Here is a 72,089-nt window from a genome sequence, read left to right as displayed (position 1 = left end):
AGTTGTATTTTCAAATGTGTCAAATGTCGGCGACTCAGACGAAACTGTCAAAGTCAGTTGATGGCAGAACTACCTCAGGATAGGACTTTGACAGACCCACCCTTTTCCCATGTGGGAATCGATGTGTTTGGTCCTTGGGAAATTGTTACCAGAAAAACCAGGGGTGGTGTTGTAAATAATAAAAGATGGGCGGTTTTGTTTACTTGTTTGTCAAACCGAACTGTCTATATTGAGGATGTAGAGGGAATGGACACTTCATCATTTTTAAATGCATTGAAAAGGTTCATAGCCCTCAGAGGGCCAATTAAGTCAATTCGATCGGACTGTGGCACCAATTTTGCATGTGCAGACCTTAGCCAACCACTTCAGGAAGAGGTGGAAGGCCGAATACTTAAGCCAGCTTCCAACCAGAAGACTCTGGCAAACCCAAAGGACAATGCCAAGGTGGGAAACCTTGTGTTGCCAAAGGACAAAGACTTGCCCCGCTATGCCTGGCCTATGGGCATTATACTAAAGACCTTTCCTTGCCCTGACGGTAAGGTTAGAAAAGTTCAAGTAAAGATTCATAGTAAGGACAAAATGTCTGTCCTGGACAGACCAATTAGTGACCTCGTGTTGCTTATTGGAGATGTTTAAAGTTTTATACTGTTGTATTGTTGTGTATACAAAGGTGTTTGTATGTTTTTGATTGGTAAATTCCCACATCCTGGGAATTTAGCGGGGAGTGTTCCGTCCCCCAGGACGATGGTTTGCCTTACCTATTGGTCGTTTGTTTGTTTTCCCTCCTTTGCATTTTGTTTCAGCCTCTGGCTGCAAAGCCCAGGAAAAGTGGCTTGGAGTCTGCAAGAGCTGGCTGCAGTTTTCTTTGCAGTGATTGGTCAAAGAGTGCAACATCTTAGGACCGCCCTTTTTACCAGGGTCTAGTCTCCATTTTGGAGCTTCATTCTGGCTATAGTCTTCCAACGTGCTGGAGCTGTGCAAAGCTAACTGGGACAAATCATCCTCAAAACCAGGCCAATCTAAGCCTATCCAAATTAGATAAGTATTGAATTATATTGATCTGGAATAGGAAATCTAGTTAGAGGAGCAGAGTTATTCCATCGCTTCTAGAACTAATCTTTGCTGTAACGATAGGGAAGGAAAGAGTTTCTCCTTCTAATATAGGCAGCGTGATTAGGGTATAGTGGTTTTATAATCACTTTTGCCTTCTGGAACCAGGGATAATTCTGTGACTAAAACCTATAGAAATTTGTTTCATTTTCTGCAACTTTAAGATCTGTGCCAGGTTTACAACCTTGTATGAATAAACATCCTTTTTTGAAGTTATCCAGACTCAGTCGTTCAATATCTATAGGACAGCTTATAGGGATTTGCAGTTCGCCCGGATAAAGGACAGCACGTTTCAGTTTTATAGTTTTTTATTGTCCGGCGGACGGCACAATCATGTAAAGCAGTTTTCCAGCTTGCCAAGGGAGTTCAGAGATGAAACACTGCCAGACATCAGCGCACAGGTTAACACTGTATATTCATATAACTCCTTATATTTACATATTTACATAAAAACCCATTGTCCTCTCTGATGCGCACTCTTTCTGTAAACTATACTTGGCAATTAACCTCATCACAGTATTCGCTTGGCAGAAGACATCTCCATATTCTTAAAGATCTCCTAACATGAACCGATTTTAATGAACAATGCCACAATGCATTTATTATTTATTATTGGCAAATAGTGGCAGAAATCCTTCATGTGGGTTGCATAGCATAAATCTTGGTTTCTGCAGTTAGCCATTGATTGTGATAGTTACGTAGGCCACGCAATTGTCTGTATTATGACAAGTAACCACCAGGTGGAAGCACTTTCTTTTTAAACCCATAATCTCTATATTGCCATAATCCAGAAATTAATCACATTGTGTTATCGAAGGCTTTCATGGCTGGAATCACTGGGTTGCTGTGATTTTTCTGGGCTGTATAGAACATGGGAAAACTCACAACAACCCAATTATCACATAATTCATTTATGATCTGCAAATGCCACTTATGAAATCCCCATCTTACCCGGACACGGCAGCATCCAATTCATCAGCTGTAGCAGTGTTCATGCAGTCAGATGTCTGGAGCACGATCATATGGATGACATATTCCTCACTGGTGAAGACTGGGATTTTTGTGAAGTCATCTTTGGGGAGAACCTACAATACTGACTTTGGAAGATTGTACATGGTCCACGGGCCATAAAACTCACATCCCTATTGCAACAGATGGTCACCCAGTTTCTGCTTAAATCTCTTCTCAATGAGAATTCACTGGCTTTTAAATCATTCTATTCCATTACAGTACAGTGCTTTTTCCAACAAGCTGGAAGATGTCCAGAGAAAGACAATCAAAATGGTGAATGGCCTGGAAATCAAGCCTAATAAGGAGCATCTTAAGGTGTTGGGTATTTTTAGCTTGGAGAAGCAAAGCTTAAGAGGTGGCATGATAGTCATGTTTAAATATTTGAAAGGATGTCATATTGAAGAGGGAGCAAACTCGGTTTCTGCTTCTCCAGAGACAAATGGAACATTTTCACTGGTACCTTCAGCCAGAGCAGAGCTGAATCAGCTCCATAGTCATTAAATGACATAGTGTGGGCCAAGTCTACTTAACATGGCCTTCAACCACATGAAAAGACATGAAGTGGCACAGTTGATTACATGCCATCTATTTCCCTGGACTTGGGCAGCCCAAGGACATGGGATGGCACCTATCCTGCCTCTGTTGATGTTTTGCCTATAGATATCATCACTCCAGCGAATGAGAGAGAATGAGGGTTGAATGAAAAGTAATGCCTCCACCTTCATAACTCCTCAACAGATGGCAGTACTGGTATGGCTTGTCCAGTAGACTCTCTACAGTTCCATTTGGCAGGAAGCCTTAGCATTGAACAGTTGTGTTGTTAAAGTGCAAAGTATGGAACCTTGCGCAGATAGTCGGTCAATGCGACTTAAGCAACATGCAGTCATTGAATTCTTGACAGCAGAAGGTGTCACCCCAAAGGAGATTCATCAGAGAATACAAGCTGTTTATGGTGATTGTGTTGATGTGAGCATTGTGAGTCATTGGGCAAGTAAGTTTAAAGATGTTGAGATGGGAACATCTGACTTGTGTGACAAACAAAGAGTCGGACGTCCTGTGACAGCAACCACTGAGTTTTACAAGCAAAAGGTTGACAGATTGATTGACGACAATCGTCGTATCACTCAGAGAGAAATTTTGAGCATAATCAGCATTTCACAAGAACGTGTGGGTCACATTATTGCTTTGCTTGGCTATCGAAAGATCTGTGCACGATGGGTCCTGTGAGACGCTGGTTGCGGAAACAGAGTGTCGAGTTCTTCTGTTACGGCTTCAGAAAACTTCATCGTTGACAGAAATGTATCCAATTGTCTGGTGATTATGTGGCAAAGTGAATAGTGGTAGTTAAAGAGCACATTCTAAGGATTATTTCTGCATTTAATTTATTAAAATATTCCCATCCAAACCCAAGTAATGAAGGTGGAGGCATTACCTTTCATTCAACCCTCGTAGCACCATTTTCATACCTGGTGGGAACCACAAATGGAAGGTCAAAAGGGCCAAGGGTCATGGGCATGTAGTGCTGAACCAGTTCTGATGCTGCTCGCCCATGTGGTCACCACTCAGCCATCCAGTGAACCCACTTCCATTTATTCCAAATGTTAAAGGTGCTAAATGGTGTCCAAAGAACAGATCTGCCACCATGGATAGCTCCTTTAACCTTCAAACTAAAACAGAGCCACCATTTGTCACTGAGATGGAATGAAACTTAATGAGGGAAATCTGCTTGTCCCTGTCTGCAGCACACAGTCTCCCTTTGCCTTATATCCTAGGAGAAGGAAAATAAACCAGCTGATAGCAACAATATTTGTTTTCCACACTCCATTAGCAGCCTAGGAGCAATTCATGCATGATCCCAAATCTGCACCCAGCTAATTAAAAAGAATGTTTCCCATCTCCTCTTGTGCCTATTGCATCTGGAACTGGCTGGTTTCTGCAAACATGCGGGGATGGGGAGGGAGGGAGGGGAGGCTGAGCGTAAGGACAGATCACAATAAATCTATGCCGACAGGTACAAGCAAATTGGTCTATGGAAGTGACATATCTCTCCGCTTAAATGTCTACCACAAATCCCAAAGAGGCAGCGCAGGATTTAATCTAATTGGCTGTGCCACTTCCTTATGGCTTAATGCAAGAATCACAGCAATTACATCTGACTGTACTTAGCCTGGGTGCTGAGAATTCGTTTATTAGGCTATTAGGTATCAAGAAAAACCTGAGGTTGGAAATAATTTGGCTGCCTCTGTTACACACAGGGCTTGGGAGTTCGTTTGTGGTCACATTCACCAAATTGCTACTGATGAAGCAGCGCTAGGCAAAACGGGCATAATTTATTCATTGATTCAGTTATGGAATTTTGGACCACCCTCTGTAATGGTTTGCACTGCAAAAGTCTACTGGACGTGGATGATGAGTAACAAGGAATATCCCCTCCTTCTACTTTCCACAAGGTCATCTTAAATAGTGGTTTTCAGTTTTCATCCTCAGGAGTTAGATTTTAGTGCCCAGAAGTCCCAGCCTGAAATTGGGAATTCTAGGATTTTTAGTCTAACGCCCAAATTGAACGGTTAGTCCCAATGAATGAGAATCTGTTGAATCCAGTCAACACTAACATATGATGAAGCTGTTTTACTTCCGTTGGGGCAAGCACTAATTTAAAATACATATGGGAGATTTTGAGGATCTAAAACAATGTTTCCCATTTATAATATTGGGACTTGAGATGGCCGATGAATATTAAAACCAGAGCAGATAAAACATACAAAAGGATTGTGTGTATGGGATTGTTGTGTTTTTTTCCAGGCTGTATGACCATGTTCTAGAAGCTTCTTGAACATGACAACAACCCTGTGATTCTGGCCATGAAAGCCTTTGATAACAGATTGTATGTACATGTATATGTATGTATGTGTGTGCGTGTGCATGCATGTATATATACACACATACATACACACACACACACCCGCACACACAATCTAGAGGATTATAACTACTGAAAAAAATATAAAATATGATACTTTTAAAAGTCAACAAAACAGTTTGCCATTAAAACTAGAGAAGAATGAGAGACCTTAGTTTTCTTAGGGAAACAGTTCCAAAGTCTGGGAGCAGCTACTAAGAAGGCCCTCTTTCATTTAAATTGTAAATATATCCTTAAAAAGTAACTTTAAGAAATGACTAGGAACTGTTGCCATTGGTTGCATAGTTTTTGAAATGTGATCCAGTTGAAATGTGATCCCTTAAATACAGATAACCATTGATTGTAACTTATTATTTTCATATTTTATAATACAATAATAATAATAAATTTATTTTTGTATGCCGCCTCCATCTTCCCAGCAGGGGACTCGGGGCAGCTCACACAGGGAACAAGCCCAATATAATCACATAAAATCATAAAATAACAATTTAGACATCAGACAACACAATTTAAAAACAATTTAAACAGGTCATAGTTAAAATCAGCATAGTTAAAATGTTAAACAATCATCCAGGCATTAAAGGTCCAATATAGGATAACATCTGGGCAATAATCAAAACTGACTTAGGGAGTGTCTATTACAAATACAACATACATCAAATAGATACAACAGGTAGGGAAGATAAATCTGAATGGGAATCAAACTAAAAAGTAAACAGGGCAAGTTTCAATGTAGATAAGGGCCAGGTTGGGCAAGAATGTTGGGATTCCTGAGTCCAGCAGTAACTTCACCTAATGGAAAAGTAAAATACTGTATCCTGATGCTAAGTATTTCTTTGTGGATCTGTTGGATGAGGCATGACTTTAAGTGGTTGACAGACCACCAGTTTGGACCAATCCTGGAATCACTTCCATCAGCTCTGGAATCACTTCCCTGATGGAGACAAAGAAATTGAAACCACATCTATACAGGCAAGAAAACCCTGGCTCATGTTGAATATGGACTGTAATGTAGTGCTGCAGCTAATCACTTAGGCGCGTTTGGGCTCCCTCCAGAGCCAATGTGTATTTAGTGACCGGTGTGGACTCACCCTTAGAAAGGAAAGGTCTAAGAAGCTGAAGAAGAAACCTGACATAAGCCCCACTTCATTGACAAGGAGTGACTGGGTGTCTATTATTATTATCATTGAAGCTTGGGAACTATAGCTTGGAGGAGAGAGGACCAAGGAGAATGGAAATTTAATTGTAGTATTGATATTTGGCTGCAGCTCTTCAGGAATATAGTTCAAACAAGTCCTGTATATATTTACACATACAGATCAAAGGGAAGAGAGAAACAGGGCGGCATTTATTTAAGGCAAAGGGTAATGTAATGAAAGGAAGAAGAGATTAGTGATGAGGAATCCAGGTAGAAAGATAAAGACGGGACAAGGATGGGATCAAGAAAGATGACAGAGGGGGATATGAGGAGGGAGAAAAATTGAAATGGAAAAGATGAGGCCGGAATATGATTTCCGGAGGGAGAGGAGAGGGGTGAGCTAGGGTCCTCCTGGGTCAGTCCATGCATATTGAGCCAGGTATAATAAGGGGAAATTGCTTCCTCATTACAAGGGGAAGAGAATTATGTTGATATGTTATTGGAGTCTTTTTTGTAAAGTGCGGGCAACTTATAATTGGCGAGCAGAGCCCATGGGCAGACAGTTCAGACCCGTGCTCAATGGAAAACCCCAGAGGCCGTTGGCAGGCTGGCTGATAATGACTGCGGTGACTATCAAATCATGCAGGAAGCCTTTTGAGAAGGGATGAGCTTGACCCCAGAGACCTTCTGGGTTAGACTTCAGGTCTCTGAGGGAAGGGCCTGATAACTCCTTCTCCGAGTTGGCTGCAGGAATGACAAGTCGATTTGGCAGCTTGATCGAAGGTGGGGGTGGAGGGAAAGAGAAAGACGACAGACGGAGGGAATTTATCCTACAGGAACAACTAGTAGAGAGCTTGGGAGGTTTTTGGCCATAGAATTTTACAAATAATAAAGGGGTGATGAGGATGCACGACCCTGCACAAACATGGCAGCAAATATTTCTGGCTCCAGAATGTGTGAAGGAAGCGACTAGGTGGCTATATCAGGGAGAAGGCCAGAACGCTGCTGGGGCCTTAAATCTGCATAAATTCCCCTATTAGGCATTTTGTCTGATATACAACATCTGCATTTCATTTAAGGTTGCTGAAGTGGAGTTTCACATTGGTGTCATTGTTCATGGCTACACACTAGGACTTCAGTTACCATTGTGTGGCTTTCTCCAGGGGGCAGGGCCATTCAAAACAAGGATTATATAGCAAGCAACTAGAATAGTTGGCCCGGCCAGCCACCAGAGTTAACCCAGTCACTGCCTGATTTTGATGGGGAAGTTCTGGTTCCGTCTGCTACTGTTAAAAGCCTTGGGGTTGTGTTGGACTCATCGCTGACGATGGAGGCCCAGATCACTGCCATAAGTAAGCAGGCCTTTTTTCATCTTCACCAAGCAAGGAAATTGGCATCCTACTTTTCGACAGAAGCATTGGCAACGGTAATCCATGCAACAGTCACCACTAGGTTGAATTATTGTAATGCCTTATATGCCGGCCTTCCAGAGACAAAAACCCAGAAGATCCGAATGGTCCAAAATGCGGCGTCCAGGCTGCTAGCGGGATCATCTATAAGATCTCATATTACACCAATTCTGAAACAACTGCATTGGCTACCAATAGAACATCGGATCTCTTACAAGATACTGATCCTGACATTTAGAGCTCGAAATGGCCAAGAACCATTATTTCTTAGGGACTGCCTCATTCCTTTCTTCCATCAGTGGTCACTTCGATCCTCCCAGGAAAATCTCCTATATGTACCGGGCCCTAGGGAGGTACACCTGGAAGCTACAAGGCGTAGAGCCTTTTCGGCCTATGCTCCAATTCTGTGGAACTCATTGCCTCCATATAGTAGAGCAATGTCGGAGTTGCGACCTTTTGTAAAAGCGCTCAAGACTTGGCTGTTTGGTTGTACATTTAAGTAAATCAGATCTAATTTGCCAAATAGTCACTGTTGAATGTTTTTATGTTGAATGTTTTTATATTGTGGAATGATATTTTAAATTGTAAGTCGCTTGGAGCACTCTGGTGGAGAGCGACTAATTAAGAAATAAAGTGAAGTGAAGGGAAGTGAATAATTGATTCATAGAGTTGGAAAACACCTCAAGAGCCACCTGGTCCAAACCCCTGCCATGAAGAGCACACAACCCCAGCACTCCTGACAGATCAACAGCCATCCAGCCTCTGCTTCCATCTCTCCAGGGAAGGAAACCTCATCATTGTCCACAGTGGCATATTCCACTGTCAGATATCACTTACTATCAAAAAGTTCTTCCAAATGTTTAGGTGGGATCCCTTTAATAATTTCCACACATGGAGATTAAAAGAAGACTTTGCCAGTTAGAGCAAAAGTAAGAGAAAGGCAAAATCCCTTTTTAAAGGAAAAAAACATATAAAGATACATAATATGAATAAGAGCTGTTCAGAAAAAATGTTGGAGGGGTTGTCAAGAAAGGGAGACATACATTCATATGTGGTGGGGATGTAAGTATGTACAGAGTTTTTGGGGAAAGGTCATAGTAGAAATAGAAAGTATCATGAAAAAAAAAATCAATACAAACACAGCGATTATACTATTATATAATACAGATGAATGGAAAGAAAATGAAAAGAATTTGGTAAAGTAAGATAACCTCAACAGAAAGGAGAAGGAAATAAGAAGAAAAGGAGTTAGAATTTAAGGAGAAATTAAGGAAGAAAAGGCAAATTACCTTGAAGAAACTGCTGAGAAGTCATTTTTATATTCACTTTTTAAAATCTCTTTTCTTTTCTTTTTTTTTCTTTTTTTTTTTTTGCATTTCCTTCCTGTCTTCTCTTGACCTTTTCTCTCCTTTTCTTTTTTGCCCAATTAGGGGTTTTTGCTTTTTATTATTCTGTTAAAACTAATAAAGATTATTTTATATATAAAAAAAGAAAATGAAAAGAATTTGGTAACAATGTCGCTAATGGCTGCAAGGTTATTAATAGCAAGAAATTGAAAAGGGGAGGTGGAAGTTAAAATAGAAGAATGATACAAGGCAATTTGGAAATTAGCAATAAATGATAAATTAACATGTAATTTAAATGTTAAAAAGGCCTAAGGAAGAAAAATAGTTTTGAAAGTATATGGAAGAAATTTATCGAAGAAACATTAAGGCGAGAAGATGGGAATCAACCCAAATCAGAAGAAATGAGGTTCTGGTTGGACTATAAAGAAATGGACTCCGGTGATGGAGAGCACAACGAGTAGAACACTGGGAGAAGGAAAAGATTTAATTATATGAATTGTAAAGATTTTTCTTTCCTTTGTAACAAAATGAATAGTAATGTAATAAAAATTTATTATTAGAAAAATAAAGGGAAAAAAACTTGACTGTTTGGCTATGGCTACTGTCTGAAGAAAGTCAATTGATAGGCTCAGGGTGGGAAAAATATGATCCCAACCAAATTTTTATAGCCAATTGGAGTGCATCTACATTGTATAATTAATGCAGTTTGTCACCACTTTAACTGCCATGGCTTAATGCTATCAGATCCTGGGATTTACAGTTTGGTGAGGCATAAAAACTATTTTACAGACAAGGCGAAAGACCCTGCAAACTAAACTTCCATAATTCTGCATTAATTCCACAGTGCAAATGCACTCTGCATCACCTGTCAGCTCTAAACAACATTATATTATTTGCATGAATATCTTTTCAGATCAGCTTAATTGACAACAAAGACAGCATTGTGACAAAATGTAGGCCCGTGGAGCTAACCATTGCCACTTTTTCTTCTTCTCGTTTGTGTGATCTGTCATACCTTTACCTGATGAAGAAGCCAGGAGAGCTTCAAAAGTACTCATGGTGTATTTTGTGCATTTTCTGGGGTTGGCTCAATAAAAAAAGAGTAGCAGAAATATAGTTCTGTGCTTTATTTCCCCATCAATGAAGCTACAGAGAAGATCAGAGCTTCATTCCCCCAGTTTTCCTCATTGGCTTTGAGGATCAGAACCATCGTTTTTGCTGGAATGATTTCATTTTGCTTTATACTCCGCAATTATGTCTCATCTAAATGTGCCCTAATTACTGAAGTAATCGTGATGTCTTCTCTCAAGCAGAGATCAGAAGGAAGAGAAGATAATATTGAAGATTTTCACAGTTGGACTAGGATGAACTCGTGTGGTGTTAGTCCGCTCATTAAAATTCAGTCTTAAAACAACACCGGGCTAGTTTCATCTTCTTTTAACTAGAAGGGATTCTAGTTTTAATTTCCTCTCACCCTCCTGACCCCATAGTGTGAAGTGTATTGGGATATCAAGCATATCGGCTTTAGTAAATCAAAGGGGATGCAGCTGCTCATTACTGGGAAGAGAAGTAAAGGAACCATGTCCATCTGTCCTTGTTTTCTTGGGTGAAAGAGGGTCATATCTGGTTTTCCCATTCCCATAATAATATTCCAGTCACCATTTAATTCAACCCTTTGCTCAGTGCAGGAACTTGAGCTAGAGCATCACCATCAAGTTGTCCAGTCTCTATTTCAAGGTATCGAGATAAAGAGATCTTGCCACGTGTTGTCGAAGGCTCTCATGGCCAGAATCACATGGTTGGTGTATGTTTTCTGGGCTGTATGGCCATGTTCCAGAAGATGAGACCACAAAAATGAACAAAATCTGGCTACCAGTATTAAAAAAATTGCAAAATCAGAACAGTAAATAAGGAGCAGCACTCTGAAAACAGAAGAATTCCAGACAGGAATCAATCAGGGGCAGCTAACAACTCTGAACAAAGGATTCCCCCAGGCCAGGATGTGAAGTTGTGGAGGCCATTTAATGCTAACAAAGGTGATTAATTACAACATTCACACTGGCCTCCAAGAGACAAGAGTTCTTCCCACCACCCAGGAACTTCCACAGATATATAAACCTTCCTTGCTTAGTTTCTCCATATCTCACAACCTCTCAGGATACCTGCCATAGATGTGGGTGAAACATCAGGAGAGAATACTTCTGGAACATTGCCATACAGCCTGGAAAACATAAAACAATGCTCAGATCTTGCCACTTCTCTATGCAATTGCTTCTAATACTGAACCAATCTTTTCCATAAAGAAGCTCCTTCTACTATTCAGTTGAAATTCACCCACCTATAATTTAAAAGGTCTGATCCTATACTCTGGGACAGCAGTGAGCAAATGAATCGATGATGAATCTTTAGATATTGCTCAAGAGCCATTATGACATAATAATCTCTATTGAGCCATGGAAACTCACTGGGTGATCTTGGCCAAGTCATCGTCTATTATCCTTAGAGAAAGGCAAATTTTTCATTTGATGCAAAACTATGGACATTTTCCCACCAGTGTGATAGAACGGAGGCTATTGTCTTATCTGATCCTACAGAATTCTAGGGAATGTAGTTTAGAGAAGACAATGACATCTCTAGCTGAGAATTCCAAAGACTCTTTCCCAGAATTCTGCAGGAGAGCTCCGATGATTGGCAGGCAATAGCCTCCATTCTCTAATGCTGGTGGGATAACATCCTATGAAATAAGAAACACAAAACTGACAGGGACCAGCTATAGTCATATGCAAACACATCATCGTCATCAGCCATCGCTATCACCATCCTCATCGTGATTAGGTAAAGGTAAAGGTTTCCCCTGACGTTAAGTCCAGTCATATCTGACTCTGGGGGTTGGTGCTCATCTCCATTTCTAAGCCAAAGAGCTAGTGTTGTCCGTAGACACCTCCAAGGTCATATGGACGGCATGACTGCATGGAGCGCCGTTATCTTCCCGCCGGAGCGGTACCTATTGATCTACTCACATTTGCATGTTTTCGAACTGCTAGGTTGGCAGGAGCTGGAGCTAACAGCGGGCACTCACTCCGCTCCCGGGATTTGAACCTGGGACCTTTTGGTCTGCAAGTTCAGCAGCTCAGTGCTTTAACACAATTCCCTCTGTGGGTGGTGTTTTGAACATTACTTCCCAGACTTTGCCCACGTCTCTATTGATGAGTTGTTCATTTCTTGGCACTGTCCTCCCCTGGTGCTTGGGCTGATTGATTAATTGGTCTACAACCTCCAGAAGTCTCAGTCAACACAACTACAGTGTTCGCTCACTACTTCACAGTTCACTTTTCGCGGATTCGCTGTTTCGCGGTTTTTCAATAAACTCTAAAAGACTATTATAAATCATAAAAAATTACAATGCACATCCTAAGGAAGGGAGGAAGGAGACGCCAAAGGGAGAGAAAAGGAGCCCAAGTGGCAACGGGAGGGGAAGGAGATGATTTATCAACACACCATTGGTTGATAAAGACTTAAAATAGCTATTAAAATGATGTATAAATATTAAAATAAATATAGCATCCCTACTTTGTGGATTTTCAGTTATTGTGGGTGGTCCTGGAACGTAATCCCTGTGATAAGTGAGGGAACACTGTATTGGCTCTACTGACTAGTGACTTCTGGGTATAATAGTTAAATACAGGCAGAACCATAGCCAGAAAAACAATTTGGGGTGTGTTCGAAACTTTTTTTAGCAAAACATGAAAAGTAGTTCCATAACGCAAAACCATTTAGAAATCAGGCTCCATTGATAAACTTCAGTTGACACTCAAGACAGATAAACTTCAGTGGACACTCATGGGGATTTGGCTTAGCCTGGGCTCAGGCTGTGGCGCAGGCTGGAGAGCAAGCCAGCTGTAACCAGCTGCAATGAATCACTCTGACCAGGAGGTCATGAGTTCGAGGCCCGCTCGGAGCCTATGTTTGTCTTGTCTTTGTTCTATGTTAAAAGGCATTGACTGTTTGCCTATATGTGTAATGTGATCCGCCCTGAGTCCCCTTCGGGGTGAGAAGGGTGGAATATAAATGCTGTAAAATAAATAAATAAATAAATAAGTAAATCAGTTTAAATTCATGAGCAAAACAGGTTTTTTTTTAAACTAACCCCCCCCCCCCCTTGACTACAGCCCTGAATACAGGTAACTTTTCTAAGCTCTTATTCTCATTGAATAGGAAGCACATTGCCTCCTGGCCCCATATAATTCTTTCAACATTGTAAGTCAGGAATGTGGAAAGCGTGGTCCGTGGCCACATAGAAAACCTGGATCTTGGGAGTAAATTTCTTGCCAGTTGAAATCATGTAAAGAAAAACCACTCTATCCACACTCTCTCCCAACTACAACAAATGGCTTTCTTGTCGCCAATTCTACAAACTGGAAGTGTCTTTCTATCACTTCCAGTCATGCTGAGAGTGCCCTTGTGCCCTTGAGGGACAGAAGAAAAATGGGTCTTTAGATAGCTAGCTTCCTCAGAAATATCTATGAATGAGGCTGATTCTAAGCAGTCCAGCAGAAACTTCACTTTCAATTGGAATTTGTCCCAAAGCAATGCATTACCTTAAACTGCCATCATACATTAGAGAAAAAAAATATTTTACTCTCAAAAGTGCAGATTGTAAATCATGGTAAAATACTCTCGTCTTCTCTGCCCCAAAATGCTTGGTCTTAAAATAGTCTCTGAAAATAAAGAAAGGGGAATTGGTTAAGTAATTCAAGGGTTAAAAATGGTATCCCCAACTGTAAATTTTATGGCCAAATTCAAGTGATCCACGGGCTCATTCATTATCGCGAAAATGATTGGAACTGGGGCTCTTGACACTATTACCAGTTCGGACAGATTTATTGAAAATTAGCAATTCCATTTATAACTATGAGATTTCAGGGATTATTCTGCTGTAGACTAGGAAATGGACAGATTTACAACTTCGGTGAGTCTAGTTGTACCAACTAATAGAGCACGGGAAGAAAATTTAAAGGTTTGTACTCCTAAAGGAGTTAACCTTTGGGTAAAGACACATTTTTCAAGTGGCTCATGAGAAATTATTGGGCCCATAAATTGTGGCTGCCAACGGCATGAAAAATAGCCATGGTGCAGAAGATTTTATTTTGCTTCGTAATTTTTTTTTCTCAAGCAAAGAAGAAGCAAGTGACAAAAAAGTTGAAGAAATCATTTTACTTTTTCTTGATGGCCAGATCAGGAATTCCTTGGGAAGTGCTTCTCTCAGATATAAGAAGTGGCCCTGCACAATTTGAGATAAATCTTTGGAAGAGTTCAGTCATAATCCCACAGGTGGTAGGTTCAACTCTTTAAGTTTTCAGCAAACCACATTTACCAAGGGCTGGGAACCTGTTGGCACCATACACATGAAAGTGTCCTTATACACGTGGTAGTAAGGGATCTCTTCAGCATTGAGTAACATGTATATTCAGTTTATAGTTGCATAAATGAAGTTCCACTCTGAGTCTCCTTTTTGAGTCAGCCACTTTGAGTCTCCTTGTGGGGTATAAACAAACAAACAAACATAACAACAACAACAACAACCACCACCATTTCACATGTGATTGTCCTATAATATAAAAATCAAAAACAACAGTGACTGTGTTCAAATAGTCCCAATAACATATTTATTCAAAAATATATCCAATAACATATTTAAAACAGACAATAGCACAAAATAAATTGAGGAGAGAGAGAAATTATAATAATTTCACCTACTATAGATTATGCAGCCCCCAGTGGTGCAGTGGATTAAACCACTGAGCTGCTGAACTTGCTGACTGAAAGGTCAGCAGTTCAAATCTGGGGAGCCGGGTAAGCTCTCACTGTTAGCCCCAGCTTCTGCCAAGCTAGCAGTTCAAAAACATGCCAATGTGAGTAGATCAATAGGTACCGCTCCGGAGGGAAGGTAACAGCCTCCATGCAGTCATGCCAGCCACATGACCTTGGAGGTGTCTATGGACAACACTGGTTCTTCAGCTTAGAAATGGAGATAAGCACCAACCCCCAGAATTGGACACAATTAGAATTAAGGTCGGGAAAACCTTTACCTTTACTTATAGATTCTGCTCTTTGAAAATACCAGAGTTGGTAAAGGCTAACCTTGGTTTGGCCATTTTATATAAGTGACACTATTTCATTACATTACTGTTTTTTAAGGGGCTTGGAGTGTCTATACATTTTGGTATCCACAAGAGTATCTGGAATCAAAGCCAGTGGGTATCTAAGCCACACTATAAGTAATTAATTGAAGATTTGATGGAACGGAAATACTCATTTAGTCTATAAGTAAAAGCATGGAAAAACTTGTAGCTCTCCAAATGTTGTTGGATTACAATTTCTCTCATGTTTGGCTATTGTCTCTTCTAGCTGAGGATGATGGGATTTAGAAGATGGGTGCCGCCAGCCATATTTTGAGATAAACTGAGCCTGAATGTTCTGGGTTCAAACCTTTTCTTCTGCTGTTGATAAGAAATCTTACAGTATCATACTTGGAATGCTATCGACATGAAGTAAAGTAAAAGGATACAACTTAAGGAACAATGGTAAGATTGCAAAAGACAGGGCAGGGTTTTATGTGTAAATCAAACATCTGCTTTTTAAAAAGGTTTGCAAGGCAAGTGTTCTTAATTTGAGGAGGTGAAGTCTTAAGCTCAGAGTCAACTCGAAGTTAATGGGGCCATGGCCAAAGATCACAGGCAAATATCTATTGCGCTTAGTGAATATTTTATGCCCGTCACCTTTATGTAAGCTAAATTTGAATAAGGAGATAATGTCATGTAGAAAGCCATCTTTTCCTGAGATATTTCAGACTGCAAGGTGAGAAAATGTGATGCTGTTTTTAATCAAGATTAAAGTGGAAGATCAGAAATGTCACGATTTGGCTGCTGTATTTTCCACCAGCTCTCATGAATTTGGGACAAAGTTCCATCGGCAGAGTTGAATGAAAGAGGAGTATTTTGATTATTCAGAGGGAACAAGGAAAACTTATCAGTATTTTTGTTTTGGTTCATCATAGAACAATTGGCTCAAATTATGTTAGTGAGTGTACTAGCACAGCTTCTTAGAGCCTAAAGATTTTGTGGACCGTCTTTAACCACTGCCGTTGTTCTGTGCTTTTGATGAAACAATAGCATGGCTTAAAGAGCTGGGCATTTTTAGCCTGCAGAAGAGAAGGCTGAGAGGAGACATGATAGCCATGTATAAATATGTGAGGTGAAGTCATAGGGAGGAGGGAGCAAGCTGCTTTCTGCCACCATGGAGACTAGGAAGTTGAACAACGGTTTTAAACTACAGGAAATAATATTAGGAATAGGAAGAACTTCCTCACTGTGAGAGCTGTTCAACAGTGGAACTCTCTGCCTCGGAGTGTGATGGAGGCTCCTTCTTTGGAGGCTTTTAAGCAGAAGCTGGATGGCCATCTGTTGGAGGTGCTTTGAATGCGATTTTCCTGCTTCTTGGCAGGGGTGGCTCATGAGATCTCTTTCAACTCTATGATTCTATGAGGCTGTATATCAGGGGTCCCCAAACTTTTTAAGCCGAGGGCCGGTCCACAATCCTTCAGACTGTTGAGGGGCCGGATTCTCATTTGGAAAAAAAACCCAATTCCGATGCACACTGCACATGTCTTATTTGTAGTGCAAAAACAACAACAACAACAACAACAAGAACAATGAAAGAACAATACAATATTTAAAAATAAAAAAATTTTTAACCAACATACATTGATCAGGATTTCAATGGGAAGTGTACTCCTGCTTCTGGCCAATGAGATAATCAAGTTAATTAGGATTGTTGTTGTTGTTGTGTGCCATCAAGTCATTTCAGACTTTGAGTGAGCCTAAGTCTAAAATTTATTCATTTATTATTTATTTATTTACTGCATTTATTTACTACATTTGTATTACACCTTTCTCACCCCAAAGGGGACTCAGAGTGGCTTACAAATTATATGTACATACAATATATTATATTATTAGCATAGCACAATATTAGCATTATATATTACTATATTGAACTATACCACTATACGGTAATATTATTAGTAATATTATATGTACTATAGAACATATAATTAATATCATTATATGGCATTATTATTAGTATTATATTGTATTACATTATAATATTATTATCAATATTATATGTATATAGAATATATTATATTATAAAACTGAGGGCAGGGGCCAGGTAAATGACCTCGGAGGGCCGCATCCGGCCCCCGGGCCTTAGTTTGGGGACCCCTGCTGTATATGGTCAACTGATGTCTAACTTATAGTTTCATATTTCCCAAACCTTGATCCTCCAGATGTTTTGGACTCCCAACATTCCTGGCCATTGTACAAGCTGCCTATGCCTTCTGGGAGTCGAAGACCAAAGTTTAAGAACTACTGTTATTGAGCTTTAACCACATTTGTTAGCTTGGTGGAATTTTCCTAATACCTGATCTTAGTAACTTGGCAACCCTGTCCATGTTTCAGGGCTCTCATTGCCTTCAGAAAGTGAGACAGAAAATCCTGTTATTTCTCTAAAGTTTGATTTTTGATTCAGCAGGCCTGGTCTTTTAATTTATCTTTGACTTTACCCTTCAAGTCAATTCTGATGTTTGACAAACCTCTCCTAGAGTTTCCTGGAAAAATGTCTTCAGATGAAGTTTGCCCTTGCTTTTTCTCAACTGTGACATGTCCAAGGTTGCTCAGGAAGTTTTCATGGCTGAACTGTGATTCAAGCCCTCATCTTCTGGAATTATAGTCCAGCACTCAAACCACCAAACCATACTGGCTTTCAACTGTGATGCAACACTTAAATAAATGTCATCCACTATCCACTAACTTACCATACTGGTAGCTGTGATCTTGAAGGCCGTCTGCTACAATCCTCTTCTTAATACAAACGGTGTGATGCAGAATGCAGCTACACAATCATTATCATCAGTTAATTAACACTTCATCAGAGCAGTGTTTTTCCAAGCTCTGAGCACTTTCCCCATATATTGGAAATTCAAAATGCATTAACAAATGTAAACAAAATCTTGATTCCAACTGCTAATCCCAACCATAGAAGACCCAGCTCTACCGGATTTGTGGGAACTTCCTATATGTTGATTCAGTGGTTCTACTCTGATTTAGATTAATTAGATTCAAGTCCAAAAGTATATCTATACTACATACCTGTAATAGTTTCATACCACTTAACCTACCATGGCTCCATCATACGGAATATTGAGATTTATAGTTTCATGAGATGCATAATTTTTTTTCTGGAGCATTCTAGTCCTTTCCCCTGAACTATAGTGGCAAAGCTCTAGTATTCTAAGAACCCTATCAACCTATATATTCCAGGACATCTTAGGATGGAGTCATGGCAGCTAAAGTGGTATCACATTCCTACAGTTGTGCTGTGTAGACAACATTTAATTCCAGAGCAACAGCTGTGTGGTTTTGTCATAAACTCCCTGGAGTTCAGAAGGGAGATCGAGGAGCCATCTGATTCTGTGACACTGATAGATCTATCAGTATTCAGTTCCCCTTTCCCTGTGCACCACAAGGCACAAATGCCAATAACTCTTAACAGTCCCCTGAATGCTGAAGGATCCTTATTAAAGTGAGCTCAGCATCCCTGGTCATTAATTATAATCTTGTGCACATATGCCGCCTGATTGCAGGAAATAATCAGGTTTGTCTGCCAAATTGGCAACCCTGAGAAACTAATTTGTTATGACATGCTGTCGAAGATATTTAAACAACAAACCCCGAACCCTGCTGCATTGTTATAATATCAGATCACATCATTAAAAAATAGTTAACATTTCCACATGGGGCTAGTAACATTTATCCTTGATAAGATTTATCCCTCCAACAGTTACACTTGGCACTTAGAGTCAGGAGATTTCCTTCCACTAGTTCTTCCTTCCTCCCTTCCTCCCTTCCTTCCTTCCTTCCTTCCTTCCTTCCTTCCTTCCTTCTAGAGCAAGACCATTGTTGAATTTTATTCTTGGTTGTTGAAATATATAGAGTCCCAATTACTACTTATACCATTAAGATGGAGAAGTAGCTATCTGGTAGAATTCAGAGAAATATTTGTGACTTGGTGCAAATAACTAATTACTTTGGGTGGAAGTGGATTGATCCTTGGGGGAGTGTCCATGCTCTCCTAGAATTTGTTATACAGAGGAAAGGAGAGACCAAGTGTAGTTGGGCACACATTCTAGATTTTAAGAAAGCTGTTTGGAATAAACTTAAGTAAATAAGAGAATATGATCCTACGGTCAAGGGAGTTCGTGTTGGATGGGAGTTTCACAATTTTAAATAATTCAAATGAGGAGGAAAAATGGGAGCAACAAAAAAAACCTATCCTTTTGATTTTTTAAAAATTATGTCAGAAGTGACTTGAGAACACGCTGCAAGTCTGGCCCAGCTTACCTGTCTGAATGCATCTCTCCCTATGAACCATCTTGGAGATTAAGTTTATCCGAGAAGATGAAGTTCGTGTTGGATGGGAGTTTCACAAAGTGAGATATTGGAGGCACAATTTTAAATAGTTCCAATGAGGAGGAAAAATGGGAGCACCACAAAAACTATCCCTTTTTTTGATTTTTTTTTTAATCGTGTCAGAAGCGACTTGAGAACACACTGCAAGTCTGGCCCAGCTTACCTGCCCAAATGCATCTCTCCACATGAACCATCTCAGAGATTAAGTTCATCTGGGGAGACCTTGTTCTCAGTCCCGTCTCCTCGCAAGTACGACTGGTGGGAACGAGACACAGGGCCTTCTCAGTGGTAGCTTTTTGGCTATGGATCTCCCTTCCCAATGACATTAGATCAGCCCCCTCCCTCCTAGCCTTTAGAAGAAAGGTAAAAACTTGGCTATGGAACCAGGCTTTTAGTGAATATAGCAGTGCAATGACAGATCTGGAAAAATATGGAATGACTACGGAAAGGCCTGGACTATGACTATGGATGGCATGAATGTTATGTAATGTAATGTTTTTAAATTTTTTATATGTCTGATTTTAATCTACTTTAATTTTAATGTCTATTATATGTTTTTAAGGCATTGAATAATTGCTTCTGTGTAAGCCACCTTGAGTCCCCTTCGGGGTAGAGAAAGGTGGATTAGAAATAGAGCAAATAAATAAATACATTGCTTCTGGTGTGAAAGAATTGGCTTTCTACAGAGACGTTGCCCAGGGGATGCCTGGATGTGTTACCATCCTGCTGGGAGGCTTCTCTCATGTCCCTGCAAGCTAGAGCTGACAGATGGGAGCTCACTCTATCTCGCATATTCGAATCTGCAACCTTCAGGTCAGCAGTCCATCCGGCACAAGGGTTTAACCCATTGCACCACACAGCTCCTATTTCTTGAGTAGAGTGGCAAAAAGCAAGTACTTAGCCCATCTCAAGAGAACCTAAAACAGGCACCAACCCACTTTACTCTCTCTCTTTGGCCTTCTGTCTTCAGAGGAAACATTACTGTTTTCCTCTCTGCATGGAATGACTCTTTACTTATCCATCAGCTCATATCAATATTCATAATTTTGGCTCCGAGTTCTGTCCTCAACTTATCCAAGTTACAGGATTCCTTAGGACTAAGTCACAATAATTATTAGTATGAAACTGAGGCCCCATCTACACTGCCATATAATCCAGTTTCAGAATGCAGGTTAACTGCATTGAGCTGGACTATATGGCAGTGTAGACTCATATAATCTAATTCAATTGGTTTAATCTGCTTTATATGAATCAACACTGACCATTATAATGCAGTTTAAAATAGATTATATGGCAGTGTAGATAGGGTTTGATATAAGCATGTCATTCAGATACGTACGTACTGCTAAAGAAAAAAAATAATAAAGTGTTTCTTGCAGCTTCCTCCTAGAATTTTTAGAAGTCCTTTTCAACATGAGGATGAGTTAAAGGAGGAGTAATTACATCAGAAAATGTATATATCATGTATAACTGCTATTCAGAAGCTGTTCATAGCAATTGAACGATGTCCTAAGTAGGGAATGTACACATAACTGTAATTTCCTAAATGCTTGTTCAATAATAGGGAATGGTATTTTCTCAAGGAATGAAAATGTAGAGAAAATGAAGACAATTGTAGCATAAACTGCTCAGTTTAAAGCATTTTTGGCTCAAGAGAAAAAAAGACACTTGAAGTAAATATTCATTTTATTGTGAGTCTCCTGAGTCATTTATGTGTCATATACAAGCCCCCCTTCCAAGAAAATGCTCATTTGTAGCTTCTACTCTTTATGTCTTTTGTCAGCACTGGAAAATAAACTGCAGGATGTATGTCACCAAAAAGCAAATATTTTAAATCATTATAGTAGAACGAACCCAAAGCAGCATGCAAATATCCAGCAGGGGTCTTAAACCTTAAAGATGGGAAGGTTTGTTAGGAAAGTGCAACTTTGCTCATTTGAAAAAAGAGAAAGATGTGCTCCTTCAGCAGACTGTGTGGTCCCACTTGCTTGTTTCAGTAATCAGAAAGATAAATACAATGCTCATAAGGGAAGTGGAGAACTTTGCATTGGCTTTCTTTCAATCTGTTTCTCCAGCAAAGACACACAGACTTCCCCCTTCAATCCATTTCTGATTTCCCCTCCAGGTTCAATATTTCAGAGTAGCATTTCTATTTTTCTCCCTCCTTCAGTTCTGATTTATTTTGTTGGTTTTTTATATCTGCATAAACCTTATGTTTTTAAGGCTTGCATTTACTGGCTTTCTTCTTTCCACCATTCTTTTTAAATTACTAATCATGTGTCTCTATCTGTGCACCAGGGCTCTGATGAATCATGGGAAAGATGTTCTGCCAAGCTATATTCCATAATATATCAGACCCATATTTACTCAGCAGTGAGTCCTAATGAATTCAGTGGCATTAGTTCTTGGTAAATATGTATTCAACTATAGCATATATGAGACTTTAAAAAAACATGTTTTGGCATTAGAAGTCATAGTTATGTCATTGGATATAGGAATTAAAGCTCTTATCTTCAGGGTGAGATTTTCTTACTGTGGTTGTAGAGGAGATATGAGCCATGGTTCATAGCATTCTAACAATGCCTGGAAGAAATGGTAACCCAGATAGATCAGTAGAAGGTGAAATAATTTATCTTTGTCTTATATTATATTTTTTGTATATACTGTAATTGATTATATGAAACTGGTAGGGATATAAAGAATACTCTAGACTAGTGGTTCTCAACCAGTGGGTCCCCAGATGTTTTGGTCTTCAACTCCCAGAAATCCTAACAGCTGTTAAACTGCATGGGATTTCTGGGAGTTGTAGGCCAAAACACCTGGGGACCTTCAGGTTGAGAACCACTGTTCTAGGCCTTTGGAATTTGCTGGGTCTTGGTACGAGCATCCCCTGTGTATACAAAAATCTGTGAATGTTCGAGTCTCATTTGTTGTGGTATGCTGGTCACGAAGTGATGTATAGTTTCCAAATCACACCCTCCCTGAACCGCTGCAAGCCAAGTAGCAAGTCTCCCAAATGCAAGTGAAATAGAGCAGAGTCCTTTCACAGCAAAAATATGCTTCAAGCTGTCTATCAGCAGAGTCCAACTGCCAGCATTTGAACTTATCTGGACATTGTTTAGTAAACCCACAGATTCAGGATTTCATCCAAGCTATCTGGAGGCTTTAATCTTCACTGTTGCAATATACACAACTATACAATCAGGATTCACATACCCTCATTCCTGTACTTTCAAACAATCAGATTCATCAGATAGTCACATGCAACATAGGCAGATGCTCTCACACTGAGTTACACAGGTGTTAGGGATTCCTCTTCTTCAGAAGAGGAAGAGGAGCAGGAAAGTGTTCATGAATCTGAGGGTGAGTTGGGATCTGAGGAGACTTTGCAAGTACCCTCATTCCAGGAGAGGTGAAGGGAAACAGAGCAGAGATGTTGTTCAGCTAGATTAGCTGCCAGAAATGCAGCTGAGTAATTAGGAACTGCCCTAGCAGCTGTGAGAGGACCCAGGGCTATAAAGCAGAACCAGGTGCAGCCAGCTCTTGCTGGTAACAAACTGACTCTAATGCCTTCGCTCTCCGTGTGCCTGCTCTGAGTCTGCATCTGGATTTATTGCTGTTTCTTTGTCTGAAGTAAGACTTCCTGGCTTTCTTTTGCATTATTCCACTGAGTGTGCTGTATTTGATGTTTTGCTGAAGTAAAGCAGCTTTTATTTATTTACCACAGTGTCTTAAGGCTGTTCTTGAAAGATAAAACAGGACAACAGGAGAGAGAAAGATGGATTCTTTCATCATCCTTATATAGCCACCTGCTGATAGGTCATCAGTAAGGACATTGGCTGATGCAATCCCTTTGCAATAACCCTTACATGTTATGACTCAGCCATGACCACATCCTCTTAGGTATTGGGTATTTACAGTTACACCCAGGTGCTATCAATATACCACATGTTCATCAAACAGTATTTTATTCCATGATTAGGAATGCTTTGTCAGTTCTAACATCATTAATATGCAGTGGTATATTAAAATAGTGTTAATTATATAAAATGCCAAAATCAAGTTTTGCTATTTGGATTTTTTTTCTTTTGCATACTCTGATGTTGTTCATCCAGATACATCCCAGTTTAAATCTGTAGTGAATATATGGACAGAGGATTTTGGTTTGGTTAGATTTGTACACAAAAGCAAAGTTATTTTTTCAAAAATGTCCTAAAATAAGAAACTAACTTAGAGACATGTAAAAGTAATCCCATTTCCCCCTTGTGGAAACAATTTCTCCAATTATTTGCACACAAAAACAACATAAGCCAAAAATTACGTTCTTAGCAACTGGTCATTCATTTCAGATATTCAAGTCCTCAAATAAGTGTCACCAGCCTTTGGGTAAAGTTAGTATTGTAACTTTCACAGTCCACTTCCCCACCACAAAATATGCTGACAGCAGAACAGTGAGAAACCTACTGGGAGCTGGTTAAAATCTACTTCACTTGAGTGGCCATCCTCAGCGTACAAAGAGGTCAATATATCCATAATTATTATTACTATTTCTTTCTTTTAAAAAAGAGTAAAGTTACTTTAAGAAAAGAGGGATGGCTGGGAAAAAGGCACTTAAATGATTCTTCCTATGCACTGTCTTGTCTCGAAACTGTCTAATTTCCCAAAGGATCTTAGTGATATCAGAACTTCCAATGCAAGGAATGATTTTCTTTTAGAAATGAAAAAGTTTTCTAATAAAAGAGTCTGGGTCACAAAAATTGTGGATAGATCATTTTGTATGTTCTACAGACGTATCTCATGAATCATCTTCAACAACAATTCTGTTGGAAGAAAAGGTATCTTCAGTTCATCAGAACCGAAGGCCCATCTCATCTGTACTCTTCAACAGTTTGCAGGCACATGACCAAGGAACATTAGAATGCAATTAAGATGACAAAATGTATTAATGAAGACAAATACACAAGCTAGGAGGGGATGCAACATGTTGCTTTTGCTTAAGCCTACTGAGAAGGGCAAGAGTCTATTCTACCATCTCTTCTCCTGCTGCGTTGAGAGCAAACTACTTTTGAGCTTTTAATTCATTTTGCAGGAACAGAAGTCATATGAGGAAAAAAGTGGAAAGGAAGAGAAGAGACATATTAATACTATGACATATTAAAAGCAGCTGAAAAATGGGGCAGCAGAGGATCAATGGGGAATGGGGTCCGCTGGAAGGTATGCTCATCCAGAATTCTGATTTTCTAGAATATCTCAAATGTCTATGTCATACTCATGTAGGTGATAGCTTTCCCTAGATGTTGCCTTCCGGGTGTTCAAAGATATGAAATGATGTATGCAGCCACCAGGATTAGTACAATTGGTAATGATAGGTGCCATTACTTTGTCTAATTCTCCTTTAAAGCCATTTGTGTTTGTAGAAACCATACCAGATCTGTCCTAAGTCTCTTACCATTTGGTCCCATTGCATTCCTGTACTATTTTTCCTTAATTCATGCATTTATTTAATTTGATTTCATTGTGTTTGTCTCCGACCATTTCCCAGCACTAAGATTGAAGGTGACACAATATCTTAAGAATAATATAAAATAAAAGATGGCAAAAACATTAATGTGTTAATGCATGTGTTTTGAATAACCGGGAAGTTGATTGTTGCACAAGGACTCCAGAAGCCCAGGTTTCGAATTCCCACTCAGCCATGGAATCCCATTGAGTTACCATGGGAAAATCACACTTTCTTGGCCTCAAAGGAAGGGCATGGGAACTTCCCTCTAAAGAAAAACACAGCATAGCTTTGCCTATGTAACATTTGATTTTTATGTGTGTTTATTTTTGAAATCATAGGTTAATTCACTTTTAGACATGAAGGAATTTGCAAATTTTAGTGAATTATTATTTTAAAAACCAGTAGAAGCAAAATTTTACCCACTTCCAGGTAGAGGATAGGTTGCTATTTTTACATTATCTTGACGAAGGATTGTATCCAATGTTTCTTTACTGCAAATTTGGTGCTCCTGACTGGTTTCTGAGGCAAATGTACTCATGAATGTAGGAAGAATTTAAAGGTAAATCTTACAGAGTATATGACTATTGCATTGCAATCCCTGGACCACAGAGTTGCGTAAGTGTATGTGGTTGAAGAAGTCTCTTGATTGGATACTTATTAAGCATGATAGCCATGTATCAATATTTGACGGGAAGTCATGGGGAGGGAGCAAGCTTGTTTTCTGCTGCCCTGCAGACTAGGACGCTGAATAACTGCTTCAAACTACAAGAAAGGAGATTCCATCTGAACACTGGAAAGAACTTCCTAACAGTGAGAGCTGCTCAGCAGATGTTCTGCCCCGGATCGTGGTGAGGCTCCTTCTTTGTAGGCTTTTAAACAGAGGCTGGATGGCCATCTATCAGGGGGGTGCTTTGAATGCGGTTTTCCTGCTTCTTGGCAGGGAGTTGCACTAGATGGTCCATGAGGTCTCTTCCAGTTTTGTGATTCTATGATTATCACCAACTTAGGGCCCTTCTACATATACCAAAAAGCCCTAAAGTAGCTGGGATAAAGGGGGCGGGGGCTAAATGATGTTTGGAGAAAGTGCAGGTGGAATCAGGTTAACAGCTGAAAAGCATGTGTTAAAAAAGTACGCTTAAAACCCAGTTCTGCCTCCAAATGTACACCTTCGCATGACTGTAGATCTCTGCAGCCATGCAAGACTTTCCTTCCCTTCCCCCTGTGTGGACTGCTCCAGTTCATGTGCATGCTTTAAATTCCCCAAATAGCTGATTAGCTGATTAGGCTGTCAAAAAATGGAGCCACTGACACACAGGTAGCTCAAGTGAAGCAGAATGTGAATGCAATTATTTTAATTATTTGTCACGTTGCTTTTTTTTCTGTTGCTCCTGAGACTAGCCACTTTATTACACAGGGAAAGGGAACCATCCTAGAATGCTTTCAGGATGCTTTCTCAATGGAGCCTGCTGAATGCCAGAACGGGGGGAAGCTGGGCGGCAACACTTCTCTGTATGGGATAAGATAAGGAGCACAGTGGACAATACAGGGCACGGGGCAATAATTTCCCCCTGCTGCCTGCTGGATTTGTCATGCTGACTGGATTGTTGACCTCAGTGTGATGCGGTCCTAGGACATAGAGCAATGGATTTAAACTGTTGTGAATGTGCCTTCAGAGACTGTGGATGATAGTGGTGGGAGCAGGAGAGGAAGGAAAAACCCTCGCGAGGAGGGCTCGTTGGAGGATTTGTTTAGGAAAAGGGTCAGAGAGACTGATGGGGAGTCTTCTGAGGAGGATTCAAGTGGGGATCCTGAGGTGGAAATGCATGCTGGGAAACAGGTGTTAACAGAGGAATTGGGCACGGACTGGGCACGGGCACTGGAGATGCTTGGCAACGAATCGGGGCCCATGGATACTGCTGATGCTGGGGAAGCTTGGGCGTCTTCAGAAGCAGATCCCACTTGGTCTGCTTGGAGGAGTGAGAGGGGGTCCACAGGTGTGGATTGAGTTGGGCATGGGCAGGATGATTGGGACTCTGATGAGGAATTAGGAACGCCTGACCCAAGGGCATTGGCTGTGTGGAGTTCTGATTCAGATTAAGAAGTTGAGACACCTGCTCTTTGGGCGTGAATAGTTTGGAAGCTCAGGGAGACCTGGGTATATGTCACGACCCAGGCTACAGAGCACCAATAACCATACGCAGAGGCCAGATTCTATCTAATATCTTTATTAAGGAAATATATAAAGTTAGTAAAAGCAAATGTAAAAGTTAGTCCAGAAGTAGACCTTTCAGGGAAGGTCAAAATTAGTCCAAAGAAACAATGTCCAATATGAAATATTAAGGTCCAAAGTTGTAATCCAATAACCGAAACACTCACTTTGCCAGGCAAAGTGAGGGGAGATGACAAGGTCCTTTAGTCCATGAACTTGAGCAAGGCTAGGAAATAACTTGATACTTGAAACAAGGCTTGAAACGTGGAACAAGGTAACGAGGAACAAGAACAAGGTCCGTGGAATAACTTGGTAAAATCCGTGAAACAAGGCAAGGTTTAGTCCTGGGAAAACAAGGCAAGGTCCGTTGGTAAACAAAGGCTGGGAAACAGGAGCGAAGGCTGGAAACAAGGCAAGGCTTGAGCAGGAACGAGGCTTGAATCGGAGCGCGCTGTCCAGACACAACTCGCTCCGGAGGCTGACGAATTGACTCCGCAAAGTTACTCCGCGGGTAAAACACCTATATAGAGTCTAACTTTCCCGCCGAGAGCAGTTCTCTGGGAACCAGAAACGAAAGCTAATCTCTGAGACCAGATGTTTGACTCCTTAAAGATTCTCATGGAAAGTAGGCTTAATTGGCAAATTCTTAGCAATTATTCTCGCACTCCTGCGCGAGGCTGCTTCCAAACCTCTCTGTTGTTTACAAAACTCATGGCGAGAAAACACTGGAGATGTAGCCTCAGTATTTGTTTGACATACTTCTGGAACATAATCCTCTTGCAGGTGCAAGGTTCCCAGATCTGGCTGGGAAGAGTCTGTCTGGGAAGAATCCAGTTCTGACTGGGAAGGTAAAAAACCCAAGTTTTCTTCTTCATCAGGCATCACAATGTCATGAGCAGGACTACAAGGCCCATGGGTCATCACAGTATATTGGGGTTGTTTGGACATTATACCTTGCATGTGACAAGGTGTTGCTGGGCGCCATTGGGTTTCTTGTGTGTGTTACTGAAGACTGGACTGGGACTTTGCATCGGATGTAAGTTTAATCTGGGTTATTCTGCAATGGAGGGCTGGAATTGTGTGGGTTTTCCTGGACTGCACTGTTATTACTATTTTGTATTAACTGCTGTTTGCCCTCATTGCTTTGGCTCTCTGTGCCATTTCGTATTGTGACCTTCTTGGATGACTTCAACCTCTCGGACCTTGGACTGGAACTTGACTCGGCTTTGCTCTTCACTCTCAATCCGTGGCTTGGCGTCACTCTCTATTCCGTGGCTGTCTGCTGTTGCTGACTACTACCTTCACTCCTGATACCAACGCTGTCTGCTTATCCTGACTTTTGGACTGACTTGATGACGTTCTCCCGCTCTGTTCCTTAAACTCTTGGCTTGGGTTTTGCTTCTGCAGCAGCTTGGCGCTGCTGGTTTATCCCAACTACAGACTGGCTTGACGACGCTTTCCTGCTTTGCTCCTTTAACTCTTGGTTTGGTGTATGTTCCAGCAGCGGTTGCTGCGAGCTCGCCAGTGTCTCGCTGTTTCGCTGGCTTTGCTGTTCTGAACTGGGAGTTCCCTAGCTCAGTTTGGGTGTTTGTTTGTTTTGGACTCCTTTTTGTACTTTTGAGATTTGGGAAAGGTTTGTGGGCTTCAATACTGCTTGCTTTAGTTCATGCCTCCGTTTTTTAGCCCATTGTGAACTTTTGGGTCAAGTTCTAGAATTTTAAGTTTAACCCGGATTATATCTCTGGCTAATCCGGATTATTTGCCAGTTCTTGTTTTTTGGGGTTTTACCTGCTTGTTCTACTTAATAACACTTAAAGTTAAGTGTTTTAAGTCTTTTTAGTTTGTTGAGCTGTTTTTTTGACTGTTGCTTTAATAAACTCTATTTTGCTCTCTAATTGGCATCTGACTTTTGACATAAACTATGGGAAAAGAGATTCCTCCTGAATGTTAGAAAAAACTTCCTGATTGTAAGAGGTGTTCAGCAGTGGAATATACTGCCTCTGAACGTGTTGGTGTCTATTTCTCTGGAGGTTTTTAAGCAGAGGCAGAATGCCATCTGTCATGAGTGCTGTGATTGTATGATTGGCCCTTGGGGTCTTTCCCAACTCTATGGTGCTATGGTTCTAAAACTACACTGTTTTAACTCTTTTGCTCAGCAGAAAGAAAATTACCAAGATAATTCACTGCTTTCTTTGAAAACAAAATTAGTGAAAAATTACATCTCTGCATGAAGTTTATATGATAAACTTCCATAAACTCAGTCACCTTTATCAAAACCTGTAGACTGAATATATGAAAGCATTCACTAAATGCCTCTTTCTTCCAGTTAATCCCAAGGATGCTACAAGATGGCATTCTGTGATGATACAGAGTAAGATGACTGGGTCATTTATTTACAGTTATACCTCGCCCTTCTGATCTTGAATGGCTTTACAGAATACATATACAGCAAACATTCATTGCTGATTATACAATTAACAAGGACAGACAATACCAAAGAGGTAAAGGCAGGTTTTCACATCTTATATCTGGCATCTTTGGAGGCATGTTTGAAGGCTGTGCTAAACACCGGCCTCAGGGTGATGGTATCACTCCATCTTCCATTCAAGGAGCTCTGATCCTCCCAATTGATGTCCTTAAAGGTGCCTTTATAACCTTCCTGCTAAAAAGTGGTACCTATTTTATCTACTTGCATTTCTACTTTCAACCCTGCTGGGTGGGCAGGTTTGCTGGGGTTAATGGTGGGTGCTCATCCCCAACCCGGGCTCAAACTGCTGACCTTTGGATCAGGAGGATTTTTTTGCAGCACAGTGGTTTAGCCTGCAGTGCTAAGCCCATTGCTGCTTTGAACCAGCCCCAAAAATCTACCATGGTGTTTACAGCAGTCTGTTCCTATCTAGTTGGTGTGAATTTGGTCATCCTTACTTTTGAAATTTTTTGTTGCCATAGAAGTGACTATGGAAGCTCTGGAGAGCTTTTGGCCACTGCTTGGTACATTTTCCAATGTCAGCAAAGGTGTCTGCACAACATGGAGAGGGGGAAAGGAGGGGGCTTCATGGCTGACAAAAAACAGTGACAAAAAACAACACCATAGATAAATGACATCACATTTTCCTGGCACTGCAGAGCACAAAAATGTGTGATGGCAACAATGGCTCATCTGATTCATGTTCTGAATCAGTACCGGCCCAGCTATTGACAACACAATGGAATGTGGTAGCAATGTGGTATTATCTCAACTTTATCTAATGTGAGGTAATACCCTGTTAAGTGGGTTTGCCCTGTGTTGAGGAGCAAAAGGGCCCTGTGCACTATGTAAACAGTAACACCACGGAGTGACTTTCTTGCTCACTTTGAGGCATGTGGTCTGTGTAGACAAGCCCTCGTTCTCTTCTAAGTCAGACTAGTACTGCTAAACCATGAACTTTCTGAAAGCATAAATGAGATGCATGTTTTGAAATTATTAATGAATTTCACAATCTCCTCTAAATCTAAGCAATTAGCTGCCGTTAGCAATAACAGGTGTCACTCAAGAGATTCTCTCTTCATTGTTGATTATTACTTTTTTTGTACCAACTCATGAAAAGGTACAAAGAAGGGGGAAATCACATAGTTAGTAGCTTTGGCCAACTTAAGGAAGGCAAATTAGATTCATTACCATTCTCTGGCTAAATAGTGAGCATGTCTTCTTAGAATGTTGCTCATTTGCATACTTTGATCTGATGGGTGTAGGTACCTAATTATACAGCAGCCAGCAATGGGTTTTTTGATGTACTTGGTTAATTAATATTCAGCATAATAATTAATTGTGCAGATTGCTCCCTTGCATATCAAACTCAGTTTCTTAAATGGAAATAATATTTAGAAATGTGTCAACGGAGCACAGAGTGGGGTGAGAAGAACTATCCACAAAAGATTCTAAGATCTATTAACTACTAAAGAGTGAAATTTTTAGCTTTACCTAATGCCCCATTATTATAACTAAAAAATTTTTATTTCCATCCTTGTACATATGTTTAGAAACAAAAGTGAGCATGTACAGTATGATCACATATTTTTGGGACTAGTAACCGCGGTTTCATTTATCTATTTCTGATTAAATATGTCGGTCATTTTCTAATCCTCCAGTGTGACTCTATGGTATTCTGAGGTCAGAAGCCTTAATTTCAATACAGTTTGCAATTATCCACAGTCCACATATCTGGGAATGTGTAGGTAAAGTTGCATGATGTGTATCAGTCAGAAGGATTGCTCCTTACCTGATGGAAAATATCACTATTCTATGGTGAATATGGAATATACAAAGAGCACATTGTGGTAACCATTTATACTCACAAAGCCCCCTTCCAAACAGCTGAATAAAATCCCACATTTTCTGCTTTGAACTGGAATATATGGCAGTGTGGACTCAGATAACTCAGTTCAAAGCAGATATTGCGGGATTTTCTGCCTTGATATTCTGGGTTATATGGCTGTGAGGAAGAACCCAAAGAAACATATCAATTAGCCATAGTAGTAATTAGAAATCAACTTTTGAAGTGGAGGGAACAGAGCATAATTATACTTAGGATTCATAACTTTATCATTTATTTTTCTTTCAGTTGTACCCGGATTTCTTGCTACAATTGAATCCTTAATTTCAAGCTGATATCTTAGATAATATTCAATCTACTACTTGCTGTTGCTTAATCTTAACACATTTATTGAGAAAATATATAGAATATTGAAGAATCAACACATTAGATGTAAATAATGGGGAAACTAAACCAGTGTTCTTCTCAAAACTAAAAGCTAAATCAAAATAGCAGCCAAATTGACTATGCATTGAACAAATAGGCTCAGACAAATCGGTGGGTCTACATTTAACCTATCTGTTAACTGGGAATACCTACAAACTACATCTTAACATCAGTAGCTATCTTTGGTTTTCATTATACTAAAAGGGAGTTGTTATTTAGGTTTACTAAGCTAAGTCCAGGGGTTCTCAAACTTTTAAAACAGATGTCCAGTTCACGGTGCCTCAAACATTTGGGAGGGGGGCACAATAGTTTGAAAAAAACATGAATGAAACTCTATGCACGCTGCACATATCTCATTTGTAGTGCAAAAACATTAAATAACCATACAATATTTAAAACGGAGAAGAATTTTAACTAACATAAACTTACTAATATTTCAGTGAGAAGTATGGGCCTGCTTTTGGCTGATAAGACAGTCAGGTGAGGATTTTTGTCGTTGTGTGCCTTCAAGTCGTTTCAGATTTAGGGCGATCCTAATTCTAAAGTTTTGGATGGGAGTTGGGTAAACGACCTTGGATATGAATCCAGCCTGCAGGCTTTAGTTTGGGACTCCTGGCTAAGACACTTTCTCAGATCCTACATGGCACATCTGTAAATTAGATAGAGTATCTAGAGTAGTTGGATAGATATGAGAAAGTTCAGGCAAACTTTCAAATAATGATGCCAGCACAGTCGTTCTGAACCTCTGGGTCCCCAGGTGTTTTGGCCTACAACTCCCTGAAATCCCAGCCAGTTTACCAGCTGTTAGGATTTCTGGGAGTTGAAGGCCAAAACATCTGCAGACACACAGGTTGAGAACCACTGTCTTAGCACATCTAAAACAATGTGATAGGCAGTAATTTCATGTGCTATCAAGTTGACCAGCCTATTGCAATTTTATGAATTGAGAGTAGTCCAAGAAACTTATTATGGCAACAGTATCTTAATTGTGGGATTTGCAGGTTGTTGTTGTGTGCCTTCAAGTCATTGTCAACATAAACAGCCAGCTGCAACAAATCACTCTGACCAAGAGGTTATGAGTTCGAGGCCAGCCCGTGCCTGCGTCTGTCTCTGTCTCTGTTCTATGTTATGGCATTGAATGTTTGCCTTATATGTGCAATGTGATCCGCCCTGAGTCCCCTTCGGGGTGAGAAGGGCGGAATATAAATACTGTAAATAAAATAAATAAATAACATATGGCAACTCTAAGACAAAACCTATCATGAGGTTTTCTGAGTTGAAAATGTGTGACTCATCAAACACCACTCAGTGGGTTTCCATGGTGGAGAAGGAAATCAATTCCCCTTCTACACTGCAATATAATCCAGATTAGCAAAGCAGATAATCCACATTATCTGCTTTGAACTGGATTATATGAGTCTACACTGCCATATAATCCAGTTCAAAACAGATAACCTGGATTTTATAAGGCAGTGTAGATAAGGCCCCAACAGTGGTCTCTAGAGTTAGAGTCCAATGCTCAAACCATTACTCTAACTGGCTCTTATTTGAAGTTTAGGGGGAGATATACAGAACTCTCACTCAGAGTGTTGTAGTTCCTCACCAAACCACAAACTCGGGATTCTGTAGGATATTGCCATGGCAGTTAGAGGAATCATAATATCAGTGTGAAAGCTCTCTAAGCCCAAGTGGCCATCCTGGCACGCACATCCTCATTTAGCCTTGATGGATTCTGATCAGTTTCTTAGTTACTCTCAATTCCTCAGTATGCTTGCTAGACACATTTTAGTATTCCTTCATTTTTTTAAAATTAGAGGACTGCACCGAACAAATTTGGAAAAGTGGAATTTGTGAAGTATAATGGAGTTTTGCTTGGGGTGCTAGTTTGCAAGAGCAAAATAAAGCCAATTCGTGTTAAAGGTGAAGTGGACAAAGTAGAGCTTGTCTGTCATTCCTCCTTCTACTGCAGACTATTAGCATCCAGAAATCTCAGTATTCATTAGAACCTAGTTTGAAAACTATGATGACACATTTGAAAACCCCTATTTTTTTCTTTTTTATAATCAGTACTATTAGAGCCCTAAATCATTAGCTAGTGCATTTACAATTATGCCTCAAGCCATGGAATGTCCTTGTCATTTACCTGCAAGTTTTTACACTTGCAGCCAACTCACAAGTAATTCTTTCTGCAGGGCAGCCTGACAGAGCCATTATGAATGCCTGTAGCAGCTGATCATAATATTATCGCTTCCTTCCCAATCAATTTGATGGCTGTTTGAACTTTATTGTTATTAACAGTGAAAAGAATAAAAAGGGTAATCATGTCTGAAACTTCTCTACATTGTTTAGCATCACATTATTGCCATATTTTTACTGCAACTACCTTGGCAATTCCATTAACAGGATTACCCAGGTATAATTGACTCTTTTTATAATTGCTTCTGAGATGCTTATGAAGGTTTAATTTCTGGGGACTTCCTTCTCACTAAAAAGGTCTTCTGTATTAAAAAGCTACGTAGAACCATTAACCAGAATCCTGTAACATAATTTTGTGCATATCTATCACAAAGTAGAGTCTCCTTCTTTGAAGGTTTTTTAAACAGAGGCTGGAGAGTCATCTGTTGAGAGTGGTTTGATTGTATGTTTTTGCAAGTCAGGGGTTGAGCTGGATGATCTTTGTGGTCTCTTCCAACTCTATGATGCTATGAACTATGTAGCAGGGTCTCTACGAAACTGTTACTGAATTGTGAAAATGCATAATCGGACATCAGCAAGAGCATCTAATGAGCATCATTGGAAAGATGTAATAAAAAAAAACCTAGCCAGCATCCCATCATTCACTGGACAACTTAGGGCATCTGCAACTATTCCACATTGATCCCAATGCATGTCTGCTGTGATGTACATCAATAATTTTGATGCCCCCCCCCAAGTAGTTATGTAACAGCTACTGGAAACAGACATTATGGAACTACCTACAGTAATGCTAATTCCCTAAGATTTAAGTCTAGTTATGGAGTCATAGCCACAATACAAGAAGCACCCCCCAAAAAAGTTAAATTATGAGTCTAAAATGTTCCATGAGCTTCTGATCTACCAAAGTCATTCTTCTTCATTGGGGATAGATAGCATTATTGCTGTCCTAACTTCCATTTTTATGGTGGTTCATGCCTTAATTACATCTGAGATGGATTACTGCAATGCTCTCTACATGGAGCTGCCTCTGAAGATGGCCCAGAAACTACAATTGGTACAAAGCTCTGGAGCCAGGCTGCTGACTGGGGCAAACTATAGGGAACATTTGTTGTTGTTTATTCATTCAGTCGCTTCCGACTCTTCATGACCTCATGGACCAGCCCAGGCCATAGCTTCCTGTCAGCCGTCACCGCCCCCAGTTCCTTCAAGTTCAAGCCAGTCATTTCAAGGATACCATCCATCCATCTTGCCCTTGCTCGGCCTTTCTTCCTTTTTACTTCCATTTTCCCCAGCATCATGATCTTTTCCAAACTTTCCTGTCTTCTCATGATGTGGCCAAAGTACTTCATCTTTGCCTCTAATATCCTTCCCTCCAGTGAGCAGCCGGGCATTATTTCCTGGAGGACGGACTGGATGGATCTTCTTGCGGTCCAAGGCACTCTCAGGATTTTCCTCCAGCACCAGAGTTCAAAAGCGTATCTCTTCCTTCGCTCAGCCTTCCTTATGGTCCAGCTCTTGCATCCATAGGTTACTATGGGGAATACCATTGCTTTAATTATGCGGACCTTCGTTGCCAGTGTGATGTCTCTGCTCTTCACTATTTTATCGAGGTTAGCCATTGCTCTCCTCCCAAGAAGTAAACATACCACCCCCCCTATTAAGGCTGCTCCACTGGCTGCCTATATGTTTCTGGGCCCAATTCAAAGTGCAGGTTATTACAAAGTCCTATATGGTTCGGGTGCAGTCTATTTATGTGACCACGTATCTCCCTATGAACTTGTCCAAACCTTAAGATCCGCTGTCGTCTTCTCACGGTCCCACCTCTATTGCAAGTGCGGTTGGTGGGGACAAGAGAGAGAGGGCCTTCTTGGTAGTTGCCCTCCGGCTCTGGAATGCCCTTCCCAGGGAGATTGTTTCTGTTAACCAGAGCAGTAGCTGAGAGGTTTTAAATTGCTTTTGTATACCATAATTTTTGTTTATTTTTGGATGATGGTTTTGTGTCAATTGAATATGTTTGTTTCACTTTTATATTGATTTTGTGTTGTTATTTTGTTGGTTTAATTTTATATTGGCTATTTGCCATATTACTGTTTATTGTTTGCAATGTTCACATTGTTGTAAGCCTCTCCGAGTCACCTTGGGGAGATGGGGTGGGATGTAAATAAAGATTATTATTATTATTATTATTATTATTATTATTATTATTATTATTATTACTCTTCTGTTGGACCCAAATTATAGAATCCCTATCCTGTACAACTAGGTGGATTCTATTGAAATCCACACAGGCAGTGATTGGATAGCATGGGATTGGAAAGATGGGGAAAATGGATTATGGAAAACTGGAAACTTTTACGATCAAGTACAATCTGATATTATAGCATATCTAACTCAGGATGCTGTGCATGAGTGTAAAACAAGAGAAATCAAAGATAAATTGATAGTTTATATAGAATGGATAAAAATGACTGAGCCAATTTGAATGTTGTAAATAAATGAACAATGTGTTCATGGATAAAGATATAGAAGATGTATGTGGTCTGGGCAATGGGTGGAGGGGATGGAAAGTTTTTAATAATTAAAAATCAATAAAAATATTTTTAAAAAGAAAGAAATGTGCACATGTTAAATGATTTTAAATCTTCTTGTGTGGCTTAGGTCCGCAGTCTGGGGGTCCTCCTGGACTCATCGCTGTCACTTGATGCTCAGGTGTCGGCGGTGGCTGGGAGGGCCTTTGCACAGCTAAAGCTAGTGCGCCAACTGCGACCGTACCTCGAGAAGTCTGACTTGACCATGGTGGTCCATGCTCTGGTTACCTCAAGGATGGATTACTGTAATGCGCTCTACGTGGTGCTGCCCTTGAAGACGGTCCGGAAACTGCAGTTGGTACAACGGTCGGCAGCTAGGTTACTAACTGGAGCTGCTTACAGGGAGCGGTCAACCCCCCTGTTCAAGCAGCTCCACTGGCTGCCGATAATATTCCGGGCCCAATTCAAGGTGCAGGTTATTACCTATAAAGCTCTAAACGGTTCGGGACCTGCCTATCTTCGTGACCGCGTCGTCCCCTATGAACCCACCCGATCGCTGAGATCCTCCGGGGAGGCCCTCCTCTCACTTCCACCCTCCTCACAACTGCGTTTGGTAGGGACGAGAGAGAGGGCCTTCTCTGCCGTGGCTCCCCGACTCTGGAACTCCCTCCCCAGGGAGATTAGGTTGGCTCCCTCTCTACCTTCCTTCAGGATGCAACTGAAGACTTGGATGTTTCGGCAGGCCTTCGGAGATAGTCATTAATTAATCAGCCCCAGTGGGTTTTTAATAATTTATCCTGTTTTTATTACGGTCTTACCATTTATGTGTTTAAAATGAAATTTTTATCTTGTATTGTTGTTTATATTGATATATTGTATTATTGTTTTATCTTTTTATATTGTGATTGTATTGTGTTGCTTATATTTTGTTATGCTGTTTGGGCCACTGCCCCATGTAAGCCGCCCCGAGTCCCCGTGGGGAGATGGTGGTGGGATATAAATAAAGTATTATTATTATTATTATTATTATTATTATTATTATTATTATTATTAGTTTGCTTTTATTTTTCATACATTATTCATATTGTTGTAAATTGTTTCAAACTTACAAATTAATTTTCTTTATACTGTCCTGAAGAAGTCTTATTACACTTTCTCCTCCTGAGCCTTTCCTTCTTTCCTTTTGTTAGGATTTACTTGTTTATAAAGCTTTTCCTCCCATCAGAACTATATGCTCCATAATGGGTATATACGAGTCTGGTATCGCTGGTGTAAATGCCTTGAGATCTTTCCCCTTTTGCCTCTAGCAACAATAGATCTCCTAAATATAGGGGTGGTTAACAAAGAGAGTTTCCTCTAGTCTGGGATAGAACATCGATGGTCAGATCTCTTGCTTTGAGATTGTATTATTTCCCTTGCCATTCCAGGCAGAAATCTGGAGTCTGTTATGGCCCCTGGGATTACTATTCACAGAGGACATTACTGCTTTGCAGATAGATGTCTTTCAAAGGTAAGAGAGTGACCTGTTAATTCCAATGGAGGAAAGAGATTTCCTCCAGATAAATATCTTCTCTTTTAATGCGTTGAATGGAAATATTTTTATGACCATAAGAATTCCCTAGATACATGCATTAAGATCCACAGAGCCCACTGTTATGCTGTATTATACATCTTAATTTAATATATACTAATACACACACCACAGTACATAAAACCATATTTCAGAGCTGTGAGGGCTGTGTGAAAACAGCAGAGGGCACTCATACACTGTGGTAGCCAAGGTTGAACTGTAGCATTTTGCATTGTCTGCTGCTCTGACTGGAGCTGTCAAACCCCGGTCAAGATGAAATCGGTTCCTTTTCCCTTCTACAAAACGTAGAGATTTTTATTCTTGTTCCCTGTTTCTTACAGTGGGTTTCTCCCAAATCGCTTCTCTTCCCTCCAGAAAGCAACCACTTCCCTCCATCTCAAGGTAGCAGATACCCATGGGCATTTTCTGTGGTATTCATGATTATTTTAGCATATGTTCTCATTTCAGATTGGAAGTTCAACTGTGAGGTCTCCAAGAGTGTGGCACAAATCTTGGAAAATCTCATAAGCAATTTAGTGTGTTTTTAAGGTGTCACAGCCTCCTTGAGGTCAATGCAGATGTTGGCATGCTGTCTGGAAAAAAGAAAGCTCTTCTTTACACAGTGAAGCATTCTTTTATGGAATCCACTGCCATGAAGTGTGATGGAATTCACTGACACAGATGTCTTTTAAAATAATTTGCAGTGAATTCATAGAGAATCAGTCCAATGGCTCTGGGTGCTAGGTAGATTCTCCAATTTCAAATGCAATATAATCAACCAAGGCAAAGTTGTGCTCTGGCCAAAGTCTTTTTGGTGATTTATGCTTGGGTGTCAGACCATCATAAGACATTTTACAGATGTTATTCAATGAGGCACCATATACCTTCTTGAGACAAGTTTTACATGGCTGTACAATAAAAGCCAGACAGCATCAGGTTCAGATCTGTCTTTAACACAGATATCTATTCGCTCTGCCAAAAATCCTTCATGTCACTAATTGACTGGCCACATTCAATGTCCCAGGCCTCTATAGGATGTGTGAAGAAGCACACAGATGGAAGTTACATTTTTGTAATTGAACTCACCTTAGTCAAATCTCCATGATTTCCCATCCTACTATGTTTGAATCCAACACTTTATGTCTCTGATCATCAATTGATTGCACTTGTGTGCTGAATGAGCATTTCCCAAAGAAATCTATTTGGCTAGTAGGGAAAACTGATCCTGCATTGGATAGATCAGGCACCTGATCCATGGGACTTTTCTTAATTTTCCAAACTAGATGCAGCATTGCCAGAACTTCAGTACATACAGATGAACATTTGCTTCTTCTTTTAATTGCAGAAATGCTTTGGACCAGAAGTGTTCTGTGTTTTGGAATTTTTGTTTGTTTTGGTTCCAGAATGTTGTTGTTTATGTGTTCAGTCGCTTCTGCCTCTTTGTGACCTCATGGACCAGCCCACACCAGAGCTCCCTGTTGGTTATTGCCACCCCCAGCTCCTTCAAGGTCAAGCCAATCACTTTAAGGATACCATCCATCTTACCCTTGATCACCCATCTCCTTTTTTCCTTCCATTTTCCCCAGCATCATTATCATCTCCAAGCTTTCCTGTCTTATCATTATTTGGCCAAAGTACTTCATCTTTGCCTCTAATATCCTTCCCTCCAGTGAGCAGTCGGTCTTTATTTCCTAGAATATGGACTAGTTGGATCTTCTCGCAGTCCAAGGCACTCTCAGAATTTTCCTCCAGCACCAAAGTTCAAAAGCATCTATCTTCCTTCGCTCAACCTTCCTTATGGTCCAGCTCTCGCATCTATAGGTTACTACGGGTAATACCATTGCTTTAACTATGCAGACCTTCGTTGCCAGTGCGATGTCTCTACTCTTCACTATTTTATCAAGATTGGTCATTGTTCTCCTCCCAAGAAGTAAACGTCTTCTGATTTCATGGCTGTAGTCTGTATCTGCAGTAATCTTTGTGTCTAGAAATACAAAGTCTGTCACTGCCTCCACGCTTTCTCCCTCTATTTGCCAGTTATCAATCAGTCTGGTTGCCATAATCTTGGTTTTTTTATGTTTAACTGCAACCCAGCTTTTGCGCTTTTTTCTTTCACCTTTGTTCTGAGGCTCCTCGGCTCCTCCTCGCTTTCAGCCATCAAAGTGGTATCATCTGCATATCTGAGGTTGTTAATGTTTCTTCCAGCAATTTTAACTCCAGCCTTGGATTCGTCAAGCCCGGCACGTCGCATGATGTGTTCTGCATACAAGTTGAATAGGGAGGGTGAAAGTATACAGCCCTATCATACTCCTTTCCCAATCTTGAACCAGTCTGTTGTTCCGTGGTCTGTTCTTACTGTTGCTACTTGGTCGTTATATAGATTCCTCAGGAGACAGACAAAGTTTCAGAATACTTAGTAAAATATCTTGGAGAAGGGACCCAAATCTAATCACGACATTTGTTTCTGTTTCATATGCATCTTATATACGTAGCCTGAAGGTATTTTGCACAATATTTGTAATAATTGTGTGGACTAAACAAAATTTATACTGAACCATCAGAATGCAAAGGTGTCACTATCTCGGACAATCATGTAAACAATTCGGGATATTGGAGTATTTAAAATTCCAGATAAGAGATAATCATAATCAACTTGTATTTTCCAAAAAAGATATCTTCCGCTTTTGTTCATATGTTACTGTTTGTCCTGTGAATGGTTTGAGAATTCCTTCTCCATTAATGTATGAAGTCGGATTCCAAATAGATAAGTACTGGATATATTACTACTTGTGTAATAGGGATGCCATATAATGTTATTTTGTATATAGTTCAGGTATGCCTTTATATGATTTTATATAGCCTATGAAGACAGCTTTGAGAATAAATACAGGGTGAAATGTCTTGGCTAAGCTTAGCTATAAATCATCAACATATAGAACACATTGAGATGTGTGCTTTCATTCTATTACTGGCTAATCACCAGTTTTTGCTTCTGTTGAACACAGATCCGCATTAAGGATGGGCGAGAATGTTGTCCAGTCTGTCTGTTTGTCTGTTAATAAGAAGTGAATAAAACTTTCAGATATCTTCAAAAATAAGAACTTTGTTAAAAAAAAAAACAGGCACATGAACATAAGTGAAACTGACACATTCATGTATTCATGAGCCATAAAAGAGTTTTTCTGTGCCTTTTGAAGGAATAATTGTTATAAAAACTAGAAGATTTGGGGCACTTCCACCTTTTCACCCTGCAAGACTATTCTGCTTGTCAGGCTATTCTATTTCCCATGACACATTTGTTCAGGGCAAAGCATAAATGCTCTCTTTCTCCGTGTGTCTCTCTCTCTGTGTTACAGATTAAAATGAAGAAGCTCCAAAAATTACCAGCAGCTTTACAGGAAAGGTTGTGGAAGGTGTCATTCTCCACTGACATCTCCTCATTCCGCCAGCAATTGGAATGGGACTAATTTAATTAATAGGAGAGCTCAAAGAAAATTGGGGGAGGGAAGGGTTCATATATGCATGTGTGATTGTGTCACCTCCTTCAAATCCATGGGAAGTCAAGCAAGTCTTTTAGCAATTTCCCTCCCTGAGAGCCACTTCCTGCCAACTCAGCCATGTGTATCAGCCAACAGACAAGGCAAGTTTCATTGAAAGATTTATTTTATTTATTTATTTCAATCATTTATACCCCACTCTTCTCACCCGAGGGGATTCAGGGCGGCTTACAAGTGGCAATTGATGCCGTTACACTGATATACAATGAACTAAAACGTTAAAAAAGTTAAAACAGTCATAAAATACAATATACAAAGTTTAAAACAATGCAAAATGCTTATGCCATTCATCCACCAGACCTTATACAAGAGCCGTAATTCAGATCGCGTCGAAGCCAACACATGCTTATTCTTCAAATGCCTGCGTACATAGCCAGGTCTTCAGTTTTTTTCTGAACCCCAAAAGATGAGCATATTATCTCCAATATCTAGTGCCATTGCCACCAAAATAAGTCCCTTGCCTTGCAAAATGTTCATTTTTGGCGCCTCTCCACAGGAAGGAGCTTCATCATAGCGGTTATAGCTACATCACTTCTGGTTGTCATGTCTGGCTGATTCATGGCTCAAATAAAAGTTGAAGTGTATTAGGATGGCAAAAGACAGTGTGCCATGTTTTAGGGAGGAGCTGATGTGGCTTTTGGACAGCAGCTCAAGCAAGGAAGAGGCATTTCAATGTGAACTGAATCTTCAAAAGTTTGGAGGAATGGAAGGAAAATGAAAAAATATTTGAAATATCATAGAAAATAATTCTTGAAAGTCAAGAAAGCCTAGTGAAAAGAATCCTAAACTCTAGTTGTATATAATATTGATACTTTTATTCATCCACCTCAAATCCATATTTGGAGAAAGACACGATATTAATAAATTAAAATCATAAGTAAAATTTGAATATCCATTGCTTAATATTAATTAATACATATTGGTTAGTATTTATTATTAATATATATTAGGTGGTACCTATTAACAGACATTAGTTAATATTAATTAATAAATATTGTTTTGTGTGGTTTTACTATTTATTAATACATATTTGTTACTAATTTTCTGCACAGAAATACTATTTTTTGTGTCAAATAATACAGTAGAGTCTCACTTATCCAACATAAATGGGCCAGCAGAACGGTGGATAAGTAAAAATGTTGGATAATAAGGAGGGATTAAGGAAAAGCCTATTAAACATCTAATTATGTTATGATTTTACAACTTAAATACCAAAACATTATGTTTTACAACAAATTTGACAGAAAAAGCAGTTCAATACACAGTAATGTTATGTTGTAATTACTGTATTTACGAATTTAGCACCAAAATATCACAATATATTGGAAACATTGACTACAAATATGGCTTGGATAATCCAGAAACTTGGATAAGCGAGGCTTGGATAAGTGAGACTCTACTGTATTTGTGTTGTCGAAGGCTTTCATGGTTGGGATCACAGGGTTGTTTTATGTTTTCCGGGCTGTATGGCCATGTTCCAGAAGTATTCTCTCCTACTTCTGAAACATGGCCATACAACCTGGGAAACATACAACAACCATGCTAGCTTTTATTATTTCTCGTTGGTATTAACTATGCTCACTTCTGTAGTGTTTATGAAGTGCCTATATGTAGTGCTTAAAGGTCAGGTATAAGTACTAATTACACTGTAATAAAGGTTCCATAACTGGAAATTAAAGTAAGAACTACACAAGAGAAAATGTATAAAATGTGGAATTTGGGTACCATTTGCCTGCAGAGTTCTGAAATCCCCTTTCTCAAATACTACAATGTTTTAGATTTCAGTGATTTCTAAGTTTCCCTCAAGTTTTAAAAAAGGATGTGTAGTGGACAGGAACTGCACTCATCTGTGTGATGTCTCAGAACACATGACAGAATGGGAGAAAGGCTGCAAAACATAAAGCATATGATGGGATTTGTAAAATGGTGCAAGGTCTCTGAGTCCCTTCGGGGTGAGAAGGGCAAGATATAAATGTCGTAAATAAATTAATTAAATGGGACAGTATGCTGTGTTAAGAAGACATCCCCTACCCCCACCCCACTTTTCACAACTCATGTGGTGAGGTTCCTAGAAATTGTTCAGGGGTCCATTCAGTCTTTGGAATTACAGGTGTTCCACTTTCACAGGAGTCTTGCACCATTAACCTCAGTGAGTCTGGAGGCCTGACATCATCATTAACATCTCCTACCTTTCTCTCAAAATTGGGATTCAAGGCAGTTTATAATTTTAAAAATACACAGTTGATATCAATAAAATACCATTAACTGCCTGGTCCCATTCCATAGAATCCTGGGGTTGATATTTATTTATTTATTTATTTATTTATTTATTTATTTATTTATTTATTGCATCTCTATACTGCTTTTCTCACCCATAGGAGGATAGTGTCTAGCTCGAATCATGGTACCTTTATATTTCGCTTTGGTCTGACCTCACCTGGAGTAAACTGTCCAGTTCTGGGCACCACAATTCAAAAGAGATATTGACATGCTGGAAGGTGTCCAGAGGAGGGCAACTAAAATGATCAAAGATCTGGAGACCATGAATCCCTATGAGGAGTATCTTAAAGAACTGGGTATGTTTAGCCTGCAGAAGAGAAGGTTGAGCGGAGACATGGTTGCCATGTATAAATATGTGAAAAGATGTCCTAAAGAAGAAGGGGCAGGTTTGTTTTCTTAGACTAAGGACCTCATCACATTTTGGGTACAGAGCCCCATGCCAGTCATCACATGACATTGTGTGAGTTCCAGCAGAGGAAGTGGAAGTATCTTTGGACTCTTCTTCCCAAACATGGGAGCCCTCCTTGGGTGACACTTCTCCCATGTGATGAGGGAAGTATTGCCCCTTGTGCCTGCTATTTTGCCATACTTGCCGGTGAAATGTCATGGGAAGTGGGCTCCCCCATGTAATAAGGTCATAGGACTCAGAGTAATGGGTTCAAATTACAGGAAAAGAGATTCCACCTGAACATTGGAAAGAACTTTGGCCAGCTGTCAGGGTTGCTTTGATTGTGCTTTTCCTGCATGGCAGGGGGTTGGATTAAATGGCCCATGTGGTTTCTTCCACTTCTATGATTCTACTGGGGTGTAATAAAATAGAGTTCCTTATACAAAAGATTATGGAAGGTGGCACTCTCCTCTGTGACATCTCCCCTATTTCCCCAGCTATTGGAATCAAAGTTTCTTTTTGGGATTTTTGAAACATATTTCCCAACCGTGATTAGTTGGATCCCTGGTTGCAGAATTCGTGGATACAAAGGGTCAGCTGTACAAAAACAATCCTCCTCCCAAAAAGAGTTTGTAGAAAAACCTCCCTCTTAACCTGAATGGGCTATGAAACAGGTAATTCAGTTTAAAGTGTTGCTATTATGTTGGGTTTATGGGCCGAGAATCCTTATCTTAAATCAGCAGTAAGGATCCTTCTCTGGTCAGATGCAAAAACAGAATTGCAACTTAGAATGACAAATTACTCTTTAGCCAATGAACTGGAATGGCTCTGATGTGTAGGAGATAGAAGAATTCTCTTTTTAAAAAAATACTGCCTAATTATGTCTTAAACCAAGTGAGTGGGGTGTTCCTGGAGAAGTACACTGCCCTGTCAAGTAAATAATATGCATTTGGTGAAATTAACTAATTACAGACTTACCCAGGGGAGTAGAAAAGAGCCAGTCTCTCAGGTAAGCAATAGACACTTTAAAAGCTTTCACTGAAGGGAAAGCGTATTAATTTTTAATTAAACATGTAAAGGAAAATGTACACACTTTTTGCTGGACAAAAGAAGAAGCCCTAGCAAATGACTAATAATATCAGTAAAACACTCAACAGAAAATTGTTTTTCTGAGAGAGCACCCCATGAAACTATTGGTACAATGATGGGAAAAACCAGCTAGATGCAAATGAAAAAGATAAACTCACTAGAAAAAGGGAAACTTTTGTCATGACTCAGGACTATGAATGTGTTGGATATACAGGATTTCACACCTTTGATTTTTTGGTTTTAAAGGTTGAGCAATAAATGCTTAAACAACAAAATATGTCCATTTTTAAAAATATTTGTTTTTAAATCTCAAGTTCTTTATATAATAGTCAATGTGTATATGTATGTATGTATGTATGTATGTGTGCATATGTGTTTGATTGTTTGTCTATTTGTACTTCAAAGGCTGTTCCTAGGTGAAGTGGCCCTCTGTGGTGTCACTGGGAAGGAAAAGTGACATATGTTTAAGGGAAAAGGAGGGAAGAAGGAAAGTGCCTCAAAGAGAGCCTGCTCACCATTGCTGTGGAGACATAGTGAGGTAGGCCTTCCCAGAGCTGAAGAGGGAAGGAAGTAGTCAGATGTTGGTCCCAGTGCTGGGTATATCATAACATCATCACTATGGGTGATCCCTCATGGCTGAGGGATTGTCCTCCAGAGGTGGAGTCTATTGGTGTATTTTGGTGTAAGGGTGAAATGTTGAATCAAGTGTTTTTGCTGTTGGGTTTTTTGCAACTGTGTATTCTGGCATGCTTTCCAGCAGCACATGGGTTAATGGCAAGCCAGCTTGATTGATAGCCTGCCTAGCCAATAGGTCAAGCCTTCCGTCTCAGAAGTGCTGACAGGACGTTTGTCATTCTGCTATAGAATGTAAGAGTTGCCGGCAGAAGTGCTTTGCAGACGACGGCAAAGAGAGAGAACATGCTTTGCCTTGCTTAGGGAAGCATGGGTCCTATGAGTGATTAACTTTGTAGTTGTATATAGTTTGTATATAATAAAGCCTTAGAACTGCTGGGATCAGCTGAATTACAACTGTGGTGTCATTTGTCGGTGCTGCTTGTAGCCAGTTGCTTAAGTAGTCTGATGGAAGATGGATTGGTGAGAGGCCTGACTCACCAATAAACCAGGGTGGTTCTGAGTCAATTAACCCCCTGACAGAGTCTTGGTAATGGGTCAGTAAATGGCTGTGGAGACCTGTTCTGGATACACATGGTCTTCACAATGAGAACATAGATTTCCATATGAAAGGTGTTCACGAAAAGGATTTGCTTGAGGCACCTTCTTCCTCTAGGCATGTTTCTCCACCAGCCTCTTTTCATGACTCTTCATAATCCACAGCACTGTTGGTAACAGATGACTTCTAGTCAGAACGCTCAAGGGCCAAGGCTTCACAGTTCTCCGTGTTTATGCCACATTTTTAAGGTTAGTTTTATATCTCTTTTGCTGACCACCACATTCTGTTTTCCATTCTTGGACTGAGAGTAGAGTAACTGCTTTTGGTGATCAGATAATGTGGCCGGTCCAGCAAAGTTGGTGGTGGTGAATCATCTCTTCAATGCTCATGGTCTTTGCTTCTTTCAGATTGCTTATTTCAGAGGGAACAATGATGGAATTGTTCCAGAAGTCAAGAGTGATGTTCATAAATGGTCCATGTTTACTTAGATTGCTCCTCCGCCCTTATTTTTGATCGCCCTTATACCTCCTAGAAGCCGTATTCAGAGTCCTACACAATTTTACCCTCTGAATGTTCAGTTATTATTATTGTCCTGATTTTAATTCTGTTGATGTGTTTTATTGTTTTATGTAGTTATAATGTTTTTAATTGATTGTTCTGTATTTTAACTTGTGCTGTTGGGCTTGTTTCCATGTGAGCCACCCAAAGACGCTTCAGGGAGATGGAGGTGGGATACAAAAATAGAGTTGTTGTTGTTGTTGTTGTTGTTGTTGTTGTTATTCACAGATGTAAAATAGAGTTGGAAGGACAATAGCTTTATAAACAAATATCTTTGCATCTCTACAAATGTCCCAATCCTAGAACAGTACGGATTTTATTTTTAAAATATTTCTACCCCGCCTTTCTCTACCCCGAAGGGGACTCAAGGCGGCTTTACACATAGGCAACTCTTTGATGCTTAGAAACAATGTACAATTAAAATGAACATTTAAATAGAATAATAAAATACATTAAAACAATTAGAAACATTTAAACAATACAATCATAATTAATAATGTAATCCACAATCGTAATCTGGGCCATTCCTACAGTCACTGCATGTTATTCCATATCTATCTATTGCACAAGTTCTCCAAAGGCTTGGCCACAAAGCCATGTTTTTACTCTCTTACGGAAGGGCAAGAGGGAGGAGGCTGATTTAATATCTCTGGGGAGGGAATTCCATAGCTGAGGGGCCACCACAGAGAAGGCCCTGTCTCTCATTCCCACCAATCGTGCTTGCAAGGATGGTGGGACTGAGAGCGGGGTCTCCCCAGATGATCTTAAACTCCAAGATGGTTCATAGAGAGATATCTGTTCAGACAGGTAAGCTGGGCCAGAACCATTAGGGCTTTATAGGCTAACCAGCACTTTGAATTGTGCTCCATAGCAGACGGACAGCCAGTGGAGCTGACATAATAGAGGGGTTGTGCGTTCCCTGTATGCCGCTCCTGTGAGCAATCTAGCTGCCGCCAGCTGAACCATTTGAAGCTTCCGAACAGTCTTCAAAGGCAACCCCACATACAGAGCATTGCAGTAGTCAGATGATTTATTCTGGAGCCAGTGTCAACTTTTATGGAGAGGTGGCTCCCTAGGTAGGTACACCATTAAGCTGTACTGCAGGCATTGCAGAGGGATTGGCTTGTGCTTGCTGCTAAGGCACTTTTATTTTTTGATGTTAAGTGAGGGGCCAAGTTTTTCATATTATAGATGCTAGTCCTGAATAAAGATGAGAAAGCTCACAGGGAAAAGGATAGATTTGATAGAAGCACCCATACTTTTAACAGTTTCATACTATTTTAACTGTCATGGCTCCATCTTATGGAATCCTGGGATCTGTAGGAACAATTGTCCACTAATTGAATAATAACAATATATTAAATATCATTAAACATTGTATTATATACTTATACTATTTAGAAATCTCCCAGCTTCAATAAATCCTCGTCATAAATGATCCAAAGCAAGATTATTATCAGACTCTCAGAAAGTTAGATTTTTGGACTATTCCTTCCTGTCTTCTGAATCACCCTGCTAAAGAAAATTTTTATGAGAAATTATTTATGAAAGAGAACAAACAGCAAATCAGAAAAATAAAAATACTCCCATTAATTTCACCTTGTTCTTAATAGCTGGTTAAACTTGCAGTTAGTTTGATAAGAGATTCATGTAAAAACAAAGGAAAGAAAGGCATAAAAGCAGGAACACTTTCATGATGCAGGTTGAAGGTCTCCAGAAATAATACATTACTGTGCGTAGCGGGTTCCTTTACCAAAATAGAAGAGAAAGGTTGATGGGCTTTGCATCTGAAATGTAATTAACTCATCGGGGTGCAGTCATAATGAAAGTAAAATGCTCAAAATTACAGGCACGTATTGTGTTTTTGCTTTTGTTTATTTGCTTTTTTCAAAAAAAAGAAAGAGGAAAAGCAAATTCTAATGTGCATCTGATGGTTCAGGTCTGTCGATAGTCTGTGACATAGAATGTGTCCCTGTGATGCACAGTTATAACAGGTTGATACCACTTAAATGTCCTGGCTCCATCAAATGGAATTTGGCCATTTATAGTTTGGCATGGTACTAAAGAATTATAGTGCACAATCCTGAACTGCAACAGAATTCTCAAGCAGACAATTCTCAGTACAAGTAGAAAATCCTTTATGCTTGGAAACAGAAGTAATTCAAATTAATTGGCTTGAAAAAAAGAAATAATTCAAATATTTTGGAATTTGGAATACTTGCATGTACATAAGAAGATATCTTGGAGACGGGATTAAAATCGAAACATGACATTTATTTATGTTTCATATATACCTTATGCACTTAGCCTGAAAGTAATTTTATATACAATACTAAATTACGTGTATGGAAATTGAACTATTAGAAAGTGAAGGTGCTATGGATTTAACCAACCATGGGGCAAATTAAGAATTTGGGGTATTTCAGATTTTGGAAGTCAGGATAAGGGATATATTACGGATTGATGGTGATAAATGGAAGCTCTTAAGTGTGCCCACGGTCCAGAGTCACCTTCAGAACAATAACAGGCCACTCAGGTTTGCAGAACAAAAATACAGGAACTTTAGCAATTCCAAGAGATCAAAAAAGACAGCAGTATTTACAATAGTCCCTCTGATCGCTTACAGAAGTCCACAGTCATAAACAGTCCTTTCTCAGTCCACAAATCTGCTTCAGAGAAGAATACAGTCCTGGTTCTTCACCCTCTTTTCTCAGCAGCAAGCACACCTCAAAATAGCAAGGCCTCTCTGAGTACGCTGCTCTTTTTACCAGCAGTACTCAGTCAGCACTGGAAAAACTTGACCAAACTGGTTCTACAACAGCAGAACAGAAACAGTATCAAATCAATCCCCAGGTATTTGCAGGCTCTGCCAATTGGATTCATGCACTTCATTTTCCAGTTAACACACACAGCACAGTGCCTTTGCAAACCATGACAGGATACTCAATGTGTAATTTCCAAGCTATGAACCACCACATCCACACGATGAAGCCACAATGGCTAAAATGGTCTTAAAGTGATGAAAGGGTATATAACACAGATACACTTGAATGCATCTCTGCTGTGTACCATTTGCTACATGATATGCCTCCAATAAAGTTTATGCTGTAGTAGCAATGGCTATGTCTGTCATCATCCAGCATTGAAAGAATCCTCAGACAGGTTTGGTACTACTCCTAGGTATGCAACTAGACATCTGAAAGTATATGCAACTCCAGCCAAATAGTGATGAAACCCTACTATATGACTGGGATTTATGCCACCTGTAACTAAGACTTTATTTTCTAAAGACATTGCTTCCAACACTAGCAATGCTCCCTTTGGTGTCTCAATTTTCTTAGTGTAATTTAGCATACAATATCGTCTCCAGCATGTTCAGTGTTATAGAAACAAGAACTGGTGACAAAGTTTTAGTGGATACACCATTACCCCATGACAACAATTCCAGGAGTGAATTTCCCATCCTAGAGGCAAATTTCTCTTACTTCCTGTTGTCTCACCCCTATTCTAAGAATTATAGAATCATAGAATCATAGAATTGGAAGAGATCTCGGGGTCCATCCAGTCCAACCTTCTGCCAAGAAGCAGGAAAATCGCATTCAAAGCACCCCCGACAGATGGCCATCCAGCCTCTGTTTCTTTTTTTTTTAATAATAATTTTATTAAAAATGTTTCTAGTACATGTGTTTAAAAACTAAAAGGAAGGACCAAGAGAGAAAAGAAAAAGGGAGAGTGAAAGGGGAGGAGTGGGGAACAGTGGGAAGAGTTTGAGATGAAAAGGAGAAGAAAAGCCAAGAAGAAAAAAAATAAAGAGGAGAGAAGGGATAGAGAAAAATAAAAAAGAGACAAAAATAAAAAATAAAAAATAATAGTAATAATAGTAAAAAAGAAAAAAAGTAAAAGTAAAAAAAAAACAAACAAAAAAACACTTCCATTCATCTTTGTGATGATTTCCTGGCTATCTGCTTCCTCTTTCGAGATCTAAAGTTCATCTATGTCTGTTTTATTCTTTCTGATCTTTAATGGCGGATCTTCCACTCTCAGTCCTGTATATTTTCAAATTAAGATCTTTATTTTGATTTCCTTTAACCAGTCTTTGAGGAGGGTCCAATCTGTCCTTCTTATAGATCTACCTTGTGAGTTTGCTATCAGTGCTGTTAATCCTCCCACAAGGATGGTAAAAACATCAAAACATCTGGGCAACGTCCTTGCAGATGGCCAATTCTCTCTCACCAGAAGCGACTTGCAGTTTTTCAAGTCGCTCCTGACACAAAAAAAAGTGCTTTTAATTCGTCCATGTTCATTATCTCAATCATTTTTCCTATCCAGTCTCCTTTGTTTGGTATCGTACTTATTCTCCATGCCCTGGTGAAAACAATTCTGGCTGTGGTAGTGAGATTACGTAAAAGGTTTATCCGCATTCAAGCTCCAATTTGTATTTGTCATCCATAATAAGGAATACTCAGGTTTCTATGGTATTTTTAATTTTAACTTTTTTGGGACATTTTGTGAATTTCTTTCCAATATACCTTTGCTTTTTCACAAAGCCACCACATATGATGGAAGGTTCCGTAATTTCTTCCACATTTCCAGCACTTTATAGTTCAAGTCCTTAGAAAATTTAGCTATTTTCTGAGGTGTCATGTACCAGCCTCTGTTTCAAAGCCACCATAGAAGGATCCTCCACCACACGCCGGTGCAGAGAGTTCCACTGCTGAACAGCTCTCACAGTGAGGAAGTTCTTCCTCATGTTCAGGTGGAGTCTACTTTCCTGTAATTTGAAGCCATTGTTCCATGTCCTAGTCTCCAGGGCAGCAGACAACTATGAGTTGTTTGTAAGTTGGATGTTTGTAACTCGGGAACTGCCTGTATTGTAATTTTACAAGGCCTTTAGCTTTCCCTGTCAAAGAATAATGGTGCCTCACTAAACTACAACTCCCATGATTCCATAGCATTGAGTCATCCCAGTTAACATGGTGTCGGACTGTATGAATGGTACAATGTAGTACATCATATTATCTATTTTGTAAAGAGGTTACAAATAATTGTAGTGATTTTTAAAAACGTTTAATGTGGAGGTTTTGTTTCTATTTAATTATGCTTTAAGTGTGTATGTTTTAATGCAATTAACTTTTAATTTTTTGAAATAAAAGTTTGGTTTTATTTTTGTATTAATAGTTATTTTTTTTAAAGTTCTAAAGTATGTATCAGTTGCTGTGAGCCACTTGGAATTCTGTGCTGGAAGAAAGCTGAAATATGAATTATGAGAATAAATATATTCATAAACATGAGAAAGGTGGGATATAAATAAAGTAAATATTAATAAATAAATAATAAAATAGAAAGATAAAATAGAGACGTCATGATTTTTTCCAGGTATACAGCATAATGTTGAATTATGACTGTAATGGTCTCCTCTTTTTTGCAGGTTTCTGAAAATAGCAATGTGGGTGTGTGAATCTCAAATACATTAAAGGACAGCCTGCAAACCATGGTCAAGAAAACCAGCCATTTACATATTCACTGAATCATAAATCTTCTAGTACTTTGTGCATGCATTGATGGCACCTGACCCTTATTTCCCCCTTGCGATTGCTTTCAGAGAGACAAAGACAGTCTCAAAAGCAGCTTATTGCTTTCCCCTTCGGTAATATTTCACACATATCATGGTCAGCAACCAGGACATCGAAGTAACTTGGCTGCATCCAAGAAAGGAAATGTCATTGTCATTGTCTAATTTAAAGATCATGAGCAATTTGGAGATTGAGGCTCTAAGTTCCTCGCCTCTTTTCTGTAAGGAGAAGAGCCAGCTTTGGAATCCTTTGTATATTTGGGTTTGATCTGCCTGTCAGGCATTAATTAGGTTCGTGACAATCTTGCAGGACTGTCTTGCAGAAAGACAGCAAGAGTGAAAAATAAGCTGGGCTGACAAAGGACAAGCTTGACTTGCTTCCAAGCAAAGAAATCTATCATTAAGGAAAGGTTCAGTTTCCAAGTCCTTTGCCTTGCCTTGAAGGGCTGGAGTTGTGGGTAAGAAGGTAGCTGTATAAGCAAAAATGGTTGGAGCAAATTTTTGTAGTTCTGCACTAAAGTGCTGTACAGAATGCTGTACTGTGGAAAAAGCATCAAGCTCTTTCAGAGGGTAATAGTGAGTTTCAGAGATCAAGTTCTAACATTTAGATTATAGAATGGCTCTCTAACAACCTGAAGCACCCAGATATCAATTGAGGTGCCTTGACAGGAGGTTGGACTGGATGGTCATTGAGGTCTCTTCCAGGTCCACCAACCAGTGATGGCTTGCTTGAAGTGAGGGGAATATATTTCAAAGCAGGCATCTCCATGGAAGAGACTCCTCATGCATGGTGGGATTATTTTTGTACTATTTGTTTGAATATAGAGCAACAGAAAGCAAGCTGGCTTCATACTCAACATAACACCCTTTGAAACGTTTAAACTTGGCTCTCGTGCTATATCTTAACTATCTCTTCTTCAGGCTAACATACTCAGCTCAATAAGATACTTCTCACAGGGAATGGCTTCCAGACCTTTTATCATTTGGTTGCCCTATTTTGAACACATTTATTTATTTATTTGACAGCATTTTTATCCAGCCTTTCTCACCCGAGGGGACTCAAAGCGTCACCCGAGGGGACTCAAAACGATCTCTGACTTGCATTCTGGTAACCAGAATTGGTTACAGTATTCCAGGCAAAGTAGAATAAATATTAGATACTATTAAAAATGAACAGGCCAGCAGAACGTTGGATAAGCGAAAATGTTGGATAATAAGGAGGGATTAAGGAAAAGCATATTAAATGTCATATTACATTATGATTTTACAAATTAAGCACCAAAACATGTTTTACAACAAATTGACAGAAAAAGCAGTTTAATACATGGTAGCGTTATGTAGTAATTACGAATTTAGCACCCAAACATTGCAATGTATTGAAAACATTGGCTACAAAAACATTGACTACTAAAAGGCAGACTGCATTGAATAATCCAGAACGCTGAATAAGCAAATGTTGGATAAGTGAGACTCTACTGTACTTAGCTTGATCTAGACACTATTGATGTCTCCTGCAACCACATTGGCTTGCTTTGCTGTCTCATCACACTGTTGACTCATGTTTGGTTTGTGTCCTACTGAGACCCCAAGATCCTTTTCAAATGTATTGGTCTTAAGCCAAATGCCATCCATCCCATATCTCAGCATTTCTCTATTACAAGTCATAGCACTGCAATCTAGGATTAGTCTAGACAAGTCTGAAAACACAGAATCATCCTGAATTGACTCCTGGCTATCTTCATGAAGTTCCTTTACATCAGTGGTTCTCAATCTGTGGGTTTCCAGGTGTGTTAACTTACTACTCCCAGAAATCCTAGTCATTTTAACAGCTGTTAGGATTTCTGGGAGTTGAAGGCCAAAATATCTGGGGAACCACAGGTTGAGAACCATTGCTTTACATCCAGTGAGTTTCATGGGTTATTCTTGGTTAAAACTGCTTTGCTCTGCTTCAGGCGAAGTTGGGGAATGCTCCGGACAAAGTTTGCTTGGAACTCATGGAACAGCTGGATCAGCTCCTATTTGAAATGGTCCATTGTCCAAATGGAACACTTAACACTATCACCTTTCCTCTACATTCATCAATTCAGGGGAAAAGAAACAGATCATGCTGTTGCCAATCTGAGAAGTCTGTGTGAGGTCCTGGCCATAATGGAGACCCCATTCTGATATCAACAAAGATGCCTGCAGAACCAGGAATAATAAATAAATAAATAAATAAAAAAATAAATAAATAAAACTTTATTTATTTACCGCCCTATCTCCCTGAGGGGACTCAGGGAGGTTTCCAATCAAAATTTCAACATCCATTACATAGTCATCAATTGAAAGACAATATTAAAACAGATACAACTATACAATTAAAGCAGACAATAAATAACAATTACAACCCAGCCATAATCAAGAGGATAGGAATCATTAGCCAAGTATCCTAACAATGCAGTTAGGGATGGATGAATCTTATATAACATGTTTCAAGGCCAAAGGTCGGAGGTGTACAGAGTGAATTACTCAAAAACCTGCCAAAACCACCAGGTCTTCAGATCCTTACGAAAGGTGGATAAGGTAGGGATTGCCTGATCTCTTTTGGGAGTGATTCCAGAAGGTTAGAAGATTGGCCTTCTCTCTCATCCTGGTTGCAGGAATACTGCATGAGTCCCTGCAACAGCCAAGATCTCACATTCTGAACTTGCCATGGATTCATCGGCCAGTACAGAGTCAGCATCAGAAAAGTGGAGATCCACAGCTCAATCCAATGGTAAGCTACCATTGTGAAATGAAGAGTAACTGCCATGATACAGGTACTGTAGCTGAATATCTCAGCTCAAAATTCCCGTTATTCAATACTCTGAAAAGCAGATGCCTAATCATCCTACAATGGGGCTTCATGTGGAATTATTGCCTTCCTCACTGGGCTCATGATGCCAAACAGAAGTTCACCATCAAAGCAACCACAAAAGCCATTTGCCAGGGCAGGGAGAAGGAAGTCTCCATTTCAGAAAGAGGGCCCACTGGATATTAATTGCTGGGATGCAATCTGAACTGCATCATAAATGTCACGCTGAAACTGCGTGGAGTGAGGAAGGGGTGTCAGTTCCCTCTCTTCCTCCTCCCCCTCTTCCTCTGCACTGTTTCATTTAAAGGTGGGTAATACACATGGCGAATGAAGTGCTCTTCATCAATAATTTAGCCAGCAGTGGAGAGCCAAACTGCGCCAAAGATGCCAGGGGAGCAGCTAGCTCCCTGGTTTTAATGACACCAGCGGGGAGGCAGAGTGGGGCCAGTGCAAATCAACATTCATTGCACATCTGGGCATGTCGGTAGATGAAGATATCAAGGACTGAGCTGACAGGACAAAGGGTTTGGAAAAAAAAGGAGCGTAACCTAGAAAACCTTTACTTTGAATTCTTTGTATAAATTCAAGGGGGGGGGGGGATGACAGTTCCTAAGGTCATCTTGTGGAAGGGAAAACTTCAGTTCATCTAACCCAGAGGATTTTTATTAACTCTTTCCCTGTGCTATGTCGAAAGGGAAAGCGCAACTAAAGTTGGGATGAGACACTTTGCAATGTGCCGCCTTTTAAGTTTTCCAAATGGGGCTGTTTTAATGAGCAAAGTGTTAACATCTGTATGCCTGGCTTCATCTTCATAACCCTAATTACAGGGATGTCAAAGCCTTACCATTATTGAGGGTTGGCTAGGCTTGTTCTGCAGAGGTCTTGAAGGAGTTTAGATGTCTTTGTCATTTTCAAAGCACTTTACTAGGAGAGCTGCAGCCAGGTTTGGGGGAAAGGCATTGTTTTAGTTTACCAGTGTCAATCAGAATGATACTCTTGAATGTCTTGTTCTCAAGTCACACTGCAAAAGCCTTGCCTAGTTGATTATAAGATAGGAATCAATGGTTTCTCTCTCTCTCTGTCACTCCCCCTCTCTCCCACACACACACACACACACACAAAACACATTCTATTTATCTACCAAGAACAGCTAGGAAACAAGAGGTTTAAAAGTAGTGATGGAACATCTGTCTAACAGTATTAAAAACCTCTAACATTAGGACAATAAATAAAGAACAATACTCTGAAACAGCAGAAATTCAGACATGAAATAATCAGGGCCATCTAACACCTCTCAACAAAGGATTCCCCTAGGCAGGAATTAGCCAGGCCTTGAGCTGCAAGGCCGTTGAATGCTAATCAAGGTGATTAATTCCAACATTCACACTTGCCTCCAACAGATGAGTTCTTTCTCCCACCCTGGACCTTCCACAGTTATATAAACCTCCCTTGTCTAGTTCCCAACAGACCTCACAACCTCTGAGAATGCCTGCCATAGATGTGGGTGAAACGTCAGGAGAAAATGCTTCTGGAACATGGCCAGACAGCCCAGAAAATTCACAACAACCCAGTGATTCTGGCCATGAAAGCCTTCGACAACACAACTTCATGTTCACTAAAATAGTTTACAGACAAATGTGATTTCTGCTCTGTGAGCCTGCTAATGAAGGTGTATGGATCCTTTCCATTTCTTGTCATCAGGAAGAAAATGTGGACATCAAATTCAGTGTTTCTTCTCCCATTTTTTGAATTGTATATAATTAAATATTCATGATTAAAGCATTTTGAGTCCGGGTTTGGGGGGCAAACAAAACAAAAAAGGGAAGGAGAAGGAAGAGGCAACTAAACTAAGCATATTTGTATACTGCACATGGCAGAAACATGAACATAAACATGCATTAGTCAATGGGGGAAAATATATAAATATGTGTACATTAAAACTCACAAAGACAAATATACATTAGGGAAAGTGTGTACTGAAATATATGCAAAATTCAGAGCAGAGAAGTAGGGAAGTCTCACAATCTAACAAAGAACTTGAACCGGATGTGAATAGTTGAGATTTTGAAAATCAACAAAGCAAAACTCTCTCAGTTTTCATATCACTGCTATAACAATCCATGTATCCTGTGCTTCTTACAAGTCAGAAATACTGGTATTTTAAGATAATTCACTTAATTCCCCTTCATTTATATCTCTTTCCCCCCAATAATATTTTGAAGGCAACTTACAAATTATTAAAAGTGGTACAAATTAGAAACATAAAACACTGGCCAAAAATTGTTTGGCCAGTGATATTTATTTATTGTTAAATATCATGTATAGATGAAGCAACACAGCATTAAAAGCCCATACCAGTCAGTTTCTAAAGGCCTGACACAATAGAAATGTTTTATTTGCAATCAAAAGGCGATTATGAAAAGAGCATTCCGAGCCTCCCAAGGAAAGAAATTCCAAAAGCTGGAAGCAAAATGGGATAGAGGGAAGGGCCTCATCTGAAGCTCTTTGAGACCTAAGATAGAGAGACTTAGGCCCCTTCTACACTGCCATTTAATCCAGATCATCTGCTTTGAATTGAATTATATGAGTCTGACATATAATCCAGTTCAAAGCAGATAATCTGGATTTTATATGGCAGTGTAGAAGAAGCCATGTTCTTTCAAAATTTTATATGGCAGCGTAGGGGCCGGACTGTGGCACAGGCTGGTGAGCAGCCTGCTGCAATAAATCACTCATGACTATGAGGTCATGAGTTCGAGGCCAGCCCGTGGCAGGGTGAGCACCCGTCAATTAATTTTTTTTAAAAAAAATAGCCCCTGCTCGTTGCTGACCTAGCAACCCGAAAGATAGTTGCTTCTATCAAGTAGGAAATAAGGTACTACTTATAAAGTGGGGAGGCAAATTTAACTATTTTACGATGTTGGAATGAGAAAGTGCCGTCACAGTGGATGATGAAGCAGCTGCTCCCCCCTGTGGCCAGAATCGAACATCCCCTCAGGAGAAGGTTAAATTACCTCTGCGTCTGTCTCTGTCTCTGTTCTATGTGCATATGGGCATTGAATGTTTGCCCTATATGTATATAATGTGATATATAATGTATATAATGTTTGCCCTATATGTATATAATGTGATATATAGGGATATAATGTGATATATAATGTAATGCCCTGAGTCCCCTTTGGGGTGAGAAGGGCGGAATATAAATACTGTAAATAAATAAATAAACAAATAAATAAAATGCCTGATGTCAACCCATATAGGACTTTACCAGTACATTGAACTGTTCTTGGAACAGGGCAGCAGCCAATGGATCTGTTACAACAGGGAATTTGTATGCTTCTTATTACCGGTCTTAGTTAACAGTCTGGTTGTTTAAGCCAACTGATGTTTTTGACCACTTTGTGAACCATATTTCCAAACATGATACAACTCAGACTTTTATAGTCAGAACAGATTTTTCCAGGAACTGGTGCCATTTCCCTTTTCCATTCTAGCTCTCCTCCCCATTCCTTCACACTTCCTGATTCCCACATTGGACAAGAACTAAAAATCTTAGATGTTGCATTGCTCATTGGGCATTCCCCTCTCTGGCTAGTTTTTAGGAATCCACTCCTCTTTAATAAGTTCAATGGGCCCACTTCCAAGTTCTTTGGTATTTGCTACCAGAAGATGTGGCCAGGATCAGTAACTTGAATATCTTGAAATCAGAATTCGTTAGGAAAAAACCCACTATGAATTGTTAGTTATTTTGATAGGAAGGGGGACTCTGTATATATAGAAAGAACTAATGATGAGGAGCATTACTCACACAGAGATTTGCATTAAATTACAAAGTCCTTGGCCAAATCTCAGACAGACATTCTCAATACTTTCAAGATTTCATTGTGAGTACACATAATTGCCATGCATGAGTACCAACATGACATGGGAATTATAGCATAGGATAATGCCGTGGCATGACAAGATGAACCAAAGAGCAATATTCTTGCCTCTGACTCACTATTTTCACATTCCTTCCTCTCCAAGAAATAATCCAAAGATAGGACTCCATTGTAAAGAAAGATTGGCCAGATTTTGCAATGGAACAATGACCTGAATGTGCTACAAAATGCACAACTGAATGCTCATTCACATGCTGAACGGTGCATGGGGCTCTTCTATTGCAACTTTAAACTGAATATGGACATTTTTCAATGGACCAAAATGTCCAGCTGTTTTTGCAGGTGCGATTGAACATTTACTCATCAGTAGGATTGTAGTCATTGTTTCTAATCGCACCCACCCATTATGGCTTCCTTCTTTAGTCTCCCCTAATATCAAAACTCTCTTCCGCAGTTTCTTTCTCTGGTTGCTCTCTTTTTCCTCCTTCATTCTTACTACTCTCTTCCTTTCTCTCCCTACTCTTCCCACTCACTGAACCTCTAGTAGTGGAAAGAGGGTGTGCATTACTGCTTTCCACTACATGACCAAACAATGGAACACTTGAGCATTTTCAGGAAAAGATGATTGGTACTTTGTTTATTTCAGATACATCTCCTACTGGGAACTAGGCCTGTGTATTTAGGCTCAACCTTGATCTTTTTCTGTTGGCTGGATACTGGTAGATGCCTGTATCCATTTTCATGCACCTCCTGAAAATGGGTGAGTAGCCGGATAGCCATTTTTATATCGCAGCCAGAAAATACGGCCAGATCCGTCCCATTGTCGGCAATGGGAGGGCTCACCAGGCTCCCCTTTCCATCATTTTAGGCAATGGCATTGTTGTTAATGTGGGATTTGTGTATTGGTAGTGTTTAAATGCAATTTGTGTCTTGCCTGTATTGCATACTGATTGCATCATCCAGAGTGTGCTATAGTCTGTAAAGAGTTAATTACTGAGAAGCTGTGATGACCTTGATGTGTGGCTGGAACAGGGAGTGTCCAGACACAAGTGTGTATGCATTACTGATTGCATCTGTTTCAGTTCTGTTCTGAGTTAAGTCCTGTGTTCGTCTATTGTCTGCAAGCCTGTTTGTCTTGATTATTGCTGAAGTCAGTAAAACTTTGTATATAGTTTTACCAACGTCTCTGGGTGTCTCTTTGTTCTGCGTTCCACTGATTCCATCCAACTACTGCTGCGCTGCAATTACTCTGATAATTGTTTGTCCTTATATCCTTCATTAAGACCTAGATTTAAAAAATCAGTGTTAAGATACTACTCTTTCTGTGATCCTTTCCCTTTGGGCTGTAGAGGAGACCTGGGTTTAAAGCAGTGGTTCCCCCAAAAGGTATTTAGCCATTGGTTTAATGAAAGGGCTTAAGAGACTACTCTTTCTGCGATCCTTTCCCTTTGGTCTATAGAGGAGACCTGGGTTTAATGCTTCATTAAAGCTGTTTCTACTTTCTACTCTAGAGAAGAGGTTACTAGGTGGTAGTAGTTTTCTGAGACTGAGGATTTTTTGTTTGCTGGGATTACTATTATTATTATTATATTGTATGACACAGCAAACAAGATAGATATGCTGGATTTCATATCACAAAATCACAAGTCGAACACTTCCCAAGTGTCTAGGACTGTGTGATGTATTTTCGGATGATGCAAGCAGATCCCAGTAGGGTGGCCTTTTGCAGTTGGCAGATCGTAATTTTGTCAATGTCTATTGTTTCCAAATGCCGGCTGAGATCTTTTGGCATGGCACCCAATGTGCCCATCACCACTGGGACCACCTGCACTGGTTTCTACCAGAGTCAATGAAGTTCAATCTTGAGGTCCTGAGAGCGGCTGAGTTTTTCCTGTTGTTTTTCGTCAATGCAACTGTCACCTGGCATGGCAACATCAATGATCCAAACCTTTTTCTTTTCCAGTTATTATTATTATTATTATTATTATTATTATTATTATTATTATTATTAATCTTTTAGAAGTATTTGCTGAAGGAGAGGAAGAGAGGAGAAAAAGAAGCTAAAAGGGTGACTCTCCAAGCCCCCAAACCCTATTCACCCATCCCGCATGTTCCCAACTCCCAGTCAGTCCCACTAAATAAAAAGGATCAAGAAAAGGAAAAACAAAAAGATTCAAGAGAGAGGCCAAGCCAGAAGCCAAGCCAAAAAATACACTGAAGCCAGGACATAACCGTGATGCCATATAGGGAAGGAGGAGCCAGTATCGGCTGCCACGTGGTCCTGTTACGGACAGAAAAATATGACAGCTGGGCCCTTGCCGTTACGGCCAATTGGCAGAGCCAAAGAAGCTGGATTAGCCAAAGGAAACTGACCACTCTGAATCTGTGCACAAGCTTACTAGGAACTAGGTTCTTTATATAACTTTATAGTAGATGGTTAAGGCATTGAAATTGTTCAAGATTTTCCATGACTCTGCTTAATCATAAGTCAGGATGGAGATCTCAGTCAAGAAATTAGAAGACTAGGACTTGGAAGGATCGCTATGAAAGAATTAGACAAAATCCTGAAATCTAATGATATATCAATGGATACCAAAGGTAGGATGGTCCATGCCATTGTACTTCCCATCTCTATAAATGGTTGTGAAAGCTGGACAGTGGAGCAAGCTAACAGGAAGCAAATAAACTCATTTGAAATGGGACACTAGAAAAGAAGTCTGTTAATACTATGTACTGCTAAAAAGGCAAATAAATGAGCCCCAGAGCAAATCAAGCCAGAACTCTCCCTTCAAGCCCAGATGCCTAAACCAAGACTGCTATACTTTGGCAACATTATGAGAAAACATGACTCCAGAGAAAAGACAACAATGCTTGATAAGACAAAAAGCAGTAGGAAAAGAGCAATATCTCATTCCAGGTGAACAGACTCAGTCAAGGAAACCACATTCCTGAAACTGAGTAGGGATGATGGTGAATGATTGTAGTTCTCCAAAATCCAGATAGGCTCCTTTATCTATCTACTGGCAGTGCTCTAGATTGAGGGTCCATACAATTGTCAGTTACTTCACTGCCCATGATGAAATGCCGTTATGTTTAGCCTGGGAAGGAGAGGGTTAAGAGGCAACATGAAAGCTATCGTCAAAAAGTCATATGGAGGATGGGGCAAATGTATTTTTTGTAATTAGTGAGAACAGGACCTAAGCCAACTGGTTCAGATAATTACTGGTAGAAGGGGGATTTCAACAAAGCCATAGGAAGATCTTCTGATGCTAGAAGAAACTCCTTGACAGTGGAACAGACTTACCCTGCTGAACTTTCCTTTTTTAAAGCTATTTTAGTGAATCCTGGATCAAGAAAGATGAGGCAACGTGTGTTGGCTCCTAGCTGTACTGCATTCTTTTTGAGGTCCATTTCAACTCTGTGATTCTATGATTATTGTCATAATGACATATTACCTAATCATTTGGGTTTCTTGGGGTATATGAGATAAATAGCAAGGTTAGCCTCACTTGGCTACAGTCCAGCCACACACAAACTGGACTGAACACAGAGATTAATTTCACTAGTAGTACTATCCCCCTCATATTAAAAAAAATTCAAGGGATACAGAATATGGCTGGCCCATAAAATACAATGAGCGGGTTGCGGCTATCACTGCCATGCCCTACTTGAAAATATGATGCCTGTGCCATTCTGTCAAATGGTAGGGAATGGCCTGGAGACACTGGCTTTTGTCCTTGTTCTCTCTCTTTCTCTCAACCTTTTCCTCCCTTCTTCCCTTCCTCTCCCAGTCTCTGCCCCATGATGGTTTGGAGAGAAGTGCACCATTAAAAATATTAATAATGCAACTTTTTAATTTTAATACTTCAACTCATTCCCTCTTTGCTTAGCTCTGCAAAACCTGCTCATTGAATGGGTTTGAAGCCTACCCTGTGAAAAGCTGACTATTTATATATTTGATTCTTTAAAAGCAATTAGGAATACAAAGCAGATGGTACGGCATTGTAGATTTCCCCTTTCATATTGCTTAAACACTAGAGATCAATAAGTCTAATATAAACAGATGATTTCCATAGCAGGGTTTTATAATTAGCTGGCACTGAATGTGTCCAAACTCTAAAATAATTAGCAGAAGCATGTGGCACACCATTAAAACCTTGTGGCTTGTCTGCATTTACATTTATAATTATTAAAGTTAATTATGATGCTTGTGGTATGGTTCCAAGCTCCTTTACAAGTTAGATTAAATATTTTTTCCAGCCCTACTTTTGCCTCTTCAGTAACCTTCCCTGGGCCCTCAGTGAAAATTCCCCAGCAACCTCATGGCAATGCCAGGGGGCAATGAAGGCTTTTATTTTAATGCCAGACAGCTGTTCGTCTGACCGAAAGCCCTATATTTTAAAGAGAACATTACATGAGAGAATCCAAGGGACTGCCGTGTTGATAGTGTTGGGCCTGGTTAGAGATTAGCGTGTTAAAACCATGATTACACTTGGGTTTGCTACCCTTTAAACTGGAATATTAAGTGGTTTTTGAAGATGAAGTAAATAAATAAATCCCAAAGAACCAGAGCAACATTCGCAGTGGGGCAGGAATGCTGCCCTTCTTTTGTGTTCAGACCACACACACTAATTTCTCAGGACCCTGTATATTTCAGGTTATGATAAAAATATCCAAATGAGTTTACAAGAACAAAGCAGCATTCTTGAAATTTTATCTTCCGAGTCCCTCATGATTATTCCTCATCTTCCTTTCTCTGAAAAAAAAAATCTATGCCCTCTCCTAAATACATACACGTATACACACACCACCAACTGCAGTGGATGGCTCCCATCTCAATAAAGAAGCATATCCACTCCAGGTTTTAATCTAAGCTTTAAATGAACTCTCCAAGGTTCTGAGCTCTTGTCCCAAGTAGTTTCAGCACCTCGGATAGTTCATTTAAAACCAGTCAAATACTAGAATGGATTCACGGACCTACTGGCATGGAAGTCACCCACTTTAGTTGTGCTCCGTGCCCTGTATCCAACAATGTCATCCTGGTGAGACAAGGTCAGATGTGCTGCGCAGTTTCAGAATGTCTGCAAGGATGTCACTCAATATAGTTTTCTGAGCACAACTGCAGAAGAGCTTGTGTAAGCCACACAAACTCTCTGGCACAGCTCTGCACATTGCTAAACTGGTGTTTTAAATTGTTACAGTGGGTTGGACAACTGTAGTAAGCACAAGAGGCCATTTTTATCCTTTTTTCATGTCAGGAGTGACTTGAGAAACTGCAGATTTTTTCTGGTGTGAAACATTTGGCCATCTGCAAGGACATTGCCCAGGGGACACCCAGATGTTTTGATGTTTTACCATCCTTGTGGGAGGCTTCTCTCATGTCCCCACATGGAGCTGGAGCTGATAGGGGGAGCTCATCTGTGCTCTTCCTGGATTCAAACCAGAAACCTTCAGGTCAGCAACACAACCTTCAGGTCAGCAGTCCTGCCAGCTGGGGGGCTACATATTTTTATCCTTATAAGATGCTATGCCATATCATTCTCTTGATCTAAAGTTTACAATTTAATCAACAATTCCAAGAGAAAGTTATTTTCAGTTGCTATTTCCATGATGCATTGGGGGGGGGGGGGGGGATTGTCTCTGGTACTAAAGGTTTTGAAGTGAAACCAGTCCCAAAAAGTAAAATGAGAGGAATTTTGGAAGCATCTTGAATAATTTTGGAGGCATCTTGGTAAAAGTTGTACATACATGCTTGGTTAATTTCCACCCTGTTTTAGAAGGTCAGAGTGTGCAAATATTGGAAGTTAATAGAGTAGTGAGTGAATCAACGTGTATTCATACTGTGTAATTAATGCAGTTGGAGACTACTTTATTCAGATTTGCTCAATGCAATGAAATACTGGGAGCTGTAGTTTGGAGAAGTACCAGTGTGCTTTGGCTGAGAGAGATAGAGACTTTGTAAAACTACAGATCTCATAATTGCATACAGAGCCAGGGCAGTTAAAGTTGTGCCAAACTGGCTGGGATTTCTGGGAGTTGTAGGCCAAAATTATCTGGGGATCCCAGGTTGAGACCCATTGGTCTAATGGCAAAGATTATTCAGATTTTAGAACACTTCTCATTAGAGTTTCTCAACACTCAAAAAGTATTTTTCATCACTTTTAATATATTTTTTTAAAATTTTCTTTTCATTTCTAATCACAAGTATTTTACTTATCCAGACATGAAATGGAACACTGGTTGACTTCTCCTATTGCCTTTAAGTTCTGTTCTTTGCTGTTTTAATTTGCACCTTCATTTCAAGATATTTTAAAAATCATATTTCAGATGTGTTCAGAATTTTATAAACAGTGAGATGTAATCTCCCTAAACAAGTAATATTTTTGCCCCAGCAAAGCTTTGACTTCTCCTTACATACTTATTTGTTTCTATCCTACTCCCCATCCTATTCATCTGTGTTTTCTGTGTAACAGCATGTTGATCAGACAATTGTTGGCTCACATTCCTATTTTTTCCAGCTTGAACCAAACCTGGGATGTCTGGAACGTGACAAGGTAGCGGTGAGCCTGCCAACTCTGGTCAGTTAGCAAATTTATTTTCTTCTCCGAGACTGATGATAAAATTGTCATGAGGCAATGCTCCAGCAGACCCAAATGCTGCCAACCCACAGATGTAGGGCTGAGAAGCCACCTTGTAGCCAAGAGTTCCATAAGGAAAACAGACAGTGATTCCACTAACTTTATTCACCCTGCATTGCACGTCCTCTTGTTAATGATCCAATATGACCTCCTTCTCCTCTCCTGAGGATGTTTAATTGTATTTTTAACTGGTTTTTCCCTTCCCTGACATCCTCTTTCGCCTTGAACAAAGCAAGGTCATTCCAACTTGCTAAATTTTTCATGGAAGAGATATATAATTGCACAAATCATTGTATGCTTCCATACCTTGGTTCTGTGATGAAACACAATGGAGGCTGTGGTCAAGAAATTGGAAGAAGACTAAAAATAATGCCTACAGGCCAAATAATGTGGACTCACCTATCAGCTGCTGTGGGAGCTTCATATAGTGCATGCCTAAATTTGCCATAGATGCACTGCATCCGTCTGTTAATCCAGCTTAAGGGGGGACATGATTTATTCAGGAATTTCCAGAAAGCTTCAGAGTGATCCCAGAGTGATGGAGGTATGGACAAATGGATTAGGCTGGATCTGACCCAATCCACTGTCCATATATCCAGTATACCCACTGCTGCATTACTGGCCAAAAGCTGCTCCCTCAGAGAGGCATGTTGGTGATCTTGCTTCCGGTGAGGTCACAACAAGGCCATAGGTAAAGGTAAAGGTTGTCTCCTGACATTAAGTCTAGTCGTGTCCGACTCCTGGAGTTGGTGCTCATCTCCATTTCTAAGCCAAAGAGTTGGCATTGTCCATAGACACCTCCAAGGTCATGTGGCTGCCATGACTGCATGAAGTGCTGTACTTTCCCACTATTGATCTACTCACATTTACATATTTTCAAATTGCTAGGTTGGCAGAAGCTGTAGCTAATAGTGAGAGTTCACCCTGCTCCTTTGATTTGTACTGCTGACCTTTCGATCAATAGCTCAGCGGTTTAACCCGCTGTGCCACTGGGGGCTCCTGACAGGGCCATATGAGAAGGAAAAGTAACACTTTCCAGATGCTCTACAAATAAGCTACTTATGGTCAGCATGAGCCTACGATTGGCATCCACATGTCCCTTCCTTCTCCTGAGGTTGAGACCATGCTATGCTTTGGGAGGAGGATGAATGATCTCCACCATGGCCATCCTTCCTCCCGAAGCTAGCCTAGACACCACATGCACTTTCACACATCAACCCAACACTTTGGAAAGAGGGGAGCAGCTTCCTGAATAAAGTTTAGACCTTCACTGTCAGAGACTTTGCTGTCTGAGGTATAGCTGCCCATATTTACTTCTGTCACCCTTCCAGCAGCCAATCTTTGCCACTGGAAGTGGTTAGAGTCTCATGAAATCTACCTCATGTAGTGAATCTACAAGTCATGAATATACCCAAGCCTTAGCCATGCCTAGCTGAATTCTATGGCCACTTGTGTATAGATGTTTTCAAAATAACCTTCTTGTTTCCTTTGGCGCAATTTTTCAGTCTTCTGTAGTTAAAGCACCTGCCAGATGTTTGAAACTGAGTAAGTATTTCTGGCACCCAGTCTCCAGTGGCATCATCAATCACGGCTATCTAGAGTGAACCAAGGAGACTGTGTGCCAAAGCATACCTTTGCTCAGTGCCTCTTGCTGTTACAAATAGATCCAGAAGAATACCAAGCATCAGCTACTTTTGTTGCCATCATGGCAAAGATAATGGGTCATTTAATGACATTTTCTGGACTTGCAAATGTTCCTAAGAATTTTAAGTGCCCTAGAAACTTCATTGTGCAAAATCCTTTGATCAGGTCAATAAAGAGTCATGCAAACCAATGTTTATTCTATCCCTTCCCATCTTCCATCATTAACCTCAATATTTTGGTGTTAAAAAATCAGCATTGTTATTTTGTCAGATCCATTTTGCTCATTTATAAAACTCATGCTTACTTCAGACACCTGTCCATATGAAGGGTAATGAACTTGTTACATAGGTCGTACAATATACAGTCAATTACAGAAGTCCAGCCATCAGGTTAGGACTCCAGTTCTATAAATAAAATATATATTCATTGGTCACTTATATATCTGCAACTAAGGGAATGTCTATACATTATGATTAATGCAGTTTGACCCCATTTTAACTGTCCTTGCTCAATGCTATGGAATTCTAGGATTTGTAGTTTGATGAAGCACCAGCACTTTTTGGCAGAAAGGGCTGAAGAAATTGCAAAATTACAACTAAAGTGATTCCATAGCACTGAGCCATGGCAGTTAAAGTGGCATCCTAAGTAACATCTCCTGACCTAACCTTCTCCAGCCTAACTTAAGAACCAAAAATTGAATCAGACAACAGAGGGCAATTCAGCTTATCATCAATATAACACAAGTGCCCCCCTAACACACACACACTTCACCACTAAATGAAAGTGCAACAAGGACTTGTGACAAAGATCCTGCTTCTGATTGTCACTTGCTTGTGGGAGAGGGGTAAAACACATACCTCTTTGTGCCTGACAAAAATGGAACTCTTTTGTCCATACTACCTTCTGGCACTTAAAAGTGACCTTGAATAGCGTTAACAGAGTTACAGTACAAACCCACCCAATTTTCATGGCTAACATGCACATTGGAAGATAATTATTTAATTGCATGGGATGCAATTCTTGATATCAAAAGTGTTAATTTTGAAATGTAATTTGTGCAGAAAATTTTTTAAGAGAAGGAGAAATGTATTTCACTGCTGACTGTCATGTAAAACCAAAATCTTCAGATAACTGCAGAATGGGATGAATGTTTGTATTAACATGTGAGCAAGGGTCAGAGATGAGATTTGGACTGATTTGCCCATATGTGGTTGGAAGAATACAAGTTGCTGTTGTTATCTGCCATCAAGTCGATTTCAATTTTTGGTAACCCTATGAATGAGATACCTCCAAGTGACCCTATCATCAACCACCCTGCTCAGGTCTGCAGATTCTAGGATGTGTCTGCCTTGATTCAATCTATCCATATGGAATGTGGTCATCCTCTTTTTCTTTCCTCATCAATCATTATTGTTTTTACTAGTGAGTCATGTCTTCTCATGATGAGCTCACAGTATTATAGTCTCAGCTAAGTGATCTTGGCTTATAGCAGTGTTTCTCAACCTGTGGGTCCCCAGATGTTTTGGTCTTCAACTCCCAGAAATCCTAACAGCTGGTAAACTGGTTGGGATTTCTGGGAGTTGTAGGCCAAAACACCTGGAACCCACAGGTTGAGAACCACTGGCTTATAGGGACAATTAACCTGACCTAGTATTCACTTATTTTTGGTTTTAGCAGCCCATGATTTTTGTAGAACTCTTCTCTAACACTGTATATCAAGGCATACAAGAGCAGGAAGAACTTTTTATCTACTTCCAGAAGGAGAGACAAAAAATAAGGCATTATCTAATACTGTCCACATAAGAATTTTGCTTGTAAGTTTTCTTCAGTTGTTTAAAATATCAGTTGAGCAATTAGAAATATAGTTTCAGCAATCAATGAAAAGAAAATGTGAACACAGCAAATATAAGATTTCTGGGCATTGATGAGTTTTAATGTTTCTGTGATGCTAGAAATTTGGAGAATGAAGAAACTTTTATTTTTAAAAGCAGACTTCTTATTTTGGGGGAACGTAAACCTCATCTTGGTTACCTAGTAGGTATATCCTGAGCTTCTGAATCATTTCAGTGTGTGTGTTTGCTTTTACATTAACCAATATTCTACATCTTTTCCCATCTGTGGTCCTAATCAATGCTACAGGTCAAGTTGAAAAAAAAACCAGCCAGACTGAGAGATCCATACATGTTTAAACTACTTTGATGCAAAGTATTGATCAAAAGAGCACAACCACACCGGGGGTGCTGGCTACTTAATGGGCATTCTCTCCCTTACCCCCTCCCACTCTTTGCTTCAACACAACCTCCAACAACCTCCGTTCTTTTTGTTTGGGTATATAACTTTGCACAGCCAAACAAAGCAGCATAGATCAGACAGAGGCTAAGCATCTGGGTCAAGCATAAGAATAACTCAATACAAATAATAGATCCAAGGATACAGACAAGTTCTGAATTTCCAGGATTCCAGCAGTACATGGCTGTCATAATTCATTTTTGTTCCATCTGTAGTTATTTGAAGTATTATCCTCATGCCTTTATCCTTCTGACTATGTATGGAGTGGCCAAAGAACTATTTAAATCTTGAACTACTCAGAACTATGCTGAGGAAAGTCCTGCTAATGGCCTCTAAGAAATATGGAGATTATTTCCATCATTTGGGGAGATGGGAGCATGCCCTCTGGGGTCTTTCTTTATCTCAAAATGGCCCTAAATCTTTACTAGGGGTCATGAGGGCATTTCTATCATGCAACCAAACCAGTCAACCCTCCAAGAGAGTCATCAATTGCTTGGATAGGGTCGAAGAAAGCAGCACAACCTCACTTCCAATATGGCATCTATATGAGTTAGTAAAGGTAAAGGTTTCCCCTGACGTTAAGTCCAGTCATGTCCAACTCTGGAGGTTGGTGCTTATCTCCATTTCTAAGCTGAAGAACCAGCATTGTCCATAGACACCTCCAAGGTCATGTGGCCAGCATGACTGCATGGAATGCTGTTACCTTCCCACTGGAGCAGTACCTATTGATCTACTCACATTGGCATGTTTTCGAACTGCTAGGTTGGCAGAAGCTGGAGCTAACAGCGGGCGCTCACTCCGCTCCTCGGATTTGAACCTGGGACCTTTCGGTCTGCAAGTTCAACAGCTCAGCACTTTAACACACCCCTCCATTAGTTTACATAGCATGAGTTCAGAAACATTAATACACACACTTTTTAAAAAGGAGATCATTCCAGTTATTGACTAGATCAAAAGGTGTAAAACACACATTTGATGTCTGCTTTCCCATTCTCTTTCAACTGATGATGTCCTAAGTTGATGTAAGGTATCAGTTTTGTCAGTTGTGACTTGAAAGCTGACTTCTGTATTTTGAACCAGTATGTATTTGATGCCAGAAACATTTCAGAAAAATAAAGTCTGGAAAAGCTTAGTAAGTTTTTTTTTTCCTGAACTATCTTGAGTCTTGTAAGATGTTTGTCCATATGATGTGACTAGAGTTGGATGTGACAGAGTTGCCTCAGGGCTCTGGATGATGGGAACATCTCATTCCTTTCTTGTCCTACACATCTTCAAGACATGTGTAATAAAAATGCAAAATTACCTGAATACCCAAGCTACTGTATATCCAAAACTTCATTTCCAGCATCCAAGCATAGCTGCGTAATGGAGGTTCAGCAATTGTGACCATTTTTGTCCTATTGCAAATCCCCAGTGAGAGGAGAGATATTAAATCCATTGGATTTGCCTACATATTTATCTACACTGAATACTTGATTTGATTAATTTAGTGTATTTGAACAATAAGATTCCAGTCAAGCAGCTGTGCATTTTTGGATGGTGTGTAACAACTCACCAGCACCTTCAATGGACTACTTGTTTCACTGGGATTGTTGAAGCAGCTATTTATCCCACAATGGGATAAGAAAATACTAGACACATTGGCAGTAGAGCTTTTAGGTCAGATTATTCCCACATAATGAGATTTCATGGCTCAAATCCGAAACCTGGTCATCATTTAGCATTGCATATTAAACATCAAATACAATTGCAGAGACTCAGCCATTTAAAAACTCAGGCAGAAAATATGTGTCAAGGTTGAAGAAAATAATAGTACCACTCTATTCTGCTTTGGTCAGAACTCATCTAAAAATTGTGTCCGGTTCTGGGCAGCTGGAACATGTCCAGGAAAGGGTGATCAAAATGGTCAAAGGTCTGGAAGCCAAGCCCTGTGAGGAGTGACTTAGGGAGCTGAGTATGTTTAACTTGAAGAGGAAGTTGC

At 39.9% G+C, this 72,089-nt stretch overlaps 1 long non-coding RNA gene across 1 annotated transcript; it reads left to right on the top strand.

The window, feature by feature from the left end:
* Positions 1-11,488: 11,488 nt before the first annotated feature.
* On the top strand, positions 11,489-52,809 carry LOC134296147 (uncharacterized). The gene is made up of 4 exons (XR_010002724.1): positions 11,489-11,769; positions 15,343-15,518; positions 24,553-24,677; positions 52,680-52,809. It is a non-coding gene; the product is annotated as an uncharacterized LOC134296147 (long non-coding RNA).
* Positions 52,810-72,089: the final 19,280 nt, after the last annotated feature.

Source organism: Anolis carolinensis, chromosome 1, assembly GCF_035594765.1.
Source record: "Anolis carolinensis isolate JA03-04 chromosome 1, rAnoCar3.1.pri, whole genome shotgun sequence".
In the NCBI taxonomy this organism is placed as follows: domain Eukaryota; kingdom Metazoa; phylum Chordata; class Lepidosauria; order Squamata; family Dactyloidae; genus Anolis; species Anolis carolinensis.
This window is presented reverse-complemented; position numbering and strand designations above follow the sequence as displayed.